Source organism: Phoenix dactylifera, chromosome 9 (genome assembly GCF_051530095.1).
Source record: "Phoenix dactylifera cultivar Ajwa chromosome 9, Ajwa_hap1_PhDact_Kaust_v1.1, whole genome shotgun sequence".
Classification (NCBI taxonomy): domain Eukaryota; kingdom Viridiplantae; phylum Streptophyta; class Magnoliopsida; order Arecales; family Arecaceae; genus Phoenix; species Phoenix dactylifera.
This window is the reverse complement of record NC_143198.1, coordinates 9,250,416-9,311,363: the sequence shown is the minus strand read 5'-3', so window position 1 is coordinate 9,311,363 and position 60,948 is coordinate 9,250,416. Positions and strand designations below refer to the sequence as shown.

Sequence of the window (60,948 nt, the reverse complement as noted above, 5' to 3'; positions counted from 1 at the left end):
AAGTTGCAATAATTATTTCAAAAGTGGATTGAAAAATTAGGTCAGAGCCAAATCTCTTGTGCCAGGCATGGGGCGGTACACTGCATCAAGTACCATAGAAATTAGACTAAAAAACAGCCTAAACACAAGAATGCCCAAGGCTCCTCTTTCAAAGGCTTGATTTAGAATTCATCTGTACACTGCATCAAGTACCATAGAATTTAATGCTAGATAATGCTACAAAGAAGGATCTTTTTGGTATACAGGTGGAATAGAAAATGAACTAGTTACCATCAATGACCATCAATGCCTTGTATATGAGTTTTTCTTGACCAACTTCACGGACGAAGTCACCCAACAGATGAGGTTTACCATTAGTGGTTAACATGATGATCTGATTATCTGCTAGTAGTTGTAATATTAGTGGTAGCATACAATACAAGCAACAAGAATAGTTGTCATTACAATACCTAGCCCTAATCCTGTATAATGATGTACTAGGAGAAAGCAAACAACGTAGTCATGCCAGTACAAAAGCCTAGCCATGATCCTATTTGTTATCAAGCAAGATTACCAGTGCAGCCCTTGACAGAAAAAATCAGAGGGAACAAAATTGGCAACTGGCGACCAGCTTGTCAGAAGACAGTGATACTAACCTATATTTACTTCAAGATTAGAAGAAAAAAAAAGAACATGTAGCTAATCCAGATCCATCCCCATTCCATTATGTTGCAGATATGGAATGCTACGACAGGCTTTAGTTCAACCCCACCTGAAAAGGTCAAGCATGCTGCCATTCTCCAAAGCAGTTTCTTCCGAGGAGCCTGAGGAGCTCTCCATAGTGTCATCAGAGATACTATCTGGATTGAGCTGCATGTGCTGAGCATTATCAGCAACCCATTTGGCAACTTCAGGGGTTGATGCCCAATCAGTCAACGCTTCCCTAGTCGATTCACGTGTGAAGTCCTCCCACTCTTTCTTAGAGAACTTGCGTGTGGGCATCCTATGGTAGGTCGAGTAGTAGTCCTCATATTGTTGTGGCATTCTCTTGTAGGGGGATGAGTAGACATGTCCTGCAGGAACATAGAGAAAACAACACATCCACTCAGAAATTTCGGGCAGGAAGTATTGCTTGTACAACAAAGAGAGTTCTACATGCCCTAGATTTTGACATGCTCAATCCAGCTTGTTATAGATGCAGCAGTAGCACGCAGGCATCTTGCAGCTTTGCCCATGTTTTCTTCACATATCAAATTGTTACAACAAACAAATAAAGCCACTGCGAAAGTTGCAAAAAAATACTGATGATTGATATACATGGCCATAACAATCCGATCTTATCCCAACTATTCGGGGTTTTATGGATCCTTTTTAAGAGGAAAGGCTTTATGAATCCTCATTCACCAATCATTACTGTTTAGGGCACGTCTAATGTTATTATTTCAAGCTCTTCCTTATACTTTCCTACAACCTCCAACCATATTATTTCAGATCTACCCCTCCTTTTCCTACATCTTTCAAAACAGGTTTAGGTACCTCTTCTTAATGGAGCCCCCTTGAATTTCCATTGCACATGTTCATACCATCTCAATCAAGGTCTGCCATATCGATCTGAAACCACCACCATATCAGCAATACCATACCGGTACAATGCTAAGATTTGATTCGTTATATGAACCGAACAGGTCTACACTACTCCAAATGGAGCAAAACTGCCTCATACCACCCAGATCAAGCAGTACTATGGATGGAAGTGAGGAAAAACTGTTCGGAGCATATTGCAGTATGGGCGCATACTGTATTCCACCGACCATGTTATATCAAACTATCAACATACCACAGTATGGTTCCTAGCCAAATTTTTGGAGCTTGATCTCCATCGATTCTCCATCACTTTGTCTTTAATTTATGCAACACATACAGCTCTTCTAATATGCCCATAATTGTTTTTCAACAAATAAAACCTACTACACTTGTGATTGTTCAACTCATATAGAGCTAGTATGTCATTCTACAATTCAGCCGGCAGCGGACAAATATATATCCATGGCCAATCATTAGTATAAGAGGAAGAAGGTTAATCTTCTCTCATACCAGGCCCCAAAGTCTAGCGCCATTATTTTTCTTAAAGAGCCTGCAATTTAAAGCTTCCAAATTTTAACAAAGTTAGCAAAAAGTAGACCACAGATAATACGATTGTCCAACCCAAACAATCCACCATAGGAGTTGGGATACCAGAACTATAGAGTAATAGCACAGCAGAAGCATCTGTTGAGGTTGAAAATTTTCTGTCAAGCCAAAACAGTCAATTATCATGACGATTCTTAGAACTCATATCCATAATAAAGCTACAATCTTTTGAAAAGGGTGAGTTATGACCTCCAGGGTTTTAAGAGATACATTGTCTGAGAAACAAAAAGAAATGGGAAAGGAAAGGAAAGAAAAGGAAAACTGGGACCAGGGTTTTCAATCCATTAAAAGTTAGGATTCTGCTTATCACCTCCTAGAAAAATTGCTGAATCTTGTATAATAACAAGGACATGGAATCCTGCATCAAGTTAATTACTAGATGTTGAAAAACTTACCAGGTAATGTTCAAATAAATCTGTTGCACTGTCCATAGTACTTGTGTATAGCACAGGGAGATCACCCAAAAATTTCCTTAAGAATATGGGGTTTCAAGGCACGTTACCAAATCATGAGCTAAAACTACCATCTGAAACTTGATAGTACAAGTAGCATCCAAGTGGCAAAGGCCTCTTATTTGAAAGAACATTACCTTGTTTAAATTAAATGCTGTATCAAATTAACAATCAACCCACCATGAAAGAATGTGATTAAACCAAAATAATTTATAAATGGAACATTACCTTATAGAATGGTAAGCGGTCATGATACCATTTAACAATTGCATGGTAAATTGCTCCAGTTATGGTATGAAAAATGGTATTTGGATGCACTAGTTTTATAATAGTTGTAACAAGCAGTCCTCACCATTTTTTTTGCTCTTTCCATGGTTTGCAACTCTTACACAGTTAACTGATTAGACATTTTATGAAGATATTATACAGTTTGATACGGGTGCTTAAGGAGAGCCCTTTTCAACCGGGAGAGCCAAAAAGAAAATTTTTCTATGGCAATTTGTTTTTTAGTTAATGCCTAAGTAAAGACTAATTTTGGGACGCCAATATATGGTATTTTTTCTTTCTTATGGGACGCCTACTTAGGGAACGCCTATTTATGGCATTTTGTCTTTCTCCCTAAGTTTAGGATTATATATTGTATTGCTTGAAGAGCACTCCAAACATGCTTATATATTCATGATGTTGAGAACGAAGACTTGCAGAGGGAAGTGTAGTGGCTTCAACAAAATTTGGCGCATCTTCAAACTTTGAGACATAATATCTCAAATCATAAATTAGAGGAAGAAGATTCACATGACGAGGACAAAGACACCAATCCTTTTCATCGTGATCATAGCCCGACATCGAATCGTTCCCGAAGGAGTCGCGAGTTTCAATGAGTTCGACATCAAAGTTGATATTCCTAATTTTGAAGGGCACATCCTGATGAGTTCATTAATTGGTTGCATACGGTGGAGCGCGTCTTTAAATACAAAGATGTACCAGAAGATCACAAGGTGAAAATTGTAGCCATCAAGTTGAAGAAACACGCCTCTATCATGTGGGAGCATCTTAAGAAGCAGATGGCACATAAAGGGAAAAAGCAAATTGTGACATGGAAAAAATGAGAGAGGTGCTAAGACAGAAATTTCTTCCAAATTACAGGCAAGATGTTTTTTTCAAGTTTCATAATTTTAAGCAAAAAAAATTATCTGTGGAAGATTATACTGCTGAGTTTGAGTATCTAATGTTGCGGTGTCTTGTTGAGGAGCGCGAGGAGCAAACCATAGCCTGTTATCTTGGCGGGTTACGTTGTGAAATTTATGACATGGTCTAATTGCAACCTTATTGGACTTTTAACGATGCGTGCAAGCTTGCAACAAAGGTGGAGAAGCAACTGAAGGAGCTTTGTAGGAGAGTTTTTCGCTCTACAAGTTGTGACACTCCTTTTAACCGGGAGAGTGCCGGACCTTCCAAGGTCAATTCCACCAAGGCGTCCTTGTCAAAAATCTCTTCAAAAGCAGAAAATCCTTGTCGATTCATTCCCAACCTCCTATTGGTCGTCGATGCTTCAAATGCCAAGGTATAGGCCATATTGCATCTGATTGTCTTAACCATAAAATTATTTCTCTTGTGGAGGAAGACGGAGGTGAAGCCGAAGATTTGGGTGAACCAACATATGATGAGGAGGTAGAAGAAGAGGAAGTGGTTTATGTCGATCAAGGAGAATCTCTAGTGGTTTGTAGGAGCTTGAGCGCAGCACATGTAAAAGATGACGAGTGGCTTCGCAACAACATCTTCCATACACGATGCACTTCTCATGGCAAAGTCTGTGATGAGATCATTGACGGAGGGAGCTGTGAGAATTCGTGGCAGCAATAACGGTAGAGAAATTGAAGCTCAAAACGGAAGATCATCCTCAACCATACAAGTTTTTTTGGTTTCGTAAGGATAATAAGGTAAAGGTTCACAAGCGTTGCCTTGTTCAATTTTCTATTGGCAAGAAATATTCCGATGAGTTGCTTTGTGATGTTATACCTATGTAGACTTGTGACTTATTACTTGGTCGTCCATGGTAATATTGATGGAGACATCAGAGCCCTTCATTCAGATGATCCTGAACCTCCGGATTGAGTCTGACCCAGATTGGGTCTATTTGAGTCCGAGTCATTTTCTTTATTGCATTATTTGCTTTTGTCTTAGTCAAGTCAATTTGGTCAGTTGTTTCGTTATTAGACTAGTCAATTGGGTTCATATAATTGGGTCAATTTAGTAGACCAATTTTGATAAGGGATTAATTGATGTAAGGGTCCAAATTTAGTCAGTGTCGATTGATTTGGTCAATTGATTACTTGATTTGGTCAAGATGTAAGGTGTATATAAAGACCACCCTCTCATGTATGAAGCGATTGAGGATTGAATGAAAAAACCCTAGCCTCCCTCTTGTTCTTCTTCTTCTTCCTCCTCCCCTTCTCTTCTTCCTACATCTCTATAACCTTTTCTTCCTTCTCTCTTCTTCTTCCTCCTCTTCCCTTGCATTTGTCCGCCATCAGCTTGGTATCAGAGCCTCGACTTTGCCCCTGCTGCCAAAGCCACGATCTAGTTCTTTTCTTTCCTCTCTCTCGGTCCTCACGCAAAGGAACAGAGAGGAAAACCCTCATCTATTTTTCAGAGGAGAAAGGCCGTTCATCGGTTTTCCCATTTCTGTTGCTGCACCCACACCCACTGCCGCTTCCGCCCCACAGCGCCTGTCTGGAGCTGCACGAGAAGGGAAGAAAGGAAGAGCCCTTGTCCCGCCATCCCGTGTCTCCATCCACTCCCGAGCACCCCGTCATCCCTCGTCGGCCGCCCCTTTCCACCGCGCTCTGCAACCAGCACCGCCGCCGAGCGCCCTCGACCTCCGAGCACCTCCTCCGAGGACCTCCACCGCATCCCGCCACTGCTTCCCCTCTCTCACGAACCCAAAAAGGTTCAGCTAATCGGCTCCCATACGACTCCCTCCGCCGCACACCGCACCGCGGTCGATTGCACCCGAGCCATCGCCGCAACCCCGGAAGCTCCACCGTGCCTGATATTCAGAGAAGATCACCGCCCGTGCCCGTGACCGGTTGCCGTCCATGCTCGTGACTGCCTGCCCGAGGTCGGCCGCCCCCGTCGCTCCGCCCGCAAGCGCCGCCGCGGAGAGCGGCACGCCCTCCCAAATCCGTCGGGAGGTTGAAGAAGACCGGCGTTAATAGGTAAGAGCCAAACCCATTAGCCCGTTACCCGCTAGCCCGAGTCCAGCTCCAAAAAAAAAAAGAAAAAAAAAAGAAAAGAGTAGCACGTGCCTTGCACGCAGAACAAAAAAAAAGACAAAAAAAGACAAAAAAAACCCTTTCCTCTGAAACTGTTCGTCTTCAACCTCCACTCCACCCCTCGGGTCCCCGCCGCCGCCGAGCCCGTCATCGCCGCCGGAGCCGTTGTTGCCAAGTGCCCCCTTCAGGCATCGCCTCCTTCGAGCCCTCCGCCGAGCTTTCCCTCCGAACGCCACCTTCCTCGAGCTGACCGCTCGCAGCGCTTCGTCGTGTCCTCCGAGCACGCCGCCACCGAACCACAGAGCCGCCCCACCCCTGTGCTTCCTTCTCGGCGCCGAGCTCCATCCCCCTTCCTCTGCTCCGCCGCCGGCCGTCCCCAACCCGAATCTCCATCACCTTCTGCCTCCCCTCTTTCCCCTCATCCCTTTTTTTTTCTTCGGCCACTGCAACTCATCCGAGCCCAACACCCCACCAAAAAATCTCACCCGAGTCCACGGTCCCCTTCTTCAATTTAAGGCCCAACAGGCCCTGCCGTCATCAGACTTAATCCTATACAGGTCGTTTACATCTGTCCCCTCGGTTTGCAGGACAGTCAGATCCGCCAAATTGTAGTGATCCAACCCAAGTTAAAGCCAATTGAAGAGGCCATCAGCTGCAACCGTGTCTCTGATCGTCGCCCCAGCCCACGAGCGAACGACTCTGGTCGTCTGCTTTCCAACAGGTGATAGGTTTCTACTTTTCTTGGGCTTATTCATTTAATTATGTTCTAATTCTCTTGCATGATAGCCATATTCTTGAAAACTTACATTGTTGTCAAACTCCAAAACCTAGAACATCTACTTTCAAACCCATCTTATTCGCCTTTTAAAATCTAGATATTAAATTAGCACACCTTAGCGACTGGACGTTTCTCAGCATTCTTCGATCAGATTATTTTAGAATCAGAACAACTGTACTACTTGATTGCAATCTAATTTCTTAAATCGAATAATCTTAATCCTTAATTCTGAAAAACCGAAGTAAAAATCAGCAATATTTAAACTTTAAATTATTTTTATGAAAACTTGCTGATCTTTGAAATCATAATAGATTGCATTAGTAGGTTGTCCTCCATCAAATTTGGTCCTCCATCATATTTATTAAGGTTTCATTAGTAACACTGCATTTCACATCATCACCTAATATTGTTATTGCATGCCAACCTGTAGTGATAGGGAGTATTATTTCAATCAACCTAACACCCCTGTAGCTACCATGAATTCCGACGTTTATAGATCTCTCATAGAACAATTCGCTGCCATGCGGACTAGACACGGGGAATTCAAACAAAAGATCCGTGAGCTCATGCCAAATTCTAGGATCCCTAAACCGCCAACTCCTGTTGCAGCCCAACCTAAAATCGGTTTGGCCGCACCACCTGTAGTCCTTCCCCATTCTCCTAGGCACCAAACCCAATGCTCTAGGTGTCAACAATTCAGCCACATAACGTCCCAATGTTCCACTAAGACCTACTTGATTATTGAACCAGAAGTTAGGAACCAAGAGGCCGAATAAGTCGAAGAAGTCTATGAACCAAATATAGAAGACTATGTAGAAGACTTTGAAGACGAACCACAGGATTAGACTTTGTCCAAAATAATTTTCAAAGGGAGACTATTGATCTAAGTACAACCAAGCCACTTCACATCACTATTGTGGAAGAGGTAGTGAAAAATATTGAGAGCCAGTCACCGAGTTGGCTTGTAGCTAAAGATACTAATGCGGAGTCCAACCTTGAACCTTCCCCTGTAGTAGTTTTCCTTCTAGAGGAGTTTCATGATGTAGTCCCTGATGATCTTCCGAATGCACATTCTTCGATGCGTGATATCCAACACGCAATTGATCTAGTTTTCGGAGCATCTCTGTCCAACCTTCCACATCATAGGCTCAACACAAATGTATATGCTAGGACCTAGGATTTAATGTTACCAATAGTTGAGTTTGCATATAATAGTTCGGTAAACAATCCATAGGCATGAGTCCATTCGAAGTGGTGCATGATTACAAACCTAGGCAATCCATAGACCTGTTTTCTATGTCTCATCAGTATGAAGTCTCTGAATCTGCACAGTCATTTGCATCACATCCATATTCATTGCATCAAGAAATCAGCAATTATATTTACTTTAAAACTTAAAATATAAATACACGGACGATATAAAGAGCTAAGTGAAAGAGGCTACGTCATGATAAGAATTAGGCTTGAACAACTTTCTTCGAAAACGTTCGAGAAGTTGCAAGCTTGTAGTACGGCACCGTTCGAATTCCTATGAAAAATTCGTTCGAATGTCTATGTTGTGAATCTTTTTGATGACTATGGAATTAGTGCGATATTTAATATTGAAGATTTAGTCCCATACAAAAAGACAACATTCATGACTTCTGACCCTTTTGTTGACATACCTGCCCATGTTGAACACCCTGACCTATTACATGCTGTTGAGCTACCACCTCCCAAATTTCATGCACGCAGAGAATAAATAGAACATATATTGGATGAGCAGGTGATGTAAACCAGAAATGGTGGTTATTTATGTTACCTTGTTTGGTGGAAAGATCGACCAAAATCTAACGTGACGTGAATTTTCAGAGCCCGATTGTAGCGCCTTGACCTCGATCTCCTGGAGCAGTACGACAGCCGGCCAGACCTGTACTCGACGAGGTCGAGTTTTTTCCATCCGGAAGGAGTTGATGGGGACATCAGAGCCCTTTATTCAGATGATCCCGAGCCCCCGGATTGAGTCATACCCGGATTGGGTCCATTTGAGTTTGAGTCATTTTCTTTTATTGCATTATTTGCTTGTTTTAGTCAAGCCAAGTTGGTCGGTTGTTTTGTTATTAGACTAGTCAATTGGATTTATGTAATTGGGTCAATTTAGTGAACCAATTTTGATAAGGGATGAATTGATGTAAGGGTCCAAATTTAGTCCGTATCGATTGATTTGGTCAATTGATTACTTGATTTGGTCAAGATATAAGGTCTATATAAAGACCACCCCTCTCATGTATAAGGCAATTGAGGATTGTATGAAAAAATCCCAGCCTCCCTCTTGTTCTTCTTCTTCCTCCTCCCTTTCTCTTCTTCCTGCGTCTCTATAACCTCGTTTTCCTTCTCCCTCCCTTCTACCTCCTCTTCCCTTGTAGTTGTCCGCCATTAAATATGATAGAAAAGTGATACATGATGGGTTCAAAAATATGTATTCCTTTATGAAGGATGGGGTGAAGATTGTGTTAGGGCCTACTAAGATAGAGAGTAGTCCCAAGCCTTCTAAAGAGAGGGAAAATAATCTTGTCTAAGATTGAAGTTGAAAAGGTCATAGTGGAATCTTGCAGAACCTATGCCCTTGTCGTTCTAGAGGAGAATAAGGAGACACGTGAGTTGCCCCCTATCATGAATACTTTGCCCCATGAATTTTCTGACATTATTTCCAATGCAATTCCACCTAGACTACTACCTATGAGATACATACAACATTGTATTGACTTCATACCTAGTGCTAGTCTCCCTAACAAGGTAGCATATAGGATGAATCCTAAGGAGCAAGAGTTACAAAGGCAAGTAGATAAGTTGATTGCTAAGGGGTTAGTGAGGGTGAGCTCATATGCAGTTCCAGCTCTTTTTGTGCCTAAAAAGGATGGTTCTTGGCGTATGTGCGTTAATAGTAGAGCAGTGAATAAGATCACAATCAAGTACCGATTTTCAACTTTACGTCTTGATGACCTACTTGATCAATTATATGGTGCTTCTATATTTTCGAAGACTGATCTTAGGAGCGGTTATCATCAGATCCGAATGAGACCGAAAGACGAGTGGAAGACTGTTTTCAAGATAAGGGATGGATTGTATGAATGGCCGATTATGCCATTTGGATTGTAAAATGCCCTGAGCAATTTTATGTGCCTTATGAATCATGTGTTTAAACCTTTTATTGTTTTGTTTGTTGTGGTTTACTTTGACGATATTTTATGCGCCTTATGAATCATGTGTTTAAACCTTTTATTGGTTTGTTTGTTGTGGTTTACTTTGACGATATTTTAGTGTACAACAAGCACATTGATCAGCATTTGATACATCTTTGTCAAGTTTTTAAGAAGCTTAGGAAGCAAAAGCTGTATGCGAACTTGAAGAAGTGTCACTTTTGCATTACAAGCCTCATCCTCTTAGGCTTTGTGGTCTCAAGTGAAGGAATCAAGATGGATCCAAGCAAGGTGGACGCGATCACAAGCTGGCCTGTTCCGAAGTCTATTCATGATATCCGAAGTTTTCATGGGTTAGCTTCATTTTATCGTCGATTTATGAAAAATTTAAGTACTATTATTTCTCCTATCACTAATTGTTTGAAAGAGATCTTTTAAGTGGACTGAAGAAGCCCAGAAGAGTTTTGAAGTTTTGAAGAGAAAGGTAGCTGAAGCTTTTGCATTAGTATTGCTGAATTTTGAAAGCATATTTGAAGTAGATTGTGATGCTTTCAAGATATGCTGAACCGATACCAGAAGCCGTACCAGTCGGTGATCGGACCGGTTCAGCATGTTTGGTACTGTCTCGGTACCGGGCTCGTACCGGAAGAGCCCAACCAAAGCCGGTGCAGGAGAAGAGAAACAATGAGCAAGTGAGGGACAGAGGGAGAAGGAGAGGCCACAGACTCCCGCGGAGGGCCGCAGGAGGGAGGAGCGGAGGCCACAAGGGCGTGGCGGAGGCCGTGGGGCCCGACAGAGGCCGAGTCCGTGGCCATAGAAAAAAATTTGAAAATTTTTAATTGAAATCGGCAGAGCATTTACCGACTTCACTTAAAAAATTCCAAATTTTTTTCCGCGGCCGCAGCCTCGGCCTCCGCAGGCGTTTGCGGCGGCTGCTGCTCCTTCCATCCCCCGCCCACTCGCTATTTATTCTTTTCTTTCCCGTCTCTAGTGCGAACCGATGTGCACGGCAGAACCATACCGGTAAGCCACCAAACCGGTTCGGTACAGGCTGAACTGGCCGGTACGGGCCGGTTTAGTATATCATGGATGCTTCTAATGTGGGCATTGGTGCTGTTCTTAGTCAAGAAGGTAAGCCTATTGCCTATTTCAGTGAGAAGTTGAGTGAGTCTCGGAGGCGATATTCTACTTATGACAAAATTCTATGCTATCTTGCGAGCCTTGGATTACTGGAGCCATTATCTTTTACCTAAGAAATTTGTTCTCTTTTCTGATCATGAAGCACTGAAGTACATCAATGGGCAACACAAACTGAACCAACAACATGCTCAGTGGGTGAAATTTTTGCACACTATTCATTCACCATTAAGCATAAGTCCGGACTTCAGAATAAGGTGGCCGAAGCACTAAGTCGAAGATATTCCTTGTTGTCTACTATGCAAGTGAAGGTCTTAGGCTTTGAAGTTCTCAAAGAGCTACATCAAGATGATGCATATTTCGATACTATTCTGACTGAATGCATGAAAGGGTCATTTAATCATTGTGTCTTGCAAGATGGATTTCTTTTCAAAGGCCATCGGTTATGCATTCCTCAATGTTCAATGCGGGAAGCAATTATTCTAGAAGCTCACGGAGGTGGCCTAGCTAGACATTTTGGGATAGACAACTCTTTTGTTGATGGCGTCTTATTTCTATTGGCCTAGAATGGAGCGAGACATTATGAGGCACTTGGAGCATTGCAAGACTTATCATATAGTCAAGAGCAATAGGCAAAACACAGGCTTGTATACCCCATTACCAGTTCCAAATTCACCATAGGAGGAAGTTAGCATTGACTTCATGATGGGCTTGCTGCGGACACAGGAACAAGGATTCTATCATGGTTGTTGTTGATCATTTTTCGAAGATGGCACATTTTGTTTCATGTAGCAAGACCGTGGATCAAGATTTGCGGTACCGATAGTACCGGTGTACCGGTGAAGACCGATTCTGGTGCGGTACTGGTACCGAATCGATCAAGATAGGAAAAAAAATACGCGTCCGACGCGCAGACGCGCGCACCTGCGCGTTACATGCCACTTTGTGCGGCATTTACCTGCGTGGGCTCGCTGCCACGTGCGACGAGCCCGCGCGGGGAATCGAGGCAACGCAGGGAACTGCGTGCGGGCGCGAGCGGGCTTGCGGTTCCCCACTCGGCCCCGCGCGCGGGTTTTTTTTTTCTTTATTTTTTTCCTCCCCTTCTTCCTGAACCCTCCTTCCCCTCTCCTCCCTTCTCTCTTTCTCGGTTCCCCCATTCTCCCATGAGCAAGAGAGGTCCCGCCCGCGAGCAAGAAAGAGAGATCCTCCTTTTTTCGGTACTTGCCTTCTCTTCTTCCCCACTTCTCTTCTTTCTTCCTCTTCTTCCCCGCTTCTTCTCTTCTTTCTTCCTCCTCTTCTTCCCCGCTTCTACCGGTGCCGGTCGCACCGATTTCGGTTTGGTACCAGTTTTCACAGCTGAACCGTACCGGTAGCTGTCGGCACCGGTTTGGTACAGCCTGAACCAACCGGTTCCGGTCGGTTTGGCAGACTATGTCGTGGATGCTTCACATGTAGCTGACTTATACTTTCGAAAGATTGTGCGACTTCATGGCGTACCAAAAACGATTGTTTCAAATCAAGATACCAAGTTTATGAGTCACTTTTGGCACACTTTGTGGAGAAAGCTTGGTACGAAGTTACTTTTCAACACGTCACATCATCCTCAAACCGATGGTCAAATTAATTTGTTAACCGAAGTTTGAAAAATTTATTGACGAGTCTTGTGGGTAAAAACATTCGTTAGTGGAATCTTTTGTTAGCTCAAGCGGAGTTTGCCTACAACCGTTCCGCAAGTCAAACTACTAGTTGTAGCCTTTTGAAGCCATGTATAGCCTTAATCTGATTAGCCCCTTGGATTTGGCCCCTATTCCTTCAACACAACAATTCATTGGAGATGCCAATGAGCGAGTCAAGGCTATTAAGAAGATGCATGAGCAGATTAGAGAGAAGATTGTCAAGCAAAATGAGAAGTATCGTGCTATGCCAATAAGCATCGTAAGCCGGCGGCTTTCAAGAAAGGAGATTCGGTGTGGATTCATCTTCAAAAGGAGAGTTTTCCAACTAAAAAGTATGGAAAGCTGATGCCTCGAGCTGATGGTCCATTCAAGGTGTTGTGACGTGTCGGAAGGAATGCTTAAAAGGTTGAACTTCCAGGATATTATGGTGTTTCAGCTACATTCAATGTATCTGACTTGTCCTCTTATCATGGAGATGAAGATGAAGCTGGTCCAGACTCGAGGACGAGTCTTTTTCAATCGAGGGAGCATGACACTGGTGCTTAAGAAGAGTCCTTTTCAACCGAGGGAGCCAAAAAAAAAAAATTTATGGCAATTTGTTTTTTGGTTAATGCCTAAGCAAAGATTAATTTTGGGATGCCAATATATGGTATTTTTTCTTTCTTATGGGACGCCTACTTAGAAAATGCCTATTTATGGCATTTTGTCTTTCTCCTTAAGTTTAGGATTATATATTGTATTGCTTGAAGAGCACCCCAAACGTGCCTATATAGAGGCATGCTCTATGTTATGTTTGCAAAATTTAATTTGAAGTTTGAGTGAATTAAGGATTAAGCCTTTGGCTTGGTGAGTTCCTTGTTCTTATGGGTGTTCTATATCTCTAGGCGTTTCTTTGGGTGGTGAGCGTCTTTTTACTTTGTATCTCAAGAATATTGTCTGAGTGGTGATCACTAGAACTCTGTATCCCTAGAGTGGATTCCTTTGGGTAGTGAGTTTTCTTTTTTATCAAACTCTGTATCTCTTGGGTGGATTTCTTTGGGTGGTGAGTTTTTATCTATCCATTGTCCTTGTCCTTGGAGATTTGGGATTACCATTATTCTCAAATTCTTGGGTGGTTTTGGATTGCTCGTAGAGTTGGTCTTCCCCTTTTTATTTTTCCCGGAATCATAGTTACTAGTTAGTAAATTGTTAAAAGGAAAAGGCAACATACTAGGATAATCTCAGTGGTGTTCTTTGTGCATGACACATAGAAATATCATTGTTAAAAGTGCTGGTCTCATTTTCTTTTATTTTCACTTTGCTCATTCCTTCTCCCATCTCTCCCAACTTGATGCCTCCCTCATCTCTTGATGCCAGACATAATACACCCAACAACTCTAAACATCGATGTGGAACCCCATATTTCAATCTAGACTTGACAAGTTCTAAGTGAATATCCCTTCATGCACCCCTTCTAAAGACAAAATGCTTGTTACAAGATGGTCTACCTAGGGGCTTGGGCAATGCTTCGGCAATTAGAGTCCCTACCGACTAGGTATCGCTTAGCCACCTTGGCAACATTGCATAGAAATTACCCAAGGGGAACAAATATTATCCAGAAAAGTTATTGTTAAATAGATAAGAGATTTATCATTTTAAATTGCTTAGAATTATGAAGGTACAACATTCTTACCATGGGAATTTTATTGAAAATTCAATATATTAACTCTAAATTTTTTGCTCTTCTCCTATTTTACAAAATTCCATAGTGTGTGAAGAGTTCATTTGAAATTTAGATAATCTTATCACTTCCAATATGAATTTGAGAAAACATCACTAGACTATATCACTGATGTTTCATTACCCTATCAAAAGACCAACTAATACGAGGAATTTATCTTTTGACCTTATCTAATTCAATAATTATAACTTTTAAATGGTTTAAAAACAAAAATTACTTGAAATAAGCAAGAAATTGCAAATAATCAAAAGGCAAAACATCCAATTTCTACATTTCTATGATTATGTACAGTAGCTTGCATGCTTAACAATAACTATATTTAAAAAAAAAAAGAATACACAAGTTAGGTAAATTTTTATTGATACCTTTTGAGGGCAAGCTGGACCAAGAATATGGACTAGAGTTCGCTAACACAGTTCTATTATTCTTAGCTGAACGACTCAAGAATTCAGCATGTCTGTTACCAGCAAATGTTTGCCGAGCTCCTTGATGCCACAAACTTCCTTTCACCAATCGTGTTTGCCTCCTGCATGAAAAGCTACTAGTCTTTCAGACTTTTTAAGTAAACAACGGAAGATAGATACTGTTGGAACTTACATTGTTGATGCACGGCGCCACCTTATCGAAGTGATGAGAGAGCAGATACTCCAAGAAATAACCAACACAACCAATGCCAAAGGAGCGTCCAATGTGCTCTGGCAAGGAATTCGTGAAAGGAAAATTCAAGAGGCAAAGAATACTTTTAGTTGCACAAAAGAGAAAGAAGTCCAATAACATCAATAATCAAACATGATAAGTTTATCTTAATTTCTTTAAAATAAATCTATACATCTGTTTTTCTAGTTCCTAACTTCAAATAAATCTATACACTTCGCCACATTTTTGAAGTGATGAGGGAGCAGATACTCCAAGAAACAACCAATGCAATCAATGCCAAAGGACCATCCAGTGTGCTTTGGCAAGAAATTCATGATAGGAAAAATTCAAGAGTGAGGCAAGACAATTCCCTCTAATGGTGCAAAAGAAAGAAGTTCAATAACATGGATGAAGAATCAAAGATGATAAATTTATCTTAAATTCCTTTAAAAAAAAATCAATGCATTTGTTTTTCCTAGTTCCAATCTTAACAGAACATGAATCCTGCAACAAGTCTGAAACTACTACAGCCAACTCAACAAAATTGAGGGTATACAAAATGGATATAAGTTTTGTTCCTGTTACTCTTTACCATTACATCTTCAGTTATGATGATCACCTTTCCTTGTGTATACATATATCTCTGAATTTTACCTGAATTGCAGGTTTGGTGATTCAAATCAAGTCTTTGTATCCAGAATAAAATTTCGCAAGCAAATGATTGTTGAAGAGTACAGGGACAGGTGGAGGCTAAGTTAGCAAAAGATTTGATAAGAACAGTTCCTTCTGCTGACTCTATTCATTATTGAGACTGACCGGTTATCTCTCTTTTATCACTGTTCATTGCTAAACTGCTAGACAAGATGTTTTGATGTTGGGAGATGCAGCTTAATTTTTTCCTTCAGCTAAATGTGAATTCTAGATGTTGCAATGCCAAAATCTGGCATAAGTTCAAACCAATTAATGAAAAAAAAACCCTGGAAGTAATAGGGAAGTAAAAAATTTATGCATCTCTAATAAATGATTGCATCCAAATAGGGAACTATGAAAAGGTTCTCCAAAACAACAGTGTGCATCTTATGTCATAAAGACAGGTGAATTGTAGATCGTTTCCTAAACCATCGAGGAGGTAGAGTTGTACAAGTAAAACAAGCTTGACTGGCCAGTTTCAGAGACCAAACACACTCAAGAGATGGGAAAGGACAAAGGAAATGCCACTCTTGCATGCGTCCGTGCAAGTGGAGAATCATGCACGCGATTCCCCGCGTGGGGCAACGCACCCACGCGGGCTGGCAGCCCGCATGGGCCATTTAATGCCATAGAGTGGCATTTAACGCGTCCACATGCGGATGCGCGCGACGCATTTTTTTTTTCGCGTCCGCGTGTGTCCGTGCATAGTTTTTTTTCGCATCTACGTGTTGCGTCCGCACGCGCGTCTACTCTATTGGCCAGTTCGGTATTGGTTTCAACCGGTACCGTATTGGTATCAGTGCCTACCAGTACGTCGGTATAGTCGGTCCGGCGGACCTTGATTTAGACAAATGGTTCAATTCTCCTGGTAAAAATGGGGGAATTCTATTCCATTTCATTGTTCAAGAACAATTGAGGAAAGAAAGTTAGAGAAGTATGGTATCTCTTCAAATACTGAATATAGAAATGCCACCAATTGTACCAACTTATGTCTCTCCCTTATCAATCAGTATTGGTGAAAAAAAATGAAATTTCTGTACGTGTCTGACGATAAAGCTCTTTCCTAGAGCTTGTGTTAAAATGCAAATCTGCATTCGGTCTGACAAATCTGTTCATAATTTTTGTAATAAAAAAACTACCCTTCTTAGCTTTCAAATCAGCCATCTCTCAGCAAAAACAGCTCCCTTCATACATGCCCACCTTCTGAATATATGCAACCCAGAACATATTCAAGTACCAAAATTAAATCCTGACAGATAGACAACTCAAATGTTGTAAGACTAGAAAAGTATATTGAAACACTCAAGGTCATGAAACATGATTTGAGGATAAGTTTGAACTGATTTGCACATATTGGATATATGCAACAAATATCTCCACATATCTATATAGAATAGATCAAAAACAGAATGAGTCTTACCATCTATTTTCTTAACATTCAACCCAAGTACTGACTATTTAAGGTTGCTACACTAATCCTTTTCCACTATTCATATGTTCATCTATTCTTCTTACAATTTCTATATATATTATCTAGTTTAGCCTTCCACTTGCTCAACTCTTCGACAAATATCCAAGTCACTCCTAGAGTCTTCATTAAAGGTGCCAATATCATCTGCATTGACGCTCTACTTTTTCCCAACTCAAGTTCCTTCTTGTTTAGTTGTTTCTACCCAAGCACAATAACCGCATCGACATTTTTTCATCTTTGCAATGCTTATTTAATGTGTCAAAACCTTCTATGTTGCCCAAGATTTTGATCCATACATCCCTATCAGCATTATTTCTACCTTAGAGATTAGAAAGGCATGAAGTCAAAATGAAACACACCAAAACCACCCCTCTATCCAGTCCTCTCTAATTTTATTTACTCAAGATTCATATTCTATTCTACTTCCAAAATTCAAGAGACATTTCACATATAATAATAACAATATGAATATAAGCTAAATATTCTCTTATGCAACCCAAAATGCTATTCAACTTGTCGGGCTTGAATCTACTTGACTCCAAGTCATAATAACCCTACAATTGATAATTGTACTTACACAAATATGCATTATTGTCAAGGAAACACCAAGAGATCTATAAGTGGAGGATCCATGGCCAAAAAGAGGTTCAAAATATTTCACAATTTTATATCCAAATTCAAGTAGCATAATGCTTGTTGGATGTGGATCAGAATCACCAAAAAAATAACCAAAACAAGAATTTACATCAATGTTGTAAATTTAAATATATATCAAGCATGCTTCAATGTATAACTCATAACCCTCTTCTTCACAGAATCTATGGATCAATCAAATGGGAGGGGGATATCACAAGCAAAAACTAGACAATTTTCGAGAATATCAGCTATTCTATCAACCCTGTAGTGGTAGAGTTAAAGTTGGATCTTGTTCATCAGGTTGCATCACAAACAAGAAGCCATGTCGCAACTATCAAAGGCCCACATCATGAATCCTAGCACTTATTCCTTCAGTTCCAGGCTTCCAACTTTTCTCCTCCTTGCAATTTCCAGATAGGTCTTTCCTCCATGCTTATTGATATTTTAACAAACATCATATGCAGTACCCTAGCCAAAGCCACTTAATCTTCAATATGCATGGCCATAATCTCCATCAGCTCTCCACCACTCTTTCTCAACCAGGCCTTACATATCGCCCAACACCCTGATTCATACAAAACTTCAGCACTTATTGCCACATTGGGTCAAAAAGAATGCAGTGCTAACAGAACACCACAAAACCACCCCTCCACTTTGTCCGCTACCCTCTATTTCTAATAAAAATTTGCTTCTGTCGGAGGGGTGGCAATGGTGGCTAAAAAATTGATAGCACTCACAAATCCAACTCAATATTCAAAGTTGGCCCTCAAAAACTAGACAGAAATCCATGACATATGAACCTTCTCAATCAGACCCCAACAACCTGATTATCCTAGTCAGACTATGTTATTTAGATGAATATCTATTCATTTATGAACATAATTTAGAAATTAACAGAATCAGGATAGGTACCTAATTCTAGAGATTTCATATCTGGTCCATCATGAACTACTCATTCATGTCCTATCCACATTCAAATCTCATAATCCTTACTAGAGTTGTGCTCATTCCTATAAATTCTTATCAGTGAGAATCTAAAACGGTGTCAGACATGATTTAAACAAACCTAAAGTCATCTAAATGGATGACCTAAATAGACAATATACACAGTGCAAATAGATTCCTCTTTGGAGGGGGAGAATTTTTTGATATTTATGAGTAGAAAGATAATGGATAAGTTAAAGAAGATCAATATCCATGACTATGAGTTCTAAGCAATAATGAGAGGGAGAGGGAAAGGGAGGGCGAGAGAGGGGGTAGGGAGAGGGGGAGACAGAGGGATATAGAGGAAGGGAGACAGAGGGAGAGGACATGCCTACCTCCAACCTCCAATCCACAATCTTTGGCCTTCGATACCCATCGTCGTCTATAGTGGCGACAACATGATGGCGAGAAAGAGCAAGGTGGCAGCATGAAGAGAGAGAGAGAGAGAGAGAGAGAGAGAGAGATGGTGATCATCATCGTTGTCATCATTGTCAAAAACCACTGAACCCTAACCCTGGTGAGGGGAATTGCAAGAGAAGAGAATAGATGCGACATGCGAGAGGTGAGGAGGGTCGAGAGGAGGATAGGGTTATAAAAGAACCGAACTTGGTTTAGCTCTGAAACTGCCTAAAAGCACTTGAAATCAGGTGGAACCAAACGGTTCAGCTAATTTCAACCTAGGATAGAATCGGGTGGTAGAAGCATCCATTTCCCATACAGTTTGGTTCGGTATGCCCTGAACAGTCCTGATCAGGATAGTACAATGAACCTTGAGTCAAAGAATTGTGAACCTAAATAATACACTTGATTAATTTATCTCACATATTTGTACGATATATACCTATAGATAGGTTAATATTATGGAATCATGATATGTCATATACTACATAGAAGCCTCTAATTATTTTTGTTATATTGGTTTGAAGACATAGGAAATAAGTGTTATGCAACTTCAAGTTTAAGTAATCCTGATACTAAAAAAGACAGGATAAAACTTAGGCACGCTAAAAGGTAAAGCGATGCAAAGCTAGGTAGCTGGCACCCCTACCAAGTACAATTAAGGCAGCACTTGGTTGCAGGATATCAAACCTTAGGTTAGCTAGCAATGTCACTCATAAACCATCCAAGAATCTAGCAAGAAGGGTGTTTGGTTACTTGAAATTTAGAGGGTTAGTGGGATAAATTGCAAAAAAGTGGGAAAAAAGTAGGAGAGAGAAAAGAGTCCAGCAGATTAACTTTATTTCAAACACCCCCCTTGCCACCCAAAGATGAAATAAAGTTGCTCCAGATAAGCCACTTTTGAGGGAATTGACTGAACAAATTTATCCCACCAAAAAGCTGGGTATTCATTAGAATGGAGCGATAACCCAGCCTTATCTTGCAGTTATCCCACAACCAAACGCTGCCTAAAAAATACTAAAATCCATAGACAATGCAAACAGTCATAGCTGAAATCATGCAACTGTGATGATAGGGCACAGATACAGATGTCAGTGGAACAAATTTAGGCCTAAATTTGCTGGTTTTGACTTTTGACTTGTAGAGGGCATGTTTTGGGAGCATGAGAGGACTTCTAGTAAGTATTATGTGTTTCAAGGGAGTCACCTTCCAACTTTTACAATTTTTTTGGTCAAATGGATCTCATAAATAGGTTCAACTAGGATCCTTTTGTTTTTCCTTGCTCTAGTTTTTCTCCCAAGTCTATAACTAGCTTAATCAACAATACTGGACAGAGGCAGGTAGGTGAGTTGGGTGCAGGTATGTCCGATCCTTCCAGTCTCTAAAAATTCTTTCTATGGACTCATACCCAAAGGTCATATAACCCATGTCTAAGTATCGAAAGGTATGCGTAACAAAACTGATCTTACACAACCAACCGCCATGTCAGATAATTCCCCTACTAAGAATTTTAGGACAATAAACGCCCTTATTTTTCTTTTCGAGGCAGGAGCGACCATCTCCTAGGCACAGAAAAAGTGGAAAAGAGAGGGGAAAAAAGGAATATTATGAAAGGATGGGACTGGCTGTCCCTTACCCATCAAGGACGTCTCACATGCCTCTTCATTTATTTTCAGATTTTTCAGCTGCTGAAAGGATATGGGACTTCAGTGTTCATAAATTTTTGGTCGAGTTAGGATTAGTGTAAGAGAAAAGAGGTGGAAAACAGATTTGCTATTTATAACCCACTTTTCATCTCTTTTGAATTTCTAGGCTGTTAATTTCAACCTCGGGCTTAAGTATTCACCTCAAAAATGTAAATTGATCCATCTTCTGAATTTCAACAAAGGAACTGAATCTTGTGTGTCTGTGATGAGGGTTGGGGGAAGACTATAAAAATAAAATCCAGATCTTGACTTATAAATTCATATTAACAGTTCTGCCACATGTTTTCTGGAAGATCTCTCCACATAAAGGCTAGAATTAACAATGCTCCTCGGAGGCTAGCAAAACAAATAAAAAAAAACTCTATAAAGTAGTGGTCCCTTCTATACAATCAAGCCATCCTTCACTCAAGTAAGTATTTTATACATCCTAAAAAATGCAAACTTATTGGGACAGGAAATATATTTAACTTCATCTGCACTCCGTAATCACCACTCCCCTGCCCCCACCCCCCATCCCCCCAATATTTGCCTCCCATCAGCATCTGTACATAGAGAATCAAAATACCTTCTTATATGTGCACAAAATGCATGAAAGGCAGGCATTGCATGGCATAGTACTAAAATAAATATCTCAACTTACAATGCCAATCCAGTAAATGCTTGCTATCAAATTAAATTTATTTTCTAGATTTAAATCAATTTTACAGAGTGACAACTCAAACACATTATTCTTATTAAGAAAATTATATATGATCCCAGGTCATAATTAAATTGCACAAGCTAATATTTCTGACATCCATGTCTATCTAGATATCCAACAAAGGTAGAATTATGCAAATTATAGAGTACTGGACGAGTTTCTATATGATTTAACCTTGCTTAAAACATCAAACCGAAGATTCTGATTTAAGAGATAATAATGGCAACTGAATTGATGTTTAACTTACAACATTTTCAGACGGAAAGAAATATAAGATCTTGCAAGTCAAGTTGGTGTTGATATTGAAATATTTGAAAAGACAAGTCTCCAGGAGTACCCCTTGAAATAATATGCATGCTTTCAGTAGCAGTGTATGATAGAAAATAAATTTGTCCAACACTAATTCTTTAACTTTTACCTATTTTAAAAATTTGGCCGCCTGAGCTTATGCAACTTCATCCAATGTCAATATTGCATAAGAACATGAACAGATTCATGTACCTCTGGAGCATGTGGAGCAAATTAAGCAGTACTATGGTTGTCAATTTGCCAACTCCAAATAGTTAGAACAAGGCTTGATGGCGATACTTATGGTTACTAATACTATAGTTGTCAAAATAAGGTTCCTAACAAATTGAGTTATGATTAAAAATTAGCAAGTGAATGGTCATTCTTATAGTCCAACTGAATAGCAAAATGTTGACATTCAGTGGAAAAACATTGTGAAGTCCTACATCACAAGACGATGGAAGTATATTTAAGTTTTTGGGATTCATGGTGTACTTTGACCCAAGGAACATGTCATGAAAGGACATACCAGGAAAACAAATACCACAGAAATAATGCGCATTGCCCACTTCACAAATTGGGCTATATCAGCATCTACATTGCCATCTTCTGAAAGGACAAATTTCCGCACAATCCAGTATCCTAAAGCTGCTCCTGCTAAGATAATTCCAACTAATAGAAAAACTGAAACCTGTGATCAAGAGAAGGCTAAGACTGTGAGATTTAATAATTTATTAAATGCAATGAAAAATAATAAACAGCACAAACAACAAGAACCATAAAATATGGACATTAACAATTTAATAGATCATTTATTACCATGGTAACGGCAAACATGGTGACATTGACCATGTGCTATTAGACTTATCATGTATATATTAAGGTACATGGATGAGTGTTCTATGACACCACTGCAAGTGGCTTATCAACCATTACAAAATTCTCTCTGCAAAGTATAATCTCATGAATAAGAACATCATGCTAAGTACCAATCTCCATAGTAGTTAAATGCAAATGTGATGCAGAAAATTCACAATATTTTCTGACTTGAAGATGGTTTCAGATCATAAAAGATTAGAAGAATATAAAGCAATCAAATTCTGGGGTTCTCATTTCTCCTCTCAAATTGCATAAAGCAAAAACAAGGTAAGTAGGAAGATCAAACTGATAGATTTCACCTTGTATCAAGGTACATGAACATGTTGCGCTATATAAAACACAGACAAGAGGCAGAATACTCTCTACAAAGTAAAAACTCACAGATAGGAACATCACACTAATTACCACACTCCGTAACATGGTGACATGCAAATGTGAGACAGAAAATTCAAAATATTTTCCTAATTGAAGATGGTTTCAGATCACAAAGAATACCACAACCATTACAGTCTGGGATTTCTCATTTTTCCTCTCTTAATATGAAAGATACTTCTGCAAGGTATAGACTCAAGAATGAGAACATGAAACTAGAGAAAATTCAATAACACAGTGCAGAAAATGTGATGCAGAAAATTTACAATATTTTCCTTATTGAAGACAGTTTCATATCATAAAAGAATATATTCCCTTTAAAAAATATCATAAAATAATATAGAGAAACTACCGACAGGAGTTTCTCATTTTCTCATCTTAGATATGAATTTTAACATTATTGCAATATATAAGCGGTCTAGAAAGATAAAACTAATACACCTAACCTTAATTTTGATTAGAGATAACCACCTCACAAATATATAACTCTGACAAAATCCTACAATCAAAGAGTGGGAAGGGTATGAGTAAAACTGATCGGGGTGCCCAACACACGGTCATTTCTGCCCGCATCGAACATTCTCCCGGCGGGGTGGGGGCCTAGTGGGGGCTGCTATGCGGGGGTGGGCTTGTCCCTTCCTCCCCTCTTTTCCTTTTTTTTAACAAAAAAAAAAAAAGAGATTTTCGCCTAGCACCACATAATAGTCTCCCAATAAGGCAAAAAGGAAGTCCAGGTTCTCACTATAGTTCTACAAAATTTGCCACCCTTACATGTGATGACCCTTCTAATAAACAAAATTTATTCTAAACGATATCACAACAATAGCCATCAAGCTTTGTCCCAACAATATAATTGGCTCTATGAACCCTTAGTGCCAAGTATTTCTATTGAGAGCTTCTCCTGATGTTTTATTGGAGCTTTTTGGGCTTTTCCATATCCTCTCTCTCAACATTTATCCATGCTACCTTAGGTTTGCCCTCCTCTTCCTACATCCTTCAACAACAATTAAAGTAACCCCTTCATTTAAGCTACTTAATATCTTTGTTTTACACACCCAAACCACATTACCGGTACCCAAAAAATATATTCTAAAATAACAGTTAAAAGAATAGACCTCTACTGATAAATGACCTGGTTAACACGTATAAGGGATCTTAGAGTACAATAAAATAAAAATATAAGTTCTTGTAAATTGTGTTCTGGGTCCTGCATCAGTTAATTGATAAAATAAACTAAATGAGAAAGGTTGGTTATCATATAGAGCATAATAGATCCACTGATGCACAGGGATCTTTCAAAGACCTAGATAACTGTTTTTGGTTTTTAGTTATTTAGGCCCTTCATCTTCAATTTGTATACTTTTATTTGTACAATGGAGATTAAAGGATCTAATCTTAAGTTTGGAGGCCTTTGACTAGTCCATGAATCATGATGTGGCAAGTTAAAGCACATTCACACATCAACTTAAGTTGTAGGCCCTTGCAAAGGGCTTGGCCAATGAATAGAAAAAGGACAAAGTAAGAGAAAAAATATAAATAGAGAGATCCCCTTCTCACTTGTGCAACAACTTGCCCCTCCTCACCCACCCATTCCCTTTCAAAAGAAGGGTTAGTTTTGGAATTTTTAGAACTTTGTTAGGTTTTGCTTATAGAGTCTTGAGTTGTATATTGGGCTTGTGCATTGAAAATTGGAAAACTATAAGGTGTTCTCTCTCTTTGGAGTCTCTAGCACTTTGTCTCCATCTCTTCCTGTTAAATCTCTATTTCTCCCTATACTCCACCCATTGTCTTCTCTTTCACATTTCTCATGCCTTCTTTTAATGATTTTGTCACACTCTACAAAAGAAAAAAAAGTTAGGACATACCTGATCTAAATTATTTCTTTGCTTGAAGTTTGTTATAACAGCCCAATGCTAAGATTTTGCATCAGCCCCTCATCACCAACTGATAAGAGAAACCAGATGAAATGGGTTGGCTGCCATCTGCAACTAAAGATAGGTGGTTCTGGTTAGGGATGGCAATGGGTCAGCTATGGTTTGGTCAGCCGATATTCGTACCCACCCTGTAATAGGAAATTCTGTACCCATACCCACCTTGAGTCGAGTCAGTTCGGGTAGAGTAGATGGGGCGGAATGTGGTGGATCAGGTCAGGTCGGGCATAATTTTGAAAAGTTAGAAGCAAGGAAAACAATGGCACAATCTGCTGTTACCTTTGCCAATATAATACATTACAATAAAGAACTTGATTGATATTTAAACTACAACTTGATCACCTCCTGAGAATTATTGGTTCTTTTGATGAATCGACAATGAGAAATAATGGCTCTAGCTTCACAAGCAAGCTCAGGAATTTGAAACCACTAGCACTAGGACTAGTCACGTTCAGTGTAATTTTCATTGTCTTGCTGGCTTTTCTACTATCAGCAATAGATCCCAAAATATGAAGGATATGCTTATAATGTTCCTAATGATCTCATGCTGCAGGCATACTTTATATCACCATAGTGGTCTCCAAATTACCCTCTGAGTCTATAGCAAGAGCCAGAAATAGTTGCTTTCTTTTAATTGGAAATTATGATCCTAGAATCTTGAAAACAGCAGGGTTGTCCTCACAAGCATGGATTTTTTATATAAATATGATTTTTTCTACAGCATGTAGTTCTTATGCAAATATTCATCTAGAAATAGCCCTTCATTTCGGTACATATGCTCCAACACAACAACCCAAAATAATCTTTGCCAAATTTAAGATTTTGTTTTGATTGCTAAATTTTGCCTCAAATACATAGACGACCAGCTTCATTTGTCAGATCTTCGAAGTATAGGACATTGTGAGACAAGCTGAAGCAAATATGTTCACATGATTGCAATAAGCAAATATGAAGTCGATATGTTTACATTGTAAGCATTTTTTACCCAAAGACTAAACCGATTATGCCGCTGTATCTCCGTATTTTCTTCTATTCTGCATCAGCTTCAAAAGAAGACTATAGCATCTCATAATTCATAATAAAAGATCCTTTTTAAAAAGCAATGAGGACTAAATTATTATTTTTCATTTCAACCATTTTTTCTAAAGAACCATCATTTATTCATTCTTCTACGATGCGAGTTCCATTATACCCAATCTTCCATGCGTTGAAAGGTAATCCGACAGCGAAAATATCAAGTTTTACATTCTATTTTCAGCTTGGGAGAAACAGCATTCAAACTTCTAAGTTCTCCGTCTTCAATTAAAATATTGAACATCATAAAACCTAATGAAGTAGACAAATTACAAACCATAACATTGAACAAAATAAGAGTCTAAGACATAGAATTGCTTAATGAGTACAATAGAATGGCAACAAATGCTTGCTCTTCTGGTACTTCATCTTCTATGGTCGAGGCTACTCAACCTATAGAAAAAGACTTTTTTTCTAGCTTTGATTTGTTTGTTAGTAGTGAGAAAAATATTGAGAATGTGAAAGGTAGAGTTGGATCACTACCATGAGGATGGTCAAGAATTGGGGATTTTGATATTTTGTCTTGGTGAAAAAATCATGGGGTCAAGTATCCCACTTTGCAGTTGATTGCAAGAGATATTCTAGCTATTCATGTACCAATAGTTGCTTTAGAGTCGGCTTTTAGCATAAGTGGTAGATTGTTGAAACCACACCATAGTAACTTCATTCCAAAACGGTTGGAGGTATTGGCATGCTCAAAATTGGTTATGGACTGCAATTAAAGGCAAGTAAAATGCTTTTTCCATTTGTTAAGTTTATTTGTTTATTATAGTTATATGTTATATTTATATATTATTGAGTCATGGACTTTATTTTTCTTCATTTTTTAAGGGTCATCTGCACCACCACCACCAGAAGGTAACACAATTCAAATTATCCTTAATGACTAGAAGAAACTTTGGTAATGGACCGTGAGAGAGATTAACGAAGTGAAGGGCTATGAATTACATGCTTAGTTGTTCCTTTTTTTTGTTGATTGTTTTTCTTATTTTAAAGGAGATATGAATTCCTAGAGAACAATATTTTTGTTTGTTTTGTTTTTATTATTGTTGAAAATGAGGTTTTGTGATGTTCTATGTATTAGACTCTTATTTTGTTCAATGTTATGTATTATAATTTGTAATTCATCTACTTCATCAGGTCTTATGATGTCCAATGTTTTAATTGAAGATGGAGAACTTAGGAGTTTGGAAGTTGTTTCTCCCAAGCTAGAAAACAGAATATAAAATTGGATATTTTCATTGTCAGATTGCCTTTCGATGCATGCAAGATTGGGTATAATGGAACTCGCGTTATAGAAGAATGAATAAAAGATGATTCTTTAGAAGAAATGGTTGAAATAAAAAATAACCATTTTAGTCCTCATTGCTTTTTGAAGAGGATTTTTTTTATGAACTATGAGATGCTATAGTCTTTGCTTGAATCTGATGTAGAACAGAAGAAAATTTGGAGATACAGCGATATGATCGGTTTAGTCTTTGGGTAAAAAATGTTTATAATGTAAATATACTTGCTTCATATTTGTTTATTGCAATCATGCAAATATATTTGCTTCAGCTGGCCTTAGTCTGATACTTCGAAAGTCTGACAAATGAAACTGGTCGTCTGTGTATTAGAAATTGTGTTAGTGAGGAGATGAATGATTAGAGGCAAGATTCAGCAATCAAAACAAAATCTTAAACTTGGCAAAGATTATTATGGGTTGTTGTGCTAGAACATGTGGACTAAAATGAAAGGCTATTTCTAGCTGAATATTTGCATAAGAACTGCATGCTGTGGAAAAAATCATATTTATATACAAAATCCATGCTTGTGAGGATAACCTTGTTGTTTTCAAGATTCTAGGATCATAATTTTCAATTAAAAGAAAGCAACCATTTCTGGCTCTTGCTATGGACTCGAGGGTAACTTGGAGAACACCATAATGATATAAAGTAAGCCTACAACATGAGATCGTTAGGAATAGTATAAGCATGTCCTTCATATTTTAGGATCTATTGCTGACGTAGAAAAGCCAGCAAGATAACGGAAATTACACTAAACGTGACTAGTCTAGCAGCCAATAGATTCAAATTGTTGAGCTTGCTTGTGAAGCTAGAGCCATTACTTCTCATTGTTGATTCATCAAAAGAACCAATAATTCTCAGGAGGTGATCAAGTTGCAGTCTAAATATCAATCAAGTTATTTATTGTAATACACCATATTTCCAAAGGAAACAGCAGATTGTACAATTGTTTTCCTTGCTTCTAACTTCAAAATTTTACCCAACCCGCCCTGTCTAATTTACCCAACCCAACCTGCCACAACTCGCACTGTCTACATACCCCAACCCGAGGCAGGTATGAAGTGGGTATAGGTACAAGGTTTCCAATTACAGGGTGGGTACAAGTATTAGTCGACCCAACTGATTGCCATCCCTAACCCCCTTTCCTCTCTCTCTACACATATATATATCCCTCATCCCATTCTCTCCCTTCGGACACCTCTCAGCGGTCCCCCATTCTCTCCTCCTCTCTCTTTCCCCCATCCCATAAGACCCCTCCTAGTGGACCCCTTCTCTCCACACCTCTCTCCCTCCCCACATCCTATACCCTAGCCAGCCCCCCATCTCTCTGCGCCCTAGGGTTCCTACACCTCAGTAGCAAATGATGGCAAACTCGCCTCACTTTTGATTTAGAGCATGGGTGATCTCATCTTTGACCTCACTTCCGATGGAGATCATAGGCGACCTCGTCTTCACTCTCAATGCCCCAGCAAACTCTGACCCAATCCTTAAGAGCGATTTTGGAGGGTCCTCTAATTGACCCAGAATGTAAAGGAGAAGTCTTGGTTAGCTCGTCTTCTCTTCGCCTCCCTCCCTCTCTCCCTCTCCTCCCTGTCCCTCTCCCCATCCCCCATCCCATGCCAAGCAACCCCACTGCAAAAGCTCCATTCCCCACCTTAGCCACTCCTAGTGATGACATCGAGAATGCTTATGTTGAGGGTGGAAACATTGAGCTCGTATCTAGGCTTGGATCAGGCCTACTCGAGCTTGATTCAATCAGGCCCATTTGGGCTTCAAGCTAGCCTTGTTCGGGCTTGGGTTGGGCTTAACTTGCCCTTGGAATATATTTTTGGGCTTAGGCCCAACCAAAATCCTGAATATGTTTTCGAGTTGGGCTCAGGCATGAGAAAAGCCTGCCTAAGCCTCCCTATCTCTCACACAAATATCTTTGGCATATGACATAAAAACATATGAGACATGCTTCCCAATCCCCACATGCCCAATCATGCTTAACGATGCTCTAACTACAAGTATATTTAGGGTGAGAGATTTTTGTTGTTTTTGCATTGCTTTTATTTTCTCTTCTCTATTTTTTTGATAGTAGCTGCAGGCTGCATTTCCCTCTATTCTTGATACTTATAGAGTCAAATGCAACTCTACAAGAGACTTGATTGATAAATAGGTCTACAATCATCAAATGTTAATATAAATATAAATAATAATTGATTATATTTATTAATGATAGTGCTCATATTTAATGCACTTACTTAATAAAGTACAATACCAATATATATTAGAGCCCCACCTTGGGCTCAAACCACCTGCCATGGTGCTCACCACTGTTGAATGCCATGAAGCACCTCAATCGCTATGTACCTACCAATCACTTTTTTTAGAATTGGTCCCACAAGGAAATCACCTTCAATATGGTCCAAATGAAAGCCGAGAGATCAGAAACTTCATCTATGACAATTTAAGGTCAATGCAACATATCAATAAGAAACATCATTCAACTCACTTTGCAGGAGGTTATTTTTCAAGGCCTAAAAATCATCTATAGATATCTTTTAGGAGTAACTCAGTTTTGAGATCCCTCACAACGGTTAGCATAATTAAAACATTGGCAAAGATTTACAAGAAACAGGAGTCCACTAAATTCCTCATGACACCTGTCATACTATGGAAAACTAATACAACTACAAAACAGATCATAAGTGACAAAGGATATCCATCTTATAACCCAGGGAACAGATAATATTTGCAGATGATAATAGATTTAGTTTTATGGGAAGATGTACTAATTTTCAACTAACTCCAATGTTCTGCGACAAACATCGCACAATTAGAAGATTCTCCCACCTTTTGTAATACTAGAGGAACATATAAAGAACTAAAAGCAAATCAAAGTAACCCTAAGCATAGAATAGCAGCAGCATAAATTTTGGAATAAACATTCAAATGCAAGCAGACTATCCTGATTTATATACAAGTGACAAAAAAATTACAACTAATACTACTCAACATAAAGAGAATACAAACATAAATCACGTACAGGGTTATGCATCTCTTCACTCAGCCCAAAATTCACAAGAATGGAGTTGACCACTGTGGAGAAATAGTGTGCAATATAGGAACCGACACCAAGCTGGTAAAAGAAGAAAATTGAGGCCCTATAATTAGAGGGAGAAACCTAAAATGTGATTATTAACTTTAGTTAGAAGAAAAAAGGAGAAAAAACAAACTTCACTATAATATGGCAGCACATTACCACAGATCCATAAATTGTTAGGTACAGGATGTTTTTCCTGCCCATGGGTAGTAACTTCATCCCCTACATCAAAAGTTTTAAGATTAAAATTAATAATAAGGATAAAAGACGTAGTATTCCCAAAAGCAGAACACAAGACACAATGGCAACTACCATTTCTGCACAGTTGTAAAAGAGGACAGGTTTTGAGAAAAGAATAGTAACAATCACCCATGCTCCAGCAAATTATATGAAAATATCTTGTGCCTAAACAAGTGAAGAGGCTTTTTCCAAATGAAATTTCACAAGAACAATATATCGATAGATAAATAAGATCTGCAAAACACTAATAGCTATCAGGAACCAACCTTAATAGGTCAAATAAGGCCCAAGGCTTGACAAAAATCCAGTCTAAGTTATCTTACTAGAGCTAGTTAAACAACATAATTAAAGGATATAGTAACAGTCCTAATCAAGGTCCGCTGAACCGGGATCGAGATCCGCCGAACCAGGCTGAATGGAGCCCGGTTTGGCTCGGTATCGGCCCGGTTCGGCCCATACTGAGCCGACCTAGTGGAGGACCAAGTCGGCTCACTTATTTTTTCGGAACTGGCTCCGAACTGGCCGGAACTGATTTCGAACCGATAGAAACCGGCCGGAACCGATCGCAAACCGCCCAGACTCGGTCCAAACCGGTGCGAACATCTAGTTCGCACCGCATCGAACCGGTTCTGAACCGCCCCCCTTCCCTCCTCTCTTCCTTTTGTTTTAAAGGCTGGTTGGAAGGCCCAAGAAACTCTAGTTGGGAAGGCCCGAGAAGTTTCTCGGCCCTTCCTAACATATCCGAATACCCCCTTCCCCACAGCAAAAAATGCGCAGATTTAATAGAAGAAGGATTCAACCATAAATAAGATATGCTTCCTCTCTCTTGTCTTATTTTCTCTTTTTTTTTTTGACGCACAAAAGTATCTTGAAATTTGGAAAATAAGAAAAAATCATGCCAAAATTTTTGATTTTGCCTTGATGTTATGATATGTTGTAGATCTATGGATGATCTACACAATGACATAAAATTTTTTAATTTTAAAAATTTAAAAATATATTTTTGATTAAAAAATAAATAAAATAAAATTCAAAATAACTGCAAAATCAGAAGCGTATTTAGAAATATGCAATTCAAGAATAATATAAAATCAGAAGCATATTTAAGGGTATGTAAGCTACTCTCTAGCTAAATTTGGTGCCCATTTATTCAAGTTTTAATACGATCATTTGCATAGTGGCTTAAATTTGATGCATGCCTACAACCCTAAAAAAATATATGTAACATCCATTGTACGATTCTATGTGAATCTGAGCTCAAATTAATTTTTTAAATATTTATATTTAAAAATTATTTTTTAATTTAAAAAATAATTAAAAATATATAATTAATACCAAAAATTATGAAAAATTAGTAGTACGAATACATATTTAAGAAGTATTTTCTGAAGTAAAAAAATATATTTTTTATGAATTTATGGTATTTAAACATATTTTTTATTGAAAAATTATTAAAAATATAAAAATATATAAATAAATATGAAAATATTCCACGTATCCTTCCAACTAATTAACCACAACCACAAGGATCACTGGAAAGTCGGTCATCATATGACTTCTTGTCTGAAACATTTTCTTAAAGATATGATTGAGAGATGCTTAAACGAGGCTACCACGCTATCTGGTCGACTCAATTAGGAGGGCGACATCCATCCTCTCAACATAACCAGGCACAGAGAGGCACGAAGGATAAGCAGGCAACGACTCAGCGCACCAATAGAGGGTGAAGAGAATTAGCCAGTTTACTTACATTCAGAGACCAGGAGCAATAGTGATAATATTTCCGGTGGTCATGGATCTGCTGGCCAAAGAGAGTGGAGGACATAAGACCACCGTTTATAATACAACCGCAGGGTGGTCTTTGATTACCGGCGAGTCCCAGTTTACACATGCTATATAGAACAGGGACTATGGTGCATGATCTAGTAGAGCCCGCGATGATACAATTGCATATAGGAGACGGGCTCCTCGAAGTCATTCAAGAGAACACGATGAGCTACAGATGATCTCGTACGTAGAGTAGAATCCATAAACGTATCGGATTTCGAATCGTATAATAGATCCTACATGCAGTCTATGACCCATACGGATATGAATATGAATACGGTGCGTCTGAAGCATCGCCTTCTAGTGGCTATTACCCTACACAGCCTAGAGTATCTTATGGGTCAAATTTTGCTGCCAACATAATCGGATGGATCCTCATAGCCGTTTTATCAGCCAGAGGATACCTCTCAGAGCCACAACTTCAGCGAGAGATCCAAGAGTGCTTATAACCTAGAGTGTGCTCCTCATAGAATGAACATACAAGACTACGATGCCACTTGGTTGATGTGGCTTCTGACTATGCTAATGATCCGGATATCTACGAGAAGCATCGCCACTTAACGGAATTTTAGATATCAGTATGTATATTGTACTTTAAATATATTTAATTGATTGTATTATTTTATATTTTTCACCTCACTAGTTAATTTTAGAATATTTAATGTTGCTTCTTATAGCGTACAACATCTCACTTATCATTTTACATAATGCATCACTTTCAAACAACAGAATGCATTATTTAGGTATATTAGAATTATAGAAATATCAAAAAAATCAAATTATACTTAAAATAATTGAAAAAGTTGAAAGAAATTGATTACCAATTAATCAAACTTGAAAAACTTAACAAAAAAAAATAGGCATGCCGATTCGGAACCAGCACGCCCAAACGTACTATGTGATGGAACGGTACCGAACAGGTACCATACCGACTCGCCCGCCAACCAATATGGGTACCAGTACTGATTTGGCGGACCTTGGTACTGATGATACTTGTTAACAGTATCCATTCATCTTAACAAGAAAAAGTTATCAGAAATACTGAAGAAAGTCTAAAAAAGAATGAAGAACATGACTATAGATTTTGTGATCATATTTCTAGTAACAAAGTTTGATCTCGACCTTGACTAGGCATAGTACCTGAAACAGAATAATCAAGACAACAAGCAGAATCCCGAGAGCCATTGAACTGCTATAGTAGAATGGCACCCAATTACTTATAATTGGTGCTGAAAGCAGCAGAAGAAATCCAAAACCAAGGAAAGCCAAACGCCATTGTTGAAACTCTGCATATGAAGAAGCAAAAAAAAAAAATCAGGTTTCAAAAACAAATTGCCTCCATGATAAGAACAGCTTAGGAATAAGTTAAAGATAGCCATTTATAACTCATTTTATAAATTGACAAGATAAATTACAAAGGAACATTTTACCTTCCTCAATGGAGATAGTGCATGAAGTAGATGTTTTATCCTTAAAATTAACATCAACGTATCGGTTCTCGTAAGGTGATATCACAGTACTCCATTGACCCTTTTGAAGAGTTTCCCATTCATCGATCTCACATTGGCACAATCCAATAGAAACGTTTCTGCAAACATTCCAAAGAACAATATTGAAACAATTAGTAAAGTGTAGCTATTATAAAGGGCAGTCCAATGCACAAGGCTCCCGCAGCCTTACCCCTGCATGGGGAGAGGCTATTTCCATGTTTTGAAAGATGATCTCCAGGCCACAACCTTACCATTGCGCAAAGGCACGCCCTCTAAAGTGTAGCAATAGTAATTCTTTAAAACTGTAGTTCTATCAAAGATATACTAAAAAATGTGGTTGTAAATACTTGTAATATTTGCATTACTTTGTTTATCAATACATAAATGTATATATATTTGTAGTACTTTTGTCAAATATGTTTTGGACACCAAAGAAGTCAAAAATATAACATACCGGAGGAAGCAAACCTCAATTTTTCCATGAAGTCTTTCAGGAAGTGCTTCTGAAACTTTCAATGTAACACGTCTAGAATTAGCATAGCTCCCGAGGCTTAACCTTGATACGCCAGTGATGTGAACTCGCTCACACAAATATCCAGCACGGGGCATGGGAACAAAGTGTACGATTGGGTTTCCAAGATTAACATCTGTGATCCCATGAATCCAAGATATCAAGTACCGAACGAAAATTTACATTTCAATCTCAATTTAAAGCAAAGGCTACAGAGAATATTAAGTATGATATAAAGGACTGACAAAAGATAGAGAAAGAACATGCTTAATTTGCAAAGACTGAATCTTCATAAGCATATAACAGGTTCAAATAAAAATTTGCAAAATAACCAGCAAGATACAAGTCACTGCCAGCACTAACAAGATGTAATTGATTAGGCACCATACAAGATATTCCTGGTCAACTTTAGGAGCAAAGCAGCCAACCAAAATTTAGACTACAGTATAAAGATGACTTAAAGAGGCAACAGCACTCACAAATTTGTCCAAAGCATTGCAGTTGGGTGGTTGGCAAGGATGTAAAGCATCACAGACAATTATTTTTCCATGGGAGGGAGGGGGAGGGATAAACATTTAGCGGTGTGGTGCAAAAATTGCCGATATTGAAGAGAAAGAACTACACCGATGGACTCAATTAGAAAACTTCAAGCATCTGGAAAAAAAGTAAATAACTAACCAAAGGTTGTAATTCATCCAATGAGACAATTTGCTCAACTGTTTGAGCTTCTAAATGCATTTAACAAACTAAAACAGAATGATCAAATTTACATCTCAAAAATCTTTTTAAGCCAACTGCCAATCTAGTGATGTCATTAATGAAGATGAACCAAGACCCTTCAAAAATGACAATTGGGTGATATATTAGTTGTAGCAACCTGTTTGTTCGGTATACCAGATTAGGTTCCAGAAATCTGGTTATTGTCCACATATCAAGGATGTCAACTATCTCAAACACTTCAATTAAAAGATATACATCCAAAGAATCAAGACTTGGGGGACATGGATTTGAATATCCACATAAGCAATAGAGCACAAAAAAATATATAATGATTGGTAAGATTGCTTGGGCAGTTTTAGTAACTATTTAGCTTTTTAAGAGAATTTTGGACCAATCTTTCAGGCCATGCAACATAAGTCTTTTACTGATCTTGTAATAAAAGAAAACATAACTATATCCATTTCCAATATAATCTGTGTGCACCAGTGGCTTCTTTGTAGCAGTAATATGCAGTCACTTATAAGTTCCTTCGTATGTCTTAAGTAGTAACATAAAACATTCCACATTATCGACCATTTGAGCCCAATAGTAATTTTTAAAATCCAGAAAAATCATATTGACTCCTCCAAGATAGTTGACAAGAATACCCCATATAACTAGCAATTATCAAATAATGAAAAGATTCTCAAAAAATTCAATATGGCAACATTAAAAATATCAAGTTGGCATCTCTCCAAAATCCACATCTTCTTTTCCTTTTTGTTTGTGTGCATGTGAAGATGTTGAACCACTAAATCAAAAAGTTTATGGACTCAAAATAAGTGGGAAGTCTTCCACCACACTCATTACCAAAGCCATTGTTTTGCTTCAGCAGAGCAATCAAAAAATAATCAAAAGCCCAAAGTCATAATTTGCAAATTTTGTTTCCCATAGACAGGGATAAGAAGCTTACTCTCAACTTTAGTTATCCAAACAATCACTACTACACCTTATGATAGAGCAAGCCCTACCACGTGAGTAACCCTATTTAACTTAAAACTAGCCTGTGTTTATCCTTATGTCAGTTGTTAGATTTGTTCCTTATGAACTAAGGAGAGTTGTGGTTTGGAAGTTTCCCCACTGAAACAAAATGAAAAAGAAATAAAATGGGATAATAAAAAGAGAAATCATCAACAAACCTATCAAATAGACTTCCTCCTTTGTGCAGACTCTTTTTCAGGAGTTCCACCGCCCATATTTTTCAGGAGAAAGCATTAACAGACCTCCTCCCTTTCCCCCTGTTTATTTTCCCTTGTTCTTGTCACCCAGATTTGGAATAAAAATCTGAAGTTAAATCGGTGAAACAATGTTTGAGAAAGAATGAACATGCGTACTCCAGAACTCAAGAGCCATGTCTGCATTGTGAATGAAGGCTGGAAAGGAATAGAAACTCCAGCTTTGTGTTCATGATGTTTGATTTGCCAACACATAACATAATCATATTTTTATGAAATCACCATTCCCTTAACTGGACGAATTGTGATTCCAATATTACATGGGAAGAATTGTTATTTTCATTCATAACAGTAAGAAAGAATGATATTTTTAATATAAAATGTTCAAAGTACGAAATGGAAAGGAACAATATCTTTGGTATGGACTAGTTAGTGGTATTTATGCTATAAAATAAGAATGAATGATTTGATTAGGATTTGAATATAAAAGGCATCACGTAACATTGCTATTCTTCAGTTAAAAATATATTTAAATTCAAGGACGACAGAACTCGTACTGGGCACCGTACTAGTTGTTCGACAGAACGAGTCAGTACGGCCTGCGTTGTGCTGTGCCGAGCCCATACCGATGCATCTTTTACGGTGGAGGAGAAGGAGAATGAGAGAGGAAAAGAGAGAGTGCGGGGGAAGGTGGGAGAGGAAGAGGAGAAAAGAGAGAGGTTGGCCAAGGCCGGCCGGCGTAGGCCGAAGAGTCTCTGAGCGAAGGAGGCGGAGGCCGGGGAGATGCGGAGGCAGGGCTCCACCTTCGGTCCCCTGTTTCGAAATAAGGGCTCCTTTTATTTTTGAATTTTTTAAGTTGACGTCGGCAAACCCATTGCCGACTTTACTTATCTTTTTTAATTTAGGCTCGGAGGTGGAGCCTGGCCTCCACGTCTCCTTCGCCTCCTCTACACGGAGGCTTTCTGGCCTCCACCAGCCGGCCTCTCTTTCTCTCTCCCCCTCTCCCTCCCTTCCCCACTCTCTCTCTCTCTTTCTCATCTCCTTCTTCCCCTCCAACGAGGCGTCTCAGTTTCAATGGTGGAACCGTCCCAGTCCGCCGCCGATACAGCCCAAAATGCCCCGAACCGGGTGATTCGGGATGGTTCTACAGACCTTGTTTAAATTATTAAAAAATTAATTCCATTCAAGAATATAATTGGCTAACGCAAAGATTAAAATGGAATCGCCTTTCCTTGACTATGTATTCCTTCATTTCATTCCTAAACAATGGAATAGTAACATTAATTCGAGTTCCTTGTTTTTATGGATCAAAGTGGACCCTCGAATATGGATAGAGTATCTAACTAAAATCTCCATATCCACATCTATCCAAAAAAAACATGGATAAGGATGTTGATAGGCAATAATCCAATCCATATCTTTTTATCCATTTCTATTTGCAATATCATTGTCCATATAGTTATATATTTGATCTGGTGATTCATAAAATTTAACTATCTTATTTATATCATCATCTAGATTCGTGCTGTCAATACTCAATTTTTGGGTGTGTGTATAGATATACATATGTATATATCAATTTAAAACAAATATAGATATAAATTTCAATATCCAGTTAATATCCATATCTATATCAATATTCATCAAATAAAAATAGCTATGGATATGGATATACTAATACTCAATCTGTATTTGATCAGTTAAAGCCCTACTTATTTCCCATCCCCATTCCATCGTGATTCTCATTCTGTTCTACTTATTCCTACGAACCAAACATGACAGAAAGGTCTCCAAGCAAATGGAATTGTGAGACAAGACATCAATGACAGGTTGCTGGTTGTTATTAGTCAATAAGAAAGATCCTATAATTCCAAAGACTGAGCAACCCTGCATGTCCCATATGTTTCCAACATCCCGAGAAGCACAACTCATGATTTTAGGGATATCAATCCATCTAAAATACCACACCAATTCAAGATTTGTTGAAATTCTAAAACTAGCCCACCAAAAGAACAAACTCCACAAGTTTACAAAAGAAGGGAGCAACATAATACATAATTAGTCAAACCCTAGTCCAATATAGCAAAAATCGGATACTTGAAGTGGTAATAGTCACACCAAAACCTCCACAGCTTGGCTATTGAACAAACTACCTCAAAGGTTCCAAAATTATGTCGCACCTAAAAGAAGGATAAACCACCAGGAAATTAAAGAAACACATAAGAAGAACTCCAAAAACAAAAGAATATGCATGCCAATCTTAGGTCACAGGTTACGAACATGCAAACCAAGAATTTGGTAGCCAAATGAATATCCTTAACAAAAGTCTCCATGAAATAGAGCTTCTCCTTAGGCTGCAATCTGATTGCAAAATTAGTGAACCTAGAGAAAATGGATTAGTTTGCTCCTAACACACTTTTCTCCAAAATAAAACACACCAACCTATATGGTGGAATAGTTTACTCCAGATTAGGTAGAAAGTAGCTTACCATCTTTTTTCAAATGTTCATTGTGCCTTCGGAATAAATTGGTTAGTTGTCAACAGGTTTAAAGTGAAAAATGGATTAAAGGAATCTTTGTTCCATCCATGATATGACGTACAATATCAAACCAAACGGTATGAGACGTACCATAGCATACCAGCCCGGTATCGGTACACAGTACAGGGGGTGTACCGACCCTCAGTACGCTGAACCAGCCCTGTACCATACCGTATCGACACAGTAATAGTGTAGCAACAGTATGGAGCCCAGTACCCAGACGCCATACCTTGGTTCCATCTAACTCTCCTTGAAGCCCAAACCAAATGCAATCTTAAAGATTCAAGCATTTCTTTTGACCTAACATCTCCAATAAAACCTTTGATGATCTTAATTACACCAATACTTTCTAAATCAATGTTAGAACCTCTCAAGAAACAAATAAGAATTTCCCAAGGGTGAGATGATAGTTCCCAGAGAACTCGTTGGCAATCAAGTTCTTTTAAAAATATTATGGCAATAAGAGAAAATATTTGCTTCTGGAAAAAATCCTTTAATAGATTCCAAAGGAAAAAAATACAACCATATCATTTTAGACTTACCTATCTTATTGCAAGGGGTAGCCAAGCAGTATATGTAAGGCATCCATAGGGAAGACAACACACTATTTCTAATATCAAAATCTTCCACCACAAAAATACAAAAGATACTAGTAAATATTTGAGACCCTCACAAGCTATGTGTTTCTCACATTTAAAGTACAACTTTCCAACCATTTCTGCAACAATCTGCAATTATATATCCATAAGTTCTTGTATTAATCAGCCGATTGACACCTGGACCAGGGATCACACAAAATGTGTGAAAATATTGCAGTTATATCCAAACTCTATATTTACAGCTAGAAAACTCCAGTAATGACATAATTTAGCCCTCCACTAACAAGAAAAGAATTCTTATTGGATCTTATTTTCATGATTACTTTCATAACTAATTGTCAGAATTAACATCTGAAAAACAACAAAAGGGTTGGGGGAATCAGTTCAGTAGGAATTTTTGATTAAGGCTATGAAGTTGTTCTGTTCTTTCCCTATGTTGTTTAATTTTGCCTTTGAACATACACAGACATGCCTAAGGACTATATAGATTGGAAGTCGGATCGTGTGGGGGATCCTATTGTCGAATGAATATTACAAAAGAAAATACAAGAAGATAACACAAATTATTAGGAAAGACTAATGAGGCATGGTAACTTTTTGCATGTGCTTTTAACTGATTCCCCATCATCTTGTTAAAAAAATTCAAAAAAAAAAAAAGAAAAAGAAAAAGCCAAACCTTTCAACAATGTGGAGAAAACTGTTTCCATATTATCACTTCCCTTGTTTTGCCGTTCCTTTTTGAGGTTTTAACAGATTCTGCAAAATCTAAAAAAAAAAAATATTGGGGGGTTATTTTTGAAGGGAGAGTTCTGCTAAGATGTTTCTCTCTGACCCCTGTCCAAGATCCATCATATAAATCATGACACACAGAGACATGGTACTTTTGATCTGCTTGATTTGGAAGACCGATCAACCAAATTCTAAGAGACTTATCAAAAAAACTGCTGAAAAGAAAATAAGAAAAAACAGAACCAGATTAACCCGTATAAGCAGGACCAAATTCGGAAGCAAGAATGAACATAAAGGACAAGGTAGGGTAGGGTAGGATTGACGACGACTTCCTAAGACTTGCTAAGGTGGCGACAATCTCGACAACTTACTCTCCGCCAACTCAAAAGAAATAGCGACTAACATGGCCAGAACTGCCCTAAAACATCCTGAAACGTCATAAACTAGACAATGTGTGATTCGTTCGGAAACTGCATGAGTAACATCAAGAGCCTGGCAACTTCATAAACCCTAGAGAAGTCAAGCCAGCTGCGGGAAGAATCCCAATCCATGGAGCGGCGAAATCAAGGTAACGAAGCGCATCTATTTTTAGGCCTGAAAATTTTGAATTAAACTATTTGGAGCGTTTTTTCCTTTTTTTTTTTAATTTCTCTTCATCTTCTCCTCTTAAATAAATAAGAAGAGGAAGAAAAGTACCTTTGAAAGGAGTCGTCTGCTGTTGTTGGCTCGAAGAGAGGAAAAGGAGTGGGATGAGTGACAGAAGGAAGAGGAGGAGATAGGAATGAACAGTGCAGCCTCCCATCTCCGTTCTCTCGCTCTTCGCCGCTGCCACGCTAGAAAGAGAAAGAGGGGCGGCGCAAGGAGGTGTCGCTTTCTCCTTCCTCTGCTTAAATGAAAACAAGTAATAAATGAATAAATAAATAAATAAATGTTATTATTATTATTATTTAGAAAAAAAGCGAAAAAAGGGAAAGACAATTTGCTGGGTTTGTCGCGGGGCCGTCTGGGCCAAAATTCAAACCCTTCCGATGAAAAGGCGTCTTCCTTGCCAAGCTAAATCGCGAAGGGAAATACAATAATCAGGACTTATGCGGGATTTGAAGACATGGTGATGCATCTCCTGCTTATCATTTGGCTGCGGTGGGTGTTCCTGAGCACCGTCATTTGGATGTCTTTTTCCAGGAATTCTTTTGGAGGTCTTGAATTCCAGAAAAACCATGGTATGAGTAATTTTTTCTTCTGTTGATTCAAACATTTGCTTTGGTAGTCTTTTCCATTTCAATAGCTTTATGAGAAAACCATAAGATCGCTAGTTTTCATATTTTCATACTAAAATTCGGACACCAAATAAATCATACGCGGAGATTTGTATGGCATACCACCGGCCTGTGGTCGAAATTTGAAGGTAGGTTCGGGTTCAATTATCTTAAACCTTCAAGGTTTTTTGAGATCATGAAATGCTATCTAAATCTTCTGTAAAAACTAAAACAAAGTAAAGAAAAGATAATATGAAAGATATCATTGTTGTGAAAAGGTTCTACTGCTTTCATTACAAATAAGTTTTTGCACTTAACCATCTTCTCATATGGTTACAAGTAATGATCATTTATTTCCTACTTGTTAGTCAGACTACTTCAAACCAAGCCCATGTGATAAACCCATCGTCGACCTCATCCAAACAAATCGTGTAGCCAACTCTGTTTCATTACTCTGTTTCGTTCTTATCAAAACAGAGCAATCTCCATTGTAACCGTGGGGCTGTAACTCTTTATTTAAATGAAAGCAAACCTCACCGAAGGCAACGTAGAGGAGTTCATCTATTCGTGAGCCATTTTCCTTTCTCCCTGAGGTTTCAAAACCTCAACATGGTATCAGAGCTTTAAAGGATTAACTTCCGCCTCTGATCCCTTTTTTTTTCTTTTTCTTTTTCTCTCTTCTTCCCACTCCTATGGTGGTTGGTCAATGTCTCTCTGCCACTGGTTCTCCTTATTCAGATCCTACCACCTTTCGCAGCATTGTTGGTGCTCTTTAGTATTTGACACTTAGTCACCCTGATCTTTATCAAAGTGTCAATTCTGTTTGTCAACATATGCATTCTCCCACTGAAGATCACTTTCGAACTGTTTAGCATATTCTTCGCTATGTCAAGGGCACTATCACTTCTGGTCTATCTCTTTCTATGACCTCTTGTATGGATCTTCTTACTTATACTGATGCTGATTGGGCTGGTTGTTCGAACACCAGTCGCTCTATGTCTGGGTTTGCTATCTTTCTTGGTCGCAACTTAATCTCCTAGAGTGCTAAGAAACAGCATACTGTTGCCCGTTCAAGTGTTGAATCTGAGTACCGAGCATTGGCCACTATTACTGCTGAAGTGGTTTGGATTACTCATCTATTGCAGGATCTTTAAGTTTCTTTGCCACAGCCTCCGCTCATTCTATGTGATAACCGAAATGCGATCTTCATGGCCTCTAATCTTGTTACACAGCCACGATCCAAACACATTGCTCTGGATTATCATTTTGTTCGCGAACTTATTTTTGCTGGCAAAATCGTGCTTCAGTTTATTCCCTCTACACTTCAGATTGCTGATATATTTACCAAGAGCCTGCCATGGTCTTAGTTCCTCCATCTTCGTTCCAAGCTCATCATCGACACCTCTATGCTTCGCTTGTAGGGGGATGTTAGTCAGACTACTTCAAACCAAACCCATGTGACAAACCCATCGTCGACCTCATCCAAACAAACCGTATAACCAACTCTGTTTTATTACTCTGTTTTGTTCTTATCAAAACAGAGCAATCTCCATTGTAACAGTGGGGCTATAACTCTTTATTTAAATGAAAGCAGACCTCACTGAAGGTAAGGCAGAGGAGTTCATCTATTCATTAGCCATTTTCTTCCTTCCTCCCTGAGGTTTCAAAACCTTAACACTACTTACCCACTTTACTATTTCTAGCTGATTATGTCCCGAAACATGCGGTAAGTGGATCTCTTCCACCCAAATCTATCATTGAACCTTGATATTGTCCAATCCATTTATTGGGCATACTTACCATATGATTAATTTAATCAAGTTGGTCCATTGGCGACATATGGATATATGGTACAAGCAATGCCTCCCACATCCTACTATTCAATGATCAGGAAGATGATAGGATGTAACCGATATCAACTTTTATTTTGGCAAAAGTGCACTACGAGGATTCTACCTTATTGGCTTGATTTGGATATGGCCTTGAAGATAATATTCAAGTTATTTACTTCAATTGTACCCTCAGGTTCAGATGCCAAATTGAGCCAAACCTCTTACCAATATAAGAATGAAATCCTACTTTTATCGCTACATTCCAACTAATCTCTTTTTCAGTACAATTTGAATAATATCCTCTTCTTAGGACTTCACAACCTAGCCATTCATTAACCAAATGTTAATCTGGTTCCAAATGGCCAAACTCTAATTAGCACCACTTCAATTATAATAATGGCACTCTTTGCTATTTAAATCCTGGTTAACTTAGTCTTCCTTTTCATCATTCCATTAAGGTTATTTAGTGTTTTCCGCAACATGCTACAATTTTCTTGAATATCTTTTTTAATTAAATAAAGGTAAATTGCACGACATGCACTAGAGAAATCAGCAATCTTGTATTTTTTTCTATACTCGACCATCTTTCCGGCCTTGTTATAAAATATCTCGTGTTATTTCTTTTCAACTTTATCTTTGAGTCGAATCTCTCTTTCCTTAGTATTCATCCTTCACCTTAACCATGAAGCTGAGCTCATCTTCTTCCCAACCCTTAGCTGAAAAATTCGAAGAGCAAAAGAAAAACCTAGAATCTTCAGAAATTCTTTCCTCCATCTTCGAATCAAATATTCCACTCTCATTTTTTTCAATCTTTTCTCTTCACTACAAAGAGACTTTCTTATACCAGCAGTCTAGTTTTAGGACCACGATGTGGGATGGTACCAACCCACATTGACCTTGGCCCACCACTTTTTCTTCATAGGACCGTTGGGTTAACCATATTTCCATCCTTAAAGAATCAATCTCGAATAGGAATGGGTTTCATAATATCATCAAATTATCTAGCATTCTAATGGTGGAAAATCGTCCGCCTCTATTAACCATAATGTGCATCTAGTCTCTTTCTACAAATACCTTCCATTTTAATCATGGCAAGTCAATCCCAGCCCTTTTTGACTTAGGTTTTTTTTTCAATCTTCGATTGATAGGGGAAGAATTCTCGACTGCATTTGAAGTTTTTATCCCTGTTGATAATTTCAGCCTTTACCTGGGTAAATCTGGCGGTTATACTTCTTACAATGATTCCAATGGTAATCGTAATGGCTCCATTATCCACCAAAAATTGGTAGCCTATTATGTTATTTGGGTTTGTAAGTATTTACTCTACTGTAAATTAGTAAAAGTGGTAAAACCTCACCTTTGTCTTGCTATTGTGTTGGCCCTAAATAAACTAATCTCTCTTGTTCCTATCATCCTTGGATCTTTATTTCGGGGTCTTAAAGAATTTTGCTCCAGAACTACTAGTTGTGGAGGACCCTAATGGGTTATTCGAATCTGGCTTTACACCTACTTTATAGAGTTTCGTCTGTTAAAGATCAAGTCTTTTTCTTCTATCGTTATCGACCTCGAACTTGCTCAGTTGCCTATTCATGTCTTTTTTGCAGTAATTTCGCAAATTATTCGAAGTCTTAGCTCGTCGGATCAACTCATTTTTTGTTCAATCCTTCATGCTCCTCGGCGTACTTGGCTTATACTTCCTTCCACCACAATGTCCCAAGCCAAGGCCGAAGCAACAGAACCTTTATGGCAATCTTTTTTAGTCCCCCTCTGATATGGCTTAGATTCACCATCCCTAAAATGTTGCCCAATAGCTAAGCCTGCCTAATCAAATGACGATATGTATCCATCGAGATCAATGGCCAATTAAATCTCTAAATAATCAGCGATGGTTACAGCTCAACATAATCTTAATCTACCCAAAAAGAAATATCAAAACCAACTACTATATAAGAAAAGCGTTTTATCACAGTGCACCTGAAATGAAATATCCTCACCACCCCATTTAGCAGATATGAAAAGAGCTCAACTGCTTGACCACGAATCTCGCGATCCTAATCACTAGATTTGCATACTCTCCTCTATAAATATCATACATAGAGACCCCCAGGTGCGACGAAGGAAACTTGGATCACCATATTCAAATATTACTACCTTTCTTTTATCTCTATAGTTTCCTCTCAAAGCTTTGTATGATTTAAGTATTAGAGAATCCCTAAATGGATAAGCTCTAGTGACCCTTGATGATTTTCTATAGTTGCAAAATAGCTCCAGCGCCGTGCTATGCTTCTCCAGCTCCACCAAGCAGAGTAGCTCACATGTTAGCCTATCCACATATCAGGTCAGGTTTCGAGCAACAATAGATGGGTGTTAGAGGAAGGGCACCTCTTCTTTTGAGATTTCTCTGGAGATCTAAGAGAGATAAAGTCTAGATAGAATAAGCACCACTCCACCAATTAGTCCCAGCAGGGGTCCCACAACTTCTAGCCTAGCCCTCGATGGTCTTCGACTCACAATCGGCTCTCGAGGCAATAACAACTAAGTAGTTTAACCTGCTCCTCCAATAAGTGCAGAATCTGATAGAAGTAATTTGCAGTATGTAACGTCTGAACCAGCAAACGACTGCTACACAACTAGATCGACAGATTGGCCTGACACAACATGCTAGTCACTGCCCCAAAGACTTTGGCCATCACCATGAAGATGATCTTCCTAGCACTCATTCGAAATAGGTTCCAGCTCCAGAGATTTGGAATCTCCCCAATCAGAAAGGCTCTCCAAGAAAGAGGCTGGCCTTGATCATAGAATTGAGAAGATGAACATCAAGATCGAAGCCTTAAGAGAAAAGTAAACCGACTAGAGAAAAGATCTAGAGATTATTGTCGATCCACCTTTCTCTAAGGTGATTATGGATGAACCACTACCGAGAAGCTTCAAGATACCACATTTCGAGGTGTACACTGGTACTTGGATCCGATGAACCACTTTGAGAGCTTTAAGGCTCTCATGGTGTTATAAGGGGCTACCGATGCAGTCTTTGTTAGAAAATGTGTCCTAAAAGTCAATCGTTAGCCTGTTGATGATTGAGATGTATAAGAATTAATAAATAATAAAAGTTATTTGGCATTTTTCATCACAAATTTTAATACATCTTCATGAACTCAAGTGATTTGATGAAGTCTTTAGGACTCTTTTAAGTGATAAAGGAGAATTTGTCTATTAGTCCTTAAATCTGTTTACGATCGAATGATATGCTATTACTAGGACAATGGCATTATCAAGTATAGGTCGTTGTGTGCCACATTCGTTGGTTGTCCTCTTAACTAAGGAGTGTAGAAAAATTAGTATGCCACACAAATGAAGTGTAGGAGTACATTTTACTGAACGTGACCTGTTCCGGAGCGCTCTGCTGTCAAAAAATGTTCCAAGTGGATATGCGTATAAGTGTCCCTCCGACCTGAGATCACCACGGTGACTAGCAAACAACTCACTGTACTTTGGTACCAGACTATCTGAATTTCTAATTTAGTGATGTAAGATTTCTGAGTACAGTTAAGTACTTGCGAAGTCGGTGTGTAAGTCAAGATGGAATTGACCCCTCCTGCTAATAAGAGATAATGCTTTTGTGTTCAATTCAGCAAAACCTTGGCCAGGGTAGTCTTTGTGAGAAGTCACAGGATTTGTAAAGTTGAAGCACAATCTGGATGAACTGATTAAAGAGTTGACAATGAACTCTGAAGTCATCCTATGCATTCGGAGTCATAGGGATGAATTATACGGTAACCATAGTCCAAGAATTTTTGAATATTGCTTTGCAATCATTTGGCCTATCCGGACTTTGGATACCATTGCTAGATAGTCATTTTGATTAGTACAGAAAGTTGTTCTTGTATAACCAGTTTAGTTTCGAACTTATGGGGTCACATGCATAGAAGTTTCTAGGTTGATCAAATGGCTGATTGATGATTAAGAATTGTCTAGAGGTATACTGGTCAATTCGATTGACAAATTATCCTAAGTAAAAGTTGCAGTAAAATAATTATTGAAGGATAAGTAGATTGCTAATGAACTCAATTTGATTGAATGATTGGGCTTATGTTGAGCCAAATTGAATTAGATTCAATTTGGGCTACATTTGGGTTTGACCTAATTGGATTGGGTTCGACCCAAGTAGATTGGGCTTGACCCAATTGATGAGACTTGACTCAATTGGATTGGGCTTGATCCGAGTCAATTAGAAGTCCTTATTTGATAAGAATTCTGAGTTCAAAAATGTAGAATTTAAAAAGGAAAATGAATCCCTATTTTCTTGGCACCAATAGTTGGCGTGAGAAGGAAATGCGGTTCCTATTTGGGCGCATGAATCCCTATTTCTTAGGGATTCAAAATGCACAAAAGGGGCTTTATCCCCTCCTCTTTCTAGCCGTGGAAACACCTATTTGATAGGGATTTTAATTACCAAAAGATGGCAATTTAATTGGCCCAAAAGAAGGAGTGCATGGCATGGGGTCTTTGGCTATAAAAGACCTCTACATGCCTAGGGTTTTTTTTTTTAAAAAAAAGGGTGATCCTTATGAGAAAGTCTGGGTCCTGAAATTCAGAAGCATGTGACGGCCACCTCTTCTTCTCCTTCCTCTTCATCCTTTTTCTTCTTGAAGAACAATCAAGAGTTGATTGCTTCAAGAGAGAAAACTTCAGCCATTGCAGACCTCCTCGCGTGCTAGCACTCTCGTAGACGTCGATCTTCCTGGAGCTTCGCGTGGACGATCCATAAAGGCTGGACGTGTGTTCGGCTGCAGAGCGTGATCAAGGAATCATCAAAGGCTTCCAGCAAATCAGGTATGAGATATGATCTCTTTAGATATTAAAATTAGATCTTAACATGTTGCTGAAATTTCAGGATTATACATTAAACATATAATCATGGACTCATATTTTACGCAGATGTTTAAAATCCTAGAATTATTTTATGGTTGAGATCAGATCTTATGCATGTGTTAAAATTAAAGTGTTTAATTTTAATTTCTTTCGCTGAAAAAATTTAAAAAATCATGCATGCTACCCACCAGGGAATCCAACAGTGGTATCAGAGCCACAGGTTCATGTGATGTTTAAACGTTTATATTTAAAACATGTTTTCTAATCCTAGTAGTCAAGTAATCGGATTGGGTGGATCACCTGGCCATCCGGTCATAGGAGAAATAAGGGTTTCATGACCCTCTCTTCCTATTCAATGGGGTCTCCTATGGCGTGTAGGGATGCCATTGTGATCAAATCCCTTGAAGATGAACTGCGAAAGGAAGATTAAAAGTTGTTTTAATATTTGTAATTAAATCAAAGATCATAAATAAGTTTAGATGAGATCTAAAAGGATTTATGATTGGATTATTTGCTGTTTTTGCATTGTTAATCAAATCTAAAAATAAAGTTGCATGTGATGTAAATGTCTAGGTAAAATTCATATTGGTATATATATATATGATGTATGAACATGAATTAAATCTGATTTAAGCATGTTTGTTTGACAAACTTAGATCTAAAAATTTGTTTTAAGAACTAAAGTTTGCAATTAACATGCGATTAAATGACTTGTGCAATATCAGGGGTCGCTTCATGTTCTTCAAGGGTCGATTTATTTAGCAAAGGGGTCGACTCATGAAACAAGGGTCGACTCATATTCTTCAAACCCATTAAACTTAAGAGTCAACTCATGAAACAAGGGTCGACTCATTTAGATCAAGTGTCGATTCATGAAACAAGGTTCGACTCATCTCCTTAAAAGGTCAACCTATTAAACTGAAGAGTCGACTCATTCTCTTAAGGGGTCGACTCATTTAGATTATGAGCCGACTCATGAATCTTAAGAGTCGACTCATTGACCTACACTTAATTGAGAATTGAACTCTAAGTACATTGCATAAATCTTGGAGGTTGGGTTAGCTCAAATCAGGTCCTATAAACTAGGTTAGACCTAGGGTTAAAATCAAAGATGGACTAATTAGAGTTGTTGATCAAATCTAACTAAATTGCAATTAGATTAGGTCAAGGATACTCTAAATCAAATACAATAGTTATACTTGATCAAGTCCATGTCTTTGATTAGACCAAATGAAACTTGATTGAGGCTCAGTAGTTGAGCCCGAGTCATTAGGATGGTCAAATCGAAACTCATTAACCAGTCGGTGGCTAAGATAAGTTTGGCAGCTTCGACCGGTGGTCATTAATTGGGAGCTACTCGCACTGATCCTATCTTTGACGAGTTAATGGCAAATCTCTCCCACCGATCTCACTATCTGGCCGACTTGGTGAATCATGTTTTGACTATATCACTTAATGATTCGAGTTAACCCATGCCTGTAAGAAAAATCAGTGTGACTGATTTAGGTGCCTATGAACCGGCTTAAATCTAATCCATTTTAATCTGACTTGGCGAAGTCAGTAGGAGGATCAAGATTAAACGGTCATTGTCTTCTCCATTAAATCAAATCCTCTAAAATTATTAGGTCCCTAAAATGAAATAATTATGGAGATAACTACCTCACTGCCTCTTATTAAGTTGAGTGATAATGGGTCCAGTAGTTTGATAATTAGGCGCCACACGCCTGGTGCTTATCTGCCATTGAAATTATCATCCATAATATGATGAGTCAGTTGTACTTTCTATAGGTAATCAGGTTAGCCGAGCCACACTCGGGCTTGGTCATCTATTAGTGGGTTACAATGAATTCTATCATGTTAATGGTTGGACCTGACTAGGACTTTCAGTGGAGGTGCCATACGCCTGCTGAAGAGGTGCCTGGGGCAGAATTGATAGTAGAAATTGTTTGGATGAAACAATTGGTTAAGAACCTACCCATAGATGCACATGGGTTGGTCGAGCCACACTCGGGCCTATATGCGATCTGACTGGATTCTAATGCCCGCTAAAGGATTAGGATAATTCTTCGAATTGAAGGTAGAGGCTACCAATTCGTATAAAATAGTGAGAGAACCTCTAGATTAAAGTCCAAATCTTTAGATTTAATTAATTCGTATACTAATAAGAGTCTATGTTTTTCCTTTTATGCAGAAATGCCACAAATTTGTCGCGTCGATCGCTATTAGATAGTGATAAGCTGACAGAACCAAATTTTAATAATTGGCTTATAAAGCTGAAAATTGTCCTTAAGCATGAGCGGATTCTGTACGTTCTGATAGATCCGATACTTGAGCAGCCTGCTCCTAATGCCTGGAGAACGGTCCGAGACACTTACCAGAAGTGGCTCAATGACCGAATCACAGTCCGATGCATTATGCTAGCTGCTATAAATGATGAGTTCAGTCGTAGATTTGAGAACGCTCAGCCAGAAGATATGCTTCAAATGTTGAATAAGTCTTTTGGCATTTCCGACGATGTTGGAAGGCACAAGATTAGTTGTGCCATTTTCGGCGCCCGAATGAGGGATGGGGCCTCAGTTACTGATCATATACTGTACATGATCGAGTTGATTGAGTACTTGAACATGCTCGGGTTTTTTTTTGTACGATCAACTAGGAAAAGATGCGATACTGAATTTTCTGCCGGGATCTTACCGTCCGTTCCTTACTCATTTCAGAATGACAAAGACTGCAGTGAATTACCACGGATTGCTGGAATTACTGCAGACCTTTGAGAAGGATCATCAGCTCTAGAAGAAGTCAGTAAATGTGGTGGGAGGATCTTCGGAAGGGTGTCGACCCTTTAAGAAAGGGAAGAAGAAAAACAAAACTAAAAATAAAAAGGTGCAACATGCTAGGACATCTCAGTAGAGTCAGACCAAGAAGATCAAGGCTGACCAGAGTTAGGCAGAATGCTTCTATTGCAAGAAGCAGAGGTATTGGAAGGAAAATTGTCCTTAGTACCTTGCCTTACTTGATCCGAACAGGCCAAGCAAGAGAAAAGGACAATCGGTTGCTGATCAAAGTATTTATATGATAACACCTTGTAATTTCTATGTTTGTGATAATTCGACCTGGGTATTGGATACTGGTAGTCCTTTTAATATTTGCAATTCGTTATAGGAACTTCGGATCAGTAAAAGATTTGGAGACAGTGAAAGATTCTTGAATGTTGGAGATGGAAGATTTGTTCCAGTTCTAGCTTTAGGAAGTCTCAAACTTGTTTTCAATTCTTATGTAATTATCTTGAGTGCTTGTCACTATTGTCCATCGTTCTTATTGAATATGATTTATGTAGGCCTTTTGGCTATGAACGGTTATGAAGCTTCAATAAAGAAATATTATTATGATATCATTATGAATGGTGTTACTGTAATGAATGGATGATTGAGCAATGACATCTACATACTATCATGACCTGTTAATATAATGTACACATCAAGTTAGCACCTTAGAATAGATAGTGTCTCCGATGTCTATCTTTGGCATTGTAGGCTAGATCACATTAACAAAAAAAAGATAAGCAGGTTAACTCAAGAGGGTATCCTCAATATTGATGATTGTGAATCATTGACCACTTGCACGTCCTGTCTTCTTGGAAAAATGACCAAATCACTTTTTACTGAAAAAAGTGAATGAGCCAATGATATTTTGAGCATTGTACATTTTGATGTATGTGGGCCCATGAGCACAAATGCCAGAGGTCGATATTCCTATTTCATTACATTTACAGACGACCTATCTAGGTATGGGTATGTCTATCTTATGAAACATAAGTCTGAATCGTTTGAAATGTTCAAACAATTCCATAATGAAGTAGAGAAACAAACTGGAAAGAGTATTAAAACTATTCAGTCAGACCAAGGAGGTGAATACCTCACCAGTGGATTCATGACATATTTAGAAAAGAATGAGATTCTCTCTCAGTGGACCCCTCCTAGGACACCGCAATATAATGGAGTCTCAAAGAGGAGGAATCGAACTTTGTTAGACATGGTTCGATCCATGATGGGCTTTGCTAGTCTGCCAATATTCTTCTGGAGATATGCACTCGAAACGGCTTGTTATATTCTTAATAATGTTCCGAGTAAGTCTGTGACTAAAACACCACATGAGATGTGGACAGGGCGTAAACCAGTACTCACTCACCTTAGAGTTTGGTGGTGTCCGGCCTATGTCAAGCATTTGAAAGCAAATAAAATCGAAGCTAGGTCTGACAAATATTTCTTTGTTGGCTATCCAAAAGAGACCAAAGGGTATTATTTCTACCTTGCTGAAGAACAAAGTTGTTCGTCAGCAATAGGGCTGTTTTCTTGAAAAAGAAATTTCTTGGAGAAGAAACTAATGGCTCTAATGTTGAATTTGAGGAAGTTCAACATGTAGAAAAACCAACACCATCTACTGAACCTTTGGAGTCTGATTTGATTAGATCAAATCCAGAATTTAATTATAGAGGCATTCTTGAGGCGATCTAGTAGAGTACCACGTCAGCCAGATAGATACTATGGTTTCTTGATCTGGGACGGGGATCATGTTGAGCTTGATGAGAATGATGAGGATCCGGTCCGCTATATGGATGCTATGCAAAGGTATGACTTCGACAAATGGCTTGAAGCCATGCAGTCCGAAATGGAGTCCATGAAGGTCAATTATGTGTGGATATTGGTTGACCCACGCGAAAGAATATAACCCATAGGGTGTAAATGGATTTACAAAAGAAAAAATGGCGCAGATGGGAAGGTGGAGACCTACAAAGCTCGTCTAGTTGCCAAGCGATATTGTCAATGTTATGGTATTGACTATGACAAGATATTTTCTTCCGTGGCAATGCTCAAATCCATTCGGATTATGCTTGCGATAGCAGTACATTTAAATTATGAAATCTAGTAGATGGATGTGAAAATCGCTTTCCTAAATGGAGAGTTGAATGAAGAGGTGTATATGATATAACTTGAAGGTTTTACATCTGCAGATGAATCTAAAGTGTGCAAGCTTAAGAGATCCATATATGGATTAAAGCAAGCTTCTCGAAGTTGGAACATGCGTTTTGATAAAGTGATTAGAACATATGGCTTTATTAAGAATGAAGAAGAACCTTGAATATATAAATAGGCTAACGGTTCCGTGATTGTATTTCTTGTTTTATATGTGGATGATACTCTCTTAATCAGAAATGATATCGCTGTATTACAAGGAATAAAAGTATGGCTTTCATCATAATTCTCCATGAAAGATTTGGAAGAAGCATCCTACATCCTAGGAATGAAGATCTATAGAGATAGATCTAAAAGATTACTTGGGTTATTCCAATCCACATACATAGATACCGTGCTGAAGAAATTCAACATGATAAATTCCAAGAAAGGCTATCTTCCGATAAGCCATAGAATTCATCTCTCTAAAAAGGATTGTTCGACAACTCCTCAAGAGAGAGAGTGTATGAATAGGATCCATATGCTTCTACAATGAGATCTATCATGTACGCCATAACATGTACCGAACCATACGTGGCATACTCACTAGGGGTAGTAAGTAGATACCAGTCTGATCCAAGTAGCAACCACCGAAAGGTTGTGAGAACTATTCTTAAGTATTTGAGAAATACTAAGAACCAATGGCTAGTCTATGGAGATGCTGACTTGAAACTAGTGAGATATACTGATTCCAGTTTTCAGTCAGATCAAGATGATAGTAAAAATATGTCGGATTACATTTTTACCCTAAAAGGTGGTGCTGTCTGTTGGAAAAATTCCAAGCAGCATACTGTAGCTGATTCAGTGTGCGAAGTAGAGTACATCGCAGCATCCGATGTTGCAAAGAAAGCTGTATTGTTGCGAAAGTTTATCAACAAGCTTGGAGTGGTATCCTCCATTCATGGTCCAGTTCCACTTTTCTGTGATAGCACTGGAGCCATTACTCAAGCAAAGGAACCAAAGGCACATCAGCGGACCAAGCACATTCTGCGTCGACATCACCTTGTTCGTGAGATAGTAGAACGAGGTGACATAGATCTTCAGAAGATCGAAGGAAGGAAAAATCTGGCTGATCCATTTATTAAAGTCCTCGGCATGAAGGAGTTCAATAATTATATCGAAGATGGGTATACGATACTGTACTGATTGGCTTTAGTCCAAGTGGGAGTTTTTGGAAAATGTGTCCTAAAAGTCAATCGTTAGCCTGTTGATGATTGAGATGTATATGAATTAATAAATAATAAAAGTTATTTGGCATTTTTCATCGCATATTTTAATACATGTTCATGTACACAAGTGATGTGATGAAGTCCTTGGAACTCTTTTAAGTGATAAAGGAGGATTTGTCTACGAGTTCTTAAATCTGTTCACGACCGAACGATATGCTATTACTAGGATAATGGCATTATCAAGTATAGGTCGTTGTGTGCCATATTCGTTGGTTGTCCTCTTAATCAAGGAGTGTAGAGACACTATTATGCCACACAGGTGAAGTATAGGAGTACATTTCACTAAACGTGACATGTTTCGGAGCGCTCTGCTATCAAGAGATTTTTCGAATGGTTATGGATAAAAGTGTCCCTCCGACCTGAGATCACCACAATGACTAGTAAGCAACTCACTGTACTTTGGTTCCGGACTATCTGAATTTCTAATTTAGTGATGGAAGATTTTTGGGTACAGTCAAGTACTTTCGAAGTCGGTGTGTGAGTCAAGATGGGATTGACCCCTTCCGGTAACAGGAGATAATGCTCTTGTATTCAATTTAGCAAAACCTTGGTCGGGGTAGTCCTTGTGAGGAGTCACATAATTTATAAAGTTGAAGCACATTCTAGATGAACGGATTAAAGAGTTGACAGTAAACTCTGAAGTCATCCTATGCATTCGGAGTCATAGAGATGAATTATACGGTAACCATAGTCCAAGGGTTCTTAAATGTTGCTTTGCAATCATTCGGCCTAGCTGGACGTCGGATACCATTGCTAGATGGTCATTTTGATTAGTACAAAAGGTTGTTCTTGTGCTACCGGTTTAGTTTCGAACCTATAGGGTCACACGCATAGAAGTTTCTGAATTGATCAAACGGCTGATTGATGATTAAGAATATCTAGGGGTACATTGGTCAATTCGATTGACAAATTATCCTAAGCAAAAGTTGCAGTAAAATAATTATTGAATTATTGAAGGATAAGTTAGCAATTAGATTGCTAATGAACTCAATTTGATTAAATGATTGGGCTTAGGTTGAGCCAAATTGAATTAGATTCAATTTGGGCTACATTTGGATTTGACCTAATTGGCTTGGGTTCGATCCAAGTAGATTGGGCTTGACCCAATTGATATGACTTGTCTCAATTGGATTGGATTTGATCCGAGTTAATTAGAAGTCCTTATTTGATAAGGATTCTGAGTTCAAAAATTCAGAATTAAAAAAGAAAAATGAATCCCTATTTTCTTGGCACCAATAGTTGGCGTGAGAAGGAAAAATGGTTCTTATTTGGGCGCATGAATCCATATTTCTTAGGGATTCAAAATGCACTAAAGGGGCCTTATCCCCTCCTCTTTCTAGCCGTGGAAACACCTATTTGATAGGGATTTTAATTGCCAAAAGATGGCAATTTAATTGGCACAAAAGGAGTGCATGGCATGGGGTCTTTGGCTATAAAAGATCTCTACATGCCTAGGGTTTTTTTTTTAAAAAACAAGAGGGTGATCCTTATGAGAAAGTTTGGGTCCTGAAATTCAGAAGCATGTGACGGCCACCTCTTCTTCTCCTTCCTCTTCATCCTTTTTCTTCTTAAAGAACAATCAAGAGTTGATTGCTTCAAGAGAGAAAACTTTAGCCATTGCAGCACCTCCTCGCGAGCTAGCACTCCTGTGGACGTCGATCTTTTTGGAGCTTCACGTGGACGATCCATAGAGGCCGGACGTGTGTGTGGCTGCAGAGTGTGATCAAGGAATCATCAAAGGCTTCCAGCAAATCAGGTGTGAAATATAATCTCTTTAGATATTAAGATTAGATCTTAACATGTTGCTGAAATTTCATGATTATACGTTAGACATATAATCATGGACTCATATTTTACATAGATGTTTAAAATCCTGGAACTATTTTATGGTTGAGATCAGATCTCATGCATGTGTTAAAATTAAAGTGTTTAATTTTAATTGCTTCCGCAGAAAAAATTTAAAAAATCATGCAAGCTACCCACCAGGGAATCCAACATCCTTATGCCAAGCTTTCCCAACCACTCTGAGGAAAGCAACATGCTTCGTATTCCAGCCTTCGGCCAAGGTCCATTTATTCTTTTAATCAATTCAGTCGATAGTTTGTGGCTACTTTGGGAGCAACTAGAGATAGAAGGACACCACCGATCTGTTCGGAGTGAAGTAGAGGAAAGATGAGTCCTTAGGTATTACATCAACTTCTTCAATGTGGAGATGTTGGAGATTCATGATCTAGACAAGTAGTACTAGCAGCAAGGAGCGGACTGAAATCTTTCTGCTTCTACTTCTCCCTAGAGAGGAGGACTCCCAAGGATCTGGTTAAGCTCTGCTCCGAGCTAAGAAGTACATCAAGGTCAAGAAGGCGATGGTAGCTCGTAGGGAGGAGAACAAAGGCAGAAAGGATTGAAAAAGGGGTGAAGAAGAAAGAGAAGAACCCACCAGAAGGCCTAGATGTGAAGGGGATAGCCATCGGCAACGAAGGAGCCCATCACCAAGATTGGATAGATATACTCCTCTCAATACACCTAGAACCCAAATCCTGATGGAGATAGAATGTCGGAGTACTTGCAATGCTCGAAGAAGATGAGGACCCTATCAGCAATAAGGAATCCTAGAAAATACTATCATTACCACAAGGATCATGACCACAACACCGAAGGGTGCATCCAACTGAAGGATAAGATTGAGGCTCTTATCCACCAAGGGCATCTTGGTTGGTATGTGGAGAACTGACATTGAGAAAAGGGAGCACAATGGGACAAGCGCTCACCCTAAAGGCTAGAACACCACCGAGCCATGGCGGAGGTCATCAATATGATCTCAGAAGGATATGCAGTAGGAGGGTCGAGTTCGTCGGCCCAAAAAATTATGCTCTAGCAACTCGACCTAAGAGATCAACCCCAAATATTTGAGGAAGTCATATTTTTCTCAAATATTGACCTAAAGGGGGTACAGACCTCCCATGACGTTGCAATTGTAATCTCTCTTGCAGTAGCTAATTATGATGTATGAAGAGTTTTGTAGATAATGAAGCTTTGTAGATATCTTTTTCTATGGGGCATTTTGGAAAATAAATTTACTATAGATCGCTAAGGAGAATTGACTCTACTATGATCGATTTCTAGGGAGACCTTGTACTGGTGGAGGAAGTAATCACCCTTTCGGTCACAGCAGGCTAAGAACCTCAACAAGTGACTATCACGCTAGACTTCCTAGTTGTCAAGGTCTTCTCAATATACAATGCAATTCTTGATCGGCTCGGACTAAACACAATGCAAGTCGAGGTATCCACCTAATATTTGATGATAAGATTTTTCACCAGCAATGGAGTCTGCGATGTAACAAGTGACTAGGCAGTGGCTTGGCAGTGCTACATAGCCACCATCAAAAGAAATACCAAATTATTGGAGACATTGCCAATTGAAGGTTTGGACGTCTAGCACAAGCAGAAGGAAGAACATGAAAAACCAGTCATGGAACTTATCTCTGTTCCACTTCTCAACAAGGAAGATAGTTGAGTAATTTAGATTGGCTCATTGGTCGATGAGAAAATAAAGAACGAACCCATCCTACGCCTTTGCTTTGACACCTATGTTTTCATCTGGTTGATCATTGATATGTCCAGTATAGATCCTTCTATTATGATGTACAGGTTAAATGTAAAGCGCAAGCATCGATCGATACATCAAAAAAAGAGGAGTTTGCCCTTGAGCGACAACAAGCTATAAACAAAGAGGTCAACAAGCTCATGAAGGCCAGAATCACCTATGAAGTTGACTATCCAAAAAAAATAGCTAACATGGTGCTTATCAAAAAAAGCCAACAAACATTGGAGAGTCTGCATTGACTTCACCGATCTCAACAAGGCCTGTACAAAAGATAGTTTTTCACCAAGGATTGACCAATGTGTTGATGCTAGCTCAGGTCATTAGCTTCTTAGTTTCATGGATGCATTTTCAGGATACAATTAGAACAAGATATACCTCGAGCATAAGGAGAAAACGATGTTCGTCACCGATAAGAGATTAACTACTATCAGATGATGCCATTCTGACTGAAGAATGCTAGAGCTATATATCAACATCTAGTTAATCGAGTCTTCAAGAATCAAATTGGTAAAATATGAAGGTATATATGTACAACATGCTCATGAAGAGCTAGAAGGTTGAACATCACATCGCTTACCTCCATGAAGCTTGCATACCTCGATAGAATACAGTATGAAGTTTAATCCAACCAATGTACCTTCAAAGTCACCTCGGAGAAGTTTTTGGGCTTTAGGTGACCCAACGGAGAATTGAAGCCAACCCGCAAAAGATCCGAGCAGTGTTAGCAATGACTGTCCCAAAAAAGATAAAAGAGGTCCAGTATCTTGCTAGTCAGATAACTGCTCTAAGCCGGTTTGTGTCCAGATTAGTAGAAAGGTGTCTCTTCCTTTCCAAGATCTTGCAAAATGCTAGAATTTTTAAAAGAATCGAGGAATGCCTATTGTCGAATTTCTGTTTATCTGAAAATGCACTAAACAGATCATTGTTAGAACCGACAAATAAAGTTTTAAATTAATTATACTCTTACCTTTTCTACTCGAAGAATAGTGGTCGTAAGAGGTCGATCCACAGGAAGACGATTGAAGTTGCATAAAAATCAAAACGTTCACTCGGATTCAAAGCCAATTTTTGAATAATAAAAAAATATTACTTCGGGGATGTTGAATGATTCTCTAGTCTACCAGAGAATGTTTTTTATTTGAAAATAACGAAAAAACTGATACTTGGAATCGAAGAGCATTTATAAATTTAATAAAATATTTAACTATTCAAAGAAAAACTTTGGCATGGATGAAAACAATGCTTAAGAAGATTGAAGCTTGGAACATAGATTGCATGAGAGAAAATTTCATATATTGCATGTAAGAAAAATTAAAAGATTGCATAAAAAGCGGAAATTAAATTGAATCTAGAACAATGATTACATGAAAGAAAAATTTAATAGATTTTATAAAAAGAAAAATACTTACAAAAGTGAGAAGGAAAAAAAATGAAAATAAGGAACAAGTCCTCTCGGTGGGACACTCAACATAAAACTCTTTTTTTTCTTCTTTCCAAGAACAAAGCATCGCCACCAAGGTGGTAGCCTAGTGGTACTGGGCAGCAATTCTAACCACAAGGTCCCAAGTTCGAATCGCTGCGGCGACGATTAAATTGTGGACCGGAGCTCACTACTTTGGCCACTGCTTGGACTTGTGGTGTAGGACCGCTCTTGAACCGCTAGTAGCCGGGGTGGTGCCGGGTGTGACGTACTCACACGTGGGACTCGAGCCAGAGCTCAGAGGAGTAGCTGAGCCGGGCCTACGGGTGGGGAGGGTATGAGTAAAACCGGTCGGGGTGCCCAACACACGGCCATTTCTGCCCGCATCGAACATTCTCCTGGCGGGGCGGGGGCCCAGTGGGGCTGCTACGCGGGGGTGGGCTTGTCCCTTCCTCCCCCCTACCCCTTTTTTTCATCATCAAAAAAAAAAAAAAAAAAAAAAAAAAAAAAAAAAAAAAGAAGAAGAACAAAGCATCCCTTGTTCTTGGTTTTTCTACTCCCCTTGCCCAGCCGAGAGCCCCTCCCTCCCCTTCTTTTTCTTTCTTCTTCTCGGGTCCCCCCCGTCTCCCCTTTTGAACCAGCCGAGAACCTCCCCTTTCCTCCTTCTTCTCCTCTCTTTAAATAGGTCGCCCACCTCTTTCGCCCGCCGATGGATCCCTTGATGGAGGAGTAACGGAAGCTTGATTGTAGGAAGGAATGAGCTAGCCGCGGGATGCTGGGATCACGGAGAAGGGGATCGTCCGGGATGTGGAATGGAAGATGACTGCGGACGGCTGGATTGTGCGCGGGAGGGTGGGATTCCGGGAGGTGGATCTGGATAAGGGGGCGCTACGGGATCGCTGGGAGAAGCCGATCATCCGGGTCGCACGCGGAAGAGGATGCCACGGATTCTTTGCTGGGAGGAGGCAATCGTCCGGGTCGCGTGATCGATGGGAGGGAGTTGATCACGGATGCGGTGCTTGGGAGATCCGATTGCTAATTTGGAAAGGAAGCTAGGATGCAGAACGGCACGAGATGAGATGCTGGCACTCGGAAGAGGAGGACGCAGCATCTTGGATCATGCCTTGCAATTGGACGGAAGAAGCTGGGGCTCGTGGAATCGCTGGGAGAAGAAACGGATGCTAGGATCATGGCTTGAAATCGGACGTGGGAGGCTGAAACGGAAGGGAGGAGACGCAGAAGAGGCGGACGGGCGTGGGATCCTTTCTTCTCCCCTGTTTCCGCACAGGATGAAGCTGGAGATTGCTGTGGGGAGGATGGGC

The 60,948-nt window shown here is 39.0% G+C and overlaps 1 protein-coding gene across 19 annotated transcripts; it reads right to left on the bottom strand.

The window, feature by feature from the left end:
• Positions 1-353: 353 nt before the first annotated feature.
• Positions 354-41,738, bottom strand: LOC103718839 (guanosine-3',5'-bis (diphosphate) 3'-pyrophosphohydrolase, putative (DUF2215)). 19 transcript variants are annotated; one of them, XM_088704190.2, is made up of 11 exons: positions 41,093-41,738; positions 40,344-40,432; positions 34,552-34,730; positions 34,024-34,181; positions 33,734-33,879; positions 30,686-30,748; positions 30,470-30,562; positions 22,426-22,587; positions 14,984-15,081; positions 14,752-14,912; positions 354-1,052 (listed from the first exon to the last, which is right to left on the bottom strand). In XM_088704190.2, the coding sequence occupies exons 3-11, from the start codon at positions 34,563-34,565 to the stop codon at positions 742-744; spliced, it is 1,206 nt and encodes a 401-aa protein (XP_088560316.2). In that variant the 5' UTR covers positions 34,566-34,730; positions 40,344-40,432; positions 41,093-41,738; the 3' UTR covers positions 354-741. The 19 variants fall into 19 exon arrangements, with proteins under 19 accessions (XP_088560316.2, XP_038987919.2, XP_088560306.2 ...); XM_039131991.3 differs by lacking the exon at positions 40,344-40,432 and having other exon boundaries at positions 14,752-14,924; positions 30,470-30,607; positions 34,538-34,730; positions 41,093-41,279; positions 41,373-41,491; XM_088704180.2 differs by lacking the exon at positions 40,344-40,432 and having other exon boundaries at positions 30,470-30,607; positions 34,538-34,730; positions 41,093-41,279; positions 41,373-41,488.
• Positions 41,739-60,948: the final 19,210 nt, after the last annotated feature.

Bases quoted from the DNA above. Each gene is read 5' to 3' on its own strand.
- LOC103718839 (XM_039131991.3), bottom strand. From the start codon at position 41,198: ATGGGAGGCTGCACTGTTCATTCCTATCTCCTCCTCTTCCTTCTGTCA. The intron at 34,731-41,092 runs GTACTTTTCTTC...ATGGGATCACAG, and splicing joins GCAGACGACTCCTTTCAAAG to ATGTTAATCTTGGAAACCCA. The intron at 33,880-34,023 runs GTAAAATGTTCC...CTTCATATGCAG, and splicing joins CACTATCTCCATTGAGGAAG to AGTTTCAACAATGGCGTTTG.